This window comes from Chrysochloris asiatica, unplaced genomic scaffold (genome assembly GCF_000296735.1).
Source record: "Chrysochloris asiatica unplaced genomic scaffold, ChrAsi1.0 scaffold00034, whole genome shotgun sequence".
In the NCBI taxonomy this organism is placed as follows: Eukaryota; Metazoa; Chordata; class Mammalia; order Afrosoricida; family Chrysochloridae; genus Chrysochloris; species Chrysochloris asiatica.
This window is the reverse complement of record NW_006408552.1, coordinates 23,250,105-23,315,833: the sequence shown is the minus strand read 5'-3', so window position 1 is coordinate 23,315,833 and position 65,729 is coordinate 23,250,105. Positions and strand designations below refer to the sequence as shown.

The 65,729-nt window shown below is 47.4% G+C and overlaps 1 protein-coding gene and 1 pseudogene across 1 annotated transcript; both read right to left on the bottom strand.

Moving 5' to 3' along the window:
- Positions 1-20,411: 20,411 nt before the first annotated feature.
- IL4R (interleukin 4 receptor) lies at positions 20,412-41,506 on the bottom strand. The gene is made up of 11 exons (XM_006859894.1): positions 41,437-41,506; positions 38,950-39,088; positions 37,384-37,535; positions 35,646-35,797; positions 31,745-31,901; positions 27,935-28,034; positions 26,994-27,072; positions 26,452-26,501; positions 24,363-25,806; positions 23,094-23,101; positions 20,412-20,628 (listed from the first exon to the last, which is right to left on the bottom strand). Exons 1-11 carry the CDS (start codon positions 41,504-41,506, stop codon positions 20,412-20,414), a joined length of 2,568 nt encoding a protein of 855 aa, XP_006859956.1.
- A 769-nt stretch (positions 41,507-42,275) lies between these two features.
- On the bottom strand, positions 42,276-58,170 carry LOC102810695 (annotated as a pseudogene).
- Positions 58,171-65,729: the final 7,559 nt, after the last annotated feature.

Below are 65,729 nucleotides of genomic sequence, written 5' to 3'. Positions count from 1 at the left end.
TGGCTGTAAGTGGTTGGGTTAATATCTGGATTCTCGATTCTATTCCATTGATCAATGTCTCTTTCATTGTACCAGTACCAGGCTGTTTTGACCACTGTAGCCATATAGTAAAGTTTGAAATCAGGGAGTGAGAGACCTCCAACCTTGTTCTTCCTTTTAAGCAGTGCTTTGCATATCCTAGGTCTCTTTCCTTTCCATATAAAATTACTAATTGTCTTTTCCATCTCTTTGAAGAATGTGATCAATACATCTTGATTGCAATATTTGATCAATTTCAGATTGAAGAAATTGGTAGAATTCTTCTATTTCATCCTCACTGACTTTAATGGTTGGTGCATAAATTTGAATAATAGTGGTATTAAGTGGTCTTCCCTGTAGGCACATGCATATTATCCTATCACAGACAGCATTGTACCTCATGACTGATCTGGATATGTTCTTTTTGACAATGAATGCAACACCATTCCTCTTTAGTTTGTCATTCCCAGTATAGTAAACCATGTGGTTATCAGATTCAAAATGGCCAACAATTATACAGTGCCATGGGGTTGGTTCTGACTCATAGCAAACCTTTATAGGATTTTCAAGAAGTGTTTCTCTGCTATTCATAAAGTTTTCAGTGACTAAATATTTGGAAGTAGTTTGTCACTCCTTCTTCTTAGTGTGTCTTAGTCTGGAAGCTCAGCTGAAACCTGTCCACCATGGGTGATCCTGCTGGTATTTAAAATACCCGTGGCATAGCTTCCAGAATCACAGCAACTCACAAGCCACCACAGCATGACAAACTGACAGGCGAGTGGTGGAGCAAAAAGATGAGCTCATCCTAAATGCCCACGAATGGAAGACTGGATAAACCAAAAATGAAACCAATAAAACATGCACACAGTCAAATTCTATGCAATGCTAAAGAATAAAGAGGAATCTGTGAAACATCTCAGAACTTGGATGAAAATCTGAAGGACATTAGCTGACTGAAATTAGTCAATCACAAAAGGACAAATATTGTATTCAAGCACTGTAAGATGTCAAGAAAAGGTTTTTATGTGGAAACAAACAAACTAAAATCTATCTTTGATGATTACCAGGGATGGGAGGAAAGGGGAGTTATTTACTGGCTGGAGGGTAGACATTTGTTCACTTGGGTTAAGAAAAGGCAATATACAACAAAAGGGAAGTTGGCAGATTAATAATGAGGCAGTGAACAACACAGGGAGTAATGTAAGAATTAAAAGGAACACAGTTAAATATTGTTATATAAAATTATACAGAAGTTCTTGTGTGATACTGTCGAATAAGCACTGGACTACAACGTCAGTTTTGACTGTAAGATTAGTGGTCTAAATCCACCAGCCACTTCTTGGAAATCCTGTAAAGAGTTTCTATGAGTCAGAACCAACCCATGGTACGTAACAATAATAATTGTACAATAACAGTGATCTATGGAGCTCTGGTAGCGTAGTGGTTACAAAATTGGGATGCAAGCCGAAAGGTCAGCAGTTCGAAACTACCAGCGGTTCTGCGGGAGAAAGATGAGGCGGTCTGTTCCCATAAAGATTTACAGCCTCGGAAACCCTATGTAGGGTTGCTATGAGTTGGAACCGACTCCACAACACAAAAACAACAACATGGTAGACAGGGATAGATACACAGGCTGAATGGGTCAGAGGAAAAGTATCCACAAATATGTAGAAGTTTGATAGAGTATTTGAATATGGGTATCTAACTTTGCTGCAAACCTATCCATGGATGCAATGGAGCAAAAAGGGGGTAAAGTTATGAAAAAGTCATAAAAATTTTCAAACACCTTGTGGGAATGAGTTATGAGACTATGGCTCACGGCCATAGTCTCAAGGGACTCCAGGATCAGTTGGCATAACGTAGTCCACAAAGACAATGTTCGACAGCCTACTCTGGTGAGTAGAGACCGGGGTCTTAAGAGCTCATAAGTAGTCACCGATTGTGCAACTACTGGTCTCTCCCTGTCCAGAGGAAAGAAGAGTAATGAAAATTGAAGTTGATGAAAACAACCATGTGAATATCAGTCTCCATGGCCCTGAAACATCAAGAACAAGACAGTGCCTGATGACCAACGCCAACTGCTCTGGACAGGACCACCTTAGAAGGTCCTTGATACAGTAGGAGAAAATGTGGAACAAACATCAAAATCATAGAAAAGACCAGGGTTACTGGTTAGATAGAGATTGAGATGATGATCTGATGATCTTGGGTTTCCCTTCAGGTCTGGAAATTAACTCACCCCCATGGCTCAGTTATCAGCCAAGCAATGAGGGGGGGCGGGCGGCAACATCACTAGTGAAATACACACACCATAGTATGGTCAACCATTCACTATCAAAAGGTCAGCATTTACCCCAGGACAAAACTCAGAAAAGTTGGGAAAGAAGGAAGAAAGGAAGCAAGATGCATAAAGAGGAAGTAGGATAAGGGATGTTGTAGGGAGGGGATGGTAATCATGGAGATCAAACCAAGCATGTGGTTTGTTGACTGCTTTATAAACCTCCACTCAGTTCATAATAAGAAGTAAAAAAAAGACAAAATAGATCAATGGAGACTTTATCAACAAAGTGGAGACAAGATGAAGAGAAAATTTTCAGGAACCACATATTTGATGATGGGATTAATATTAAAAGTTTATATATTTATAATCATCTACCATTTAAAAACAAAAAAAAAACATGGAATCAACCCTGCCCCTTGGGGAGAACCCCTGAAACCAGGAAGAGAGCATTGTATTTAATGCTGAAACCCCTGACTCTGGGGAATCTATCCTTTGCATTAATCAGAAGAAAACAATGTAAATGTCCACCAACAGATGAATGGAAAACAAGATGGGTATATACATACAATGTAATAGTTCTCAGCCATAAAGAGGAATGAAATCCTGACAAACATCACAATATAGGTGAGTCTTGAAAACAGCATGAAATAAAGTTAGTCACAAAAGGACAAATACCATATGATCTTACTTACATAAAACATGCAAATACGAGTATATAGAAACCAAAGCTTGTTAGTATTTATCAAGGATAGGAGAGAGGTGGAAATAGGAAATTTTTGCTCAGGGCACTGTATTGCTATCATGTGCCATTAAATAGATTATGATTCATAGCAATCCTATAGGATAGAATAGAACTGTCACATAAGATTTCCAAGGCTGTAATATTTATGGGAGGAGCTCTGGTAGCGTAGTGGTTATGAATCGGGCTATGAACCGCAAGGTCAGCAGTTCGAAACCATCAGCTGTTCTGTGGGAGAAAGATGAGGCTTTCTGCTCCCGTAAAGATTTACAGCCTCGGAAACCTTGTACAGGGTCACTATGAGTCAGAACTGACTCCACGGCATATCACAACAACAACAATATTTATGGACCACGGCTTGTCTGTCAGCATGTCATATTGTAGTGGCTTGGTTTACTGTGAGTCTGGAAGCTATGCCACAGGTATTTTAAATACCAGCAGGGTCACTCATGATGGACAGGTTACAGCTGAGCTTCCAGATGAAGTCAGACTAGGAAGAAGGAAAGGCAAACTACTTCCAAATATTTAGTCAATGAAAACCTTATGAATCGCAGTGGAACACTGTCAGATTATTGAATATTGAAACAAGATGAAGAGTAACACAGTATTGTCAGATATAATGCGGAAAGACGGGCCCCTCGGGTTGGAAGACACTCAAAATGCAACTGGGGAAGAGCTGTCTCCTCCAAGTAGAATTGACGATGGTGATGACATGAATGGAGTAAAGCCCTTGGGACCTTCATTTGTCGATGGGGCACAACTCAAAATCAAGAGAAACAGCTGTAAACAGTCATTAATAATCAGAACATGGAATGTATGAAGCATGAATCTAGGAAAATTGAAAATTGTCTAAAATGAAATGGAACGTATAAACATCAATATCCTAGGCATTAGTGAGTGAAATGGACTGGTATTGGCCATATGGAATCTAACAATCACAGGGTTTACTATGCCGGAAATGATAAATTGAAGGGGAAAAAGAATATATAAAAAAGAACATATTAAGATATATCTTGAAGTGCAATGCTGTCTGAAAAGATACTATCCATACACCTACAAGGAAGACCAGTTAATACCACTATTGTTAAAATGTATTTACCAACCACTAAAGCTAGTGATGATGTAACTAAAGCATTCTACTAACCTGTTCAGTCTGAAATTGATCAAACATGCAATCAAGATGTATTGATGATTACTGGCAATTGGAATGTGAAGGTTGAAAACAAAGAGGAAGGATTGTTGTTGTTGTTTTTATGTGCTGTGGAGTCCGTTCCGACTCATAGCGACCCTGTACAGGGTTTCCAAGACTATAAATTTTTACAGGAGCAGAAAGCCTCATCTTTCTCCCACGGAACAGCTGGTAGTTTCAAACTGCTGACCGTGAGATTAGCAGCCCGATTTATAACCACTACGCTACCAGAGCTTCTAAAGAGGAAGGATTAGCACTTGGAAAATGTGGCCTCAGTAATAGAAACATTTCTGGATATCACATGGTAGAATTTTGCTGATCTTGGGTTTGCCTCAAGTCTGACATTTGACCCCAGGACTCAGAACTTGCCACGCTCTACAGCTCTGTGAGCCATTACCTTGTGTTAAGTCTCTCTGTATATGTACATATATAAGCTTTACTGGTTCTGTTTCTCTAGAGGACATAGCCTAAGACGTCTGATGATGGGAAACGTGGACAGTTCCTCAGCAAGGTAGTGAACAATGGGTCTGGGGACATAAAGGGACTTTGGACACTGTCTTCAGATAAGCATGGCCCGGACACCCAGAGACTGAAAAGGAGAAGAAAAGTCATAGATAATGTCAAGTTCAGTTTTCTAAGAAGCAGGCACAGTAACAGAGGAAACTGCCCCCACAGTAGCTGACTGTCCACACCACCATAGTAAAGACTCACTTTTTTTTCCAGGAGCAGCAGCTACACCTCTCAACTGGTCTTCAAGGAGTCCTGGAAGCCTAGAGGACGCTGTGGAGCTACAGTGTCTCCAATCTCCATGAGAATTTAGAATCCATTTCTCTGTTCTGCCATTGTTATTTGGGCTAGACACTTCTGCGTTGCATTGTAAGGAAGTTACAGGACCAGGCAATGTTTCATTCTGTTGTCTCTATGAATCAGAACCAGCTCAATGATATTTCACAACAACAGTTCTGTGTTGTGGGACTCTCTTAAGGACCCCTGATGATGTAGTGGCTTAATTATTGTAGTTCAAGCTCACCAGCTGCTCCTCGGAAACCCTTTACAGGGTCACTGTGACTGAAAACCAGAAAAGCTGTGGGATGAGATCAAGAACATCATATAGGAAGAAAGCAAAAGGTTATTAAAAAGGCAAGAAAGAAAAGACCAACATGGATGTCAGAAGAGACTCTGAAACTTGCTCTTGAATGTAGAGAAGCTAGAGGGACTAGAAGAAATAATGAAGTCAAAGAGTTGAACAGAAAATTTCTGAGTAGTATAAAAATACAAAGTCAAATATTATAATGAAATGTGTGAAAACATGGAATTAGAAAACCCAAAGGGAAGACTACATGAACATTTCTCTAGCTAAAAAAATTCATGTCTAAGACTGCAATATTGATTTTAAGAGCAAAATACTGAATGGTGCTGGAAACATAAAAAGCAGATAAAAGAAATACATGGAGCAAAGCTGTCACTTTGAAGACTAGCATGGTCCTGAGCCCAACCATAGTATTTTCAATCACCTCATATACACGTGAAAGTTGAGCAATGAATAAGGAAGACCATAAACAATTATGGTGTTGGCTAAGAATATTAAAAGTACTGCCAGAAGAACAAACAAATCTTTGTTGGCAGAAGTATAGCCAGAATGCTCCTTAGAACCAAGGATGGTAAAACTCTGTCTCTTAATATTTTGGACATGTTGTCAGGAGAAACGAGTCCCTGAAGAAGGACATCATGCTTGGTTAAGTGGAGAGTCAGTGAAAAAGAGGAAGTAAGACCCTCAAGGAGATGGACTGGCATGGCGGCTTCACAATAATTGTGAGGACTGTGCAAGCCTGAGCAGTGTTTTGCTCCATTGTGCCTAGGGTCATTATGAGTCGGAACTGACTCGATACCACCTAACAACAAGGAGCACTGGACCCAAAGTTTCACAGCCCTTCCTCTCTTATCACACCTGCCAACCAGAGGTGGGAAGACCCAGCCCACCAGACAATTACGAGGGTGCTGTGAGGTGGTGGGGACTTCGGAGCAGCAGTAGTCAGGATCCTGCTCCTGAATAATTACTTCCCACCGACCGAGGAACGAGGTCACAATAGTGGCTGCACATGGGACCAGGGGGCTAGGATGGCCACACTCCAGGACATCCTGGGCTCCCTCTTCCTCACCCTTCAGCTAGTCCCGTCAGTTCTACCTTGAAAGCATTTCCAGACTCTGCCTCCATGGCCCCACCCTGTTCTGAACCCTCATCACTCACTGGACAATTTACCTTTAGGCCTCCCCTGTCATCACCATACTCGCCATACAACAGCAGAGTGGTAATCAAAACAACCGAACAAATTGTGTTGTGTCCATTCTCTGAGTCCTTCAAAACCTTCCCATCACACATAGAATAAATCCAATATGCTCATTATGGCCACTAAGGCTGTCCGTGAGCTGGTCTGCTTCGCCTGAGTTCATCTCTTTCTGCTCTCCTCTCCTATTGGCCTGTTCCAGTCATGTGCACCCTGTCTTAGTTCTCGGGCTGGTGGCTGTGTGCCACGGAGTCGGGTCCAACTCATAGCGACCCTGTACAGGGTTTCCAAGGCTATAACTCTTTATGGGAGCAGAACGCCTCATCTTTCTCCCGCGAAACAGCTGGTAGTTTCGAACTGCTGACCTTGCGGTTTGCAGCCCGATTCGCAACCACTACACTACCAGAGCTCCTTGTCTTAGTTCTCTAGAGATGCTAGAACAGAAATATCACAAATGGATGGTAAAACAAACAGAACTTTATTCTCTTACAATTGAGGAGGCTTGAAGTCTGGATTCAGAGCCCTGGCTCTGAGGAAAGGGGTCTCCTTCAGCATCTGCAGGCCCCGCAGTCCTTGGAGCTCTCCATGAGTCTTGGCCTCAATCTTCCCCTGGGTCCATGAGCTTCACAGTATTGGGACCCCAGGTTCAAAGGACACATTCCACTCCTGGCTCTTCTTTCTTAGTGGTAATAGGTCCCTGCTTACTAGCTCATATCTCTGTCCTTTTATCTCTTTATAGTCCTGGTGTGGCGCTGCAGGATAAAGCGCTAGACCACAAGGTCAGTTTGAATGGCAAAGTCAGTGGTTCAAACTCACCAGCTACTCCTCAAAAACCCTATACAGGATTGCTATGAGTGGGAGCTGACTTGATGGCACTTAACAACAACAACAACAAGATAAAGGGTGTTGAAGGCCACACCCCTAGAAAAGTCACTATTCTTATTCCTAATCTTCCTATTGGTTTCTCATATCAGATCCCATCGTGGGGAATCATTACATAACTGCCACACCCACACCAATGAGAATCATGGCCCAGCCAAGCTGACACAGATTTGGGGAGGGGACACAATTCAATTCATGACAGCCTCCTTATTGCTCTCTGTACACACTTCCCCCCCCCGCCCCAGAGCCTTTACACTATCTGACCCTCCACCCCAACCAGGAAATACCCTGCTTGTTCCTTAACTTCATTCAATAAGTTCCTCCCCAATCCAAGAGTCAGGCTGATTCATTCTGTGGAAGTTAATCATCCTCTTTACCCAGCTACTTCTGTCTTTGTCCAATGGGCTCATGAACAAAGTGATCATGGTGGTAGACATGGAAGATACACATCCACTCAACAATGATTTCCCTTCATCAAGGCCGACATGGCTCCAGGTACTGCTGAATCCCAGTCTGTCAGCAGCAGGGACCAACACTAGTCCCTGATACGGAATCTGACTGGTGCCAGGTTGATTATACAGAGCAGCTTCCATTAAGAAAAGGGCAATGTTCCATTCTTACTGGACTAGACACTTACTCTGGAGATGGATTTTTCTATCCTGCACACAGTACTTCTGCTCAAACTACCATCTGTGGACTTAGAGAATGCCTTCTCCACCATCATAATACCCATACAGCATCACCTCCAGTCAAGGAGCTCACTACAGAGCAAATGAATTAGGACAATGGGCCCAGACTCATGGAATTCATTGGTGGCACTGTAGGATAAGCACTGGACCACAAGGTCAGTTTGAAACACAAGGTCAGTGGTTCAAACCCACCAGCTGCTCCTCAGAAGCCCTGTACAGGGGCTCCACAATTCAGAATCTACTTGATGGTACTGAACAACAACAACCATGTTTCCCATCTTAGTTCTCTAGTGCTGCAGTAAGAGAAATACCACAAGTATATGGTTTTAATAAATAGAAATGCATTCTCTCACAGTTTAGTAGACTAGTTCAAATTCACAGTGGCAACTCTAGGGAAAGACTTTCTCTCTCTGCTGGTTGTGGGGAAAGGCCCTTGTCTCCTTTCAGTACCTGTAGACCAGCATTCCTTGGAGAGCTCAATGCATCTTGACCTTAATCTTCTCCTGAATCTAGGAACTTCACAGTACAGACACCCCACGTCCAAAGGATACACTCTACTCCCGACTCTTCATTCTTAATGGTAGTACGTCCCACTGATCTTTGCTAACTTCTCTCTCCTTTTATCTCTTATAAGCAAAAGGTGTTGTAGGCCATACCCCAAGGAAACTCCTCTTACACCTGATCAGGACTGGGAGGGATTAAAGATACTGCATCCCACCCTTAATCCTTTTACTGGTTTATCCCATCAGATCACATCATGGGGGTCATCACATAAATGCCCCATTACAGCATTACATAATTGTCAAACCACTGAGCATCATGGCCCAGCCAAGTTGATACGAATTTGGGAGAAACACAATTCAACTCATAACATTAGCAACTGGCTTGATAGAACGATGGAATGGTCTTGAAAGATGCAATTAAAGTGTCAAAATCTTGCAGAGTTGGGCCAGTGTTCTCCAGGAGGTTGTAGACTCTCTAAATCAGCATTCAACATACGGTGCTAGTCTCCAATAACCAAGATTCATGGGTACAAGAATCAGGGGTGGAAATAAGAGTAGCTCCAGTCACTATTATCCCTAGTGACCCACTCACTAAACATTTTCTTCTTGTCCCTGCAACTCTATGCCGTGCAGGTCTGGAGCTCTCCAGTCTAAGGGAGACGTCCTCCCACCCAGAGACACAATATTGATTCATTGAACTGGAAGTTAAGAATGTCACCATGATGATTTGGGTTTCCTTATACCTCTGGATCAATAGGCAAAGGAGTTACTGTATTGGCTGGTGTGACTGATCATTATTGCCAAGGGGAACCATATTGATATTACATAATGGAAGTATAGAAGGACATGTCTGGATGGCAGGAGATTCCTTACGACATCTCTAAGTACTACCCTGCCCTGTGCTTAAAGTCAACAGAAGGCTAGAGCAAGCCAATTGCAACATGACTGCTAATGGCCTAGACCCTTAGGGAATGAAGGTTTGGGTCACCCCACCAGACAAAGCACCACCAAGTGCTTGCTGAGGGAAATGCGAAGACAAAATGAGCGTTGGGCAAAGGTAGCTGTAAATACCAGCTATGAACATATGGCGAAGCCTCCAACCATGGATTTGGGACTTGCCTGTCTCCACGACTGTGTGAACCATTCCCTGGCAATGAATCTCTCTCATGCTGGCTCTGTTTTACTAGAACTCAGCATCAGAGCCCTCCCCGACACAGTCAGTGAATCTGTCTCTCGAGGTTTCTCCCAGGACACGGAATCGCCTTACCTGAGTCAGGTTGGTCTCCAACCCCATGTGTTGCTCTCATGGCTCCGCCTACCCTTCCAGGTTCAACTCCCACCTCACCACCCACAAACTGGGTGGGCCTGTTTCCTCCTGGCCATTGCCTGGGCTGCACACACTAGTCCTTATGATTCAAATTTCAACACAGCCACAGGAAGCTTTCCTGACACCCCAAATCTGGGTGTGCTGTGGCTGTTTATACCCTTGATTTCAAGCTCCATGAGGGCAGGAGTTCTGGTCCCTCTAGGGCCTAGAACACAAATGGGATTTGAGTGATCTTATGCAGAATGGGTTAGATGACCTCAAAGGTCCTTTGGCCTTCCAGCCCCTTCCAGTTCCCAGGCGGAGGTGACAGATGTCATCCTCTTTAACCTCTAACCTGGGGGTTTAGTCTCCTTCAATGCTTTCCAAGGTACAATTTTTCCTTCTTGAGCATCACAGCTCAATTTAGACCCTGAAAGTGTTTTTCCATTTTATGGGAATGTGTAGAAGAACCTAGCCCAGTGAGCTTGCAATGGACACACCCAGAACTACCCTCAAGTGGATTCACTGTGGACAAGTTGAGGCCACTTTTAACTGGGACCAAGAGTCTCACTCCACAGAGGTCAGTGAGCTGGTCTGGCAGAGGTAGAACCCTCCAGGAAGGGAGGATGGAGGCCAAGAAGAAGGGAATTCGAGGCTCTGAGTAGACAGAGCATCACATAGACCTCCACCCGACCTCACTCACCTCTAGTCTTCTAACAGGAGCCATCAGCCAGGACTGGGGTGGAAGGCATAATGGAGGACATAGATGTGTATATGCATGTATGCACTGGGGGCTAAGGCACTAGTCTGCAAAGTCGGTTTGAGCCGCAAGGTCGGCAGTTCAACTTTACCAGACATTCCTCAGAAACCCTATACAGGGTCGCTGAGTCAGAACTGACTCGACAGCACTTAACAATAATACTTGTATGCAGCACAGATGAAAACAGCAACAGGTGGCATGTATTAAGCACATGCTTTGTGCCAGATAGTTCTTGTTATTGTTAAGTGTTGTTGACTCATAGTGACCCTGTATAGGGTTTCCAAGGAGCAGCGGTGGGTTTGATCTGCCAACCTTGTGGTTTGAAGTCCAGTTCTGATCCTACAGTGCCACACCAGGAGTCTTATTTATTCTTTAATAGGGCAGACATATTTATTATCCCCACCTTACAGAGGAAGAAAAGGAGGTACAAAGAGTTTAAGTAACTTGTCTACATTGGTACAGGGTTCAAAGTTAGAACGCGGCCTTCTGCATGGGGGACCCCCGTGAATGTGCCTCATGATGGTCACCACCCATCTGTCAGTGAAGCTAGGACTTTCCAGAAGTAGGAAGAAGAATCTGGAAATCTGCTTCCAAAAAGCAATCAATGAAAACAAGGGTCACAATGGTCCCTCAGTTCCCAACTGGTCTCAAGGGCGAAGCAGGACTGTGCAGTGTTTCTTTCTGCAGTATTTGGGGTCGCCATGAGTTGGGCTGATTCAAGGGCCACTCACAACAACTACGTAAAGTTAAGATTTGAACTTGGACACTGGATCCAGAGCCTGAGCTGTTAACCACTCTGTAATCTTTCTCACAAGTGTCCTCTGTCACAAATATCACCTCATGTGTGTGCCAGACATGGGTTCCCACGTAGCATGAGCATCATCACACATGGCCATGGAAGCCAGCAAACACTCAGCCTCCCTCACTGGGGCACACTCTATGCATATGAGCACAGACATGTGGCCTGTTTAACACACTTCATAGAAAAGCACCCACGTCCCCATGTTGGAAAGTGCATGTACATGGTTGTGTGAACACAGGAACATATGTGTGTGCACGTGAGGTGCTGGAGGACACAGCCATGGGATGAAAGGAGCAGAGCCCTGCCTTCGCCGAATGGGCCACCTGCCTGCACAGACATGCAACAGAGAGTCTGCTGACCCAGTGTCCACTGCAGCTGAAGCCATGTCAGCCTGCACCCCGTGCATACATGTACAGTGGCCACAGGTGCAGCCCAGCCCTTGGCAAGACACAGATGTCAGTATCACATTCACATCCCTCTGGCCTCCATGAACCCAAGGGACCAGACCATAGTCTAAGTGACAAACGCCACCTGCATTCACAGACATATGCACATTCCATGAGAGCCCCTGCCCCAGAGCCCCCAGTCCTTGTGTTCCCCATCTCAGACCTCAGGAGCTGGGCCCACAGACACCTGCGTCTCTCCAGAAGCCACGTCAGGGAGGAAGAACTGCAATGACTCAGTTTCCAGGCAGCAGGGCTGAGTTTCTGCAAAGACTTCCTTCCTCAAAGAGGCGTCTCTTTACTGAAAGCACAGGCTGCCGTGGTTTCCCTGCAGTCCCACGAGGGAAAGAACAAGCTCTTACAGAAATACAGACTTGCCAGGAACTGTCTGTCAGTCAATCAACAAGCATTTGCTGCCAGCTCACATTCTGCACTGGGCATTGTGGGGGGAAGTGTTGAAGAAGCCCAGGCTGTCCTGTAAGACACCACAGCCCCCAAGGGCATCTACAAGGATGCCTATGAGCGTGTCTGTAAACGGGCATTCAAGAGGGCACGACAGTTAGCCAGCAAGGGAGGGTGGCCGAGCCTAGCAAGAGCAGGAAGACCTTCCCATTCTGAAGGAAACAGCCAGTATTCTTGTGCACCCCCAGTCCCCCCAAGTCACAATTGGTGGTATACTGATAAGCCAACTCTCCTTTTTAAAAATAAAACCTGATGCGTAGTGTTTGCTGCTTTCTGTGGCCAATTTCAACATGTTATCATGGAAGCAGAGCTGAAAAGAGATGAGCACATCAGCGTCAGCACAGTAGGAATTCACCATCTCCTTCTCCTGGACACTCCCAGGAGCTGTGGAGCTAAGGCAGAAGGACCAGAACAGAACTCTATGTTCATCCTTTGATACATGTGCTGGTTTGTTCTGCTGTTACCTCAGCACAGCTCCCCTCCTTGCCAGGGTGTCTGCAGGTCTCACAGTCCCTGCCTCTCTGATGGGGAACACAGGCACTGAGGAGCCAGAGGACACCTGGAGGAGGTGGCATCTAAGCTAAAGGAATGAGGCAGGTGAATGAGGGGTAGGATAGAATTGTGTTCCAAGCAGAGGAAACAGTAAATGGTTTAACAATCTCATGCTGTCGTAGTTAACCCAGCAAAAGTATCCTGTTTAACCGTCTTCTTAAATGAACCAGCGTTGTCTGAAGCGCTGTGCTGGTCTTTATTCACTCAATCATCATGATGACTATTCGTTTACTAGGGCTGCAGTGCCCAAGTACCATACACTGTGTGACTTAATATTGTCTCACAGTTCTGGGCTTAGCAATCTGAATTCGAGACGCTGATAGTGTCTTCTGAAAGCTTTAGAGACCTTCTCTTGTTTCTTCTGGCATCTGGTGGTTCTTGGCAATTCTTGGGGGCTCCTTGCCTTGTAGAAGCAGTACTCCCATCTCTGCCTCCACCTTAACGTGGCCTGCTTCTCTCTGTGTCTCTGTGTCTCTTCTTGTTTTATAAAGACACCAATCCTATTGACTTAGTGTCCACCCTCCTCCAGTACGGCCTCCTGTTAACTAATAACATCTTCAAAAGTCCTATTTCCAAACAAGGTCACATTGACAGGTTCTGGGAAGTTAAGGTGCCAACATATCTTTTGAGAAGACATAATTCAAACCTATGACACAATAGCTAGTATGTGCCCCATTTTACAGATGGGACAATTGAAACTAAAAGCAGTTAAGACAACATGCCCACGCTAATTGATCTGCTCTGACCCCTGTATCAAGTTGAAGTGGGTGGGGCTTGGGGAATTTTAGGGGGTACCCAGACACAGCAACCAAGTATAAGCTTCTTGTTGTCGTTAAGTGCTGTCAAATCGGTTCCGACTCATAGTAACTCTGTTTCCAAGGAATGGCTGGTGAGTTTGAACCGCTGACCTTGTGGTTCAAACTGACCTTGCTGTCCAGTGTTTTATCCCACAGCTCTACAAAAGGACTCCAGAGTAAGTTAGTTTTGGTGGTGTGCCTTGGAATCGATTCCAACTCATAGTGATCCTGTACAGGGCTTCTGAGGCTGTAAGTCTTTACAGGAGCAGAAAGCCTCATCTTTCTCCTGCAGAACAGCTGGTAGTTTCTAACTGCTAACGTTAGTGGCCCAATTTGTACTCACTATGCTACCAGAGCTCCTTAGAGTAAGCTTAGCTCTGGGTTTAATTAAACGTTGTTTTGTTGTTGTTAAATGCCTTCAAGTCGGTTCTGATCCATAAAGACCCTGTATAGGGTTTCTGAGGAGCAGCTGGTGAGCTTGAACCACTGACCTTGAGGTTCAAAATGACTTTGCAGTCCAGCGCATTAACCCACAGTGCCACACCAGGTGTCCAGTTAAAGGTTAGGATATGGGAATAATTGGTTCGGCTGAAGTATTCCCTCCACCTCCATTCACACCCAAACCAAGAGAGGCAAACAGTAAGGACGCCATCTTCCGGTGGTGGTGGGCTCCCAGTGAGGATGTTTGGAGTGAGTCCTTGTTCGCCAGTCTTGTTTTGTTTGTCATTAAAGGATGCTGTTTTTCCATTTATGATGTAATGTTTCTTTTCCAAAAGTTACACTTGAGTCAATAGGAAGGGCCCGGGCTTGAGGGGACACAAGAAGAAACAAACCACTAGACTGCCTTCAAGGAGTCTGACAGAAGAGACACCTGAGTAGTAAATTTCTGTATTTCTTGACTAAGAATAAGACCAGACATTTACAATAAATGACCACAGAGGAATGAGCAGAGAAGTGACCAATTCTGCTGCATGTTGTGGAGTGCAGGGGCGCACACCCACTACTGCTGAGCTGGAAGGTTCAGCTTCATTCTTAGTTGTCACGGGCTAAGGAGCTCTGGTAGCGTAGTGGTTACGAATTGGGCTGCAAACCTTAAGGTCAGCGGTTCGAAACTACTAGCCGCTCCGCGGGAGAAAGATGAGGCTTTCTACTCCCTGGGAAACCCTGTACAGGGTCACTATGGGTCGAACCGACTCGACAGCACATAACAACAACAACATGGGGCTGGAAAGACTGGGATTAACTGCAGAAGAGTAGAGATTTCTTTTTGGAGTAATGGATCTGTTCTGGAGTTAGGTAGTGGTAAAGACGGTACAATATTGAGAATATGCTAAAACACACAGACTTGCATATTTTAAAATGATAAATTTTGCATTAGAATAATTTTATCTTAATTTAAAAAAACCGATGATGTTTCTTTCAACTAGTAGTCTTGTGGTTGCAAGAGACAGAAATGGCCTTTTAAAAATGGATTTACTGGCTCATTGCTAAGAAAACAATGGACATTTTCAGGGATATTGTTTCAGGTGCAAATGATTTCTTCATCTTGAAAGGCTCCGTTTCTGTCTTCTGCTTTCCTTTCTGCTGACTTCATTCTTAAGCATCCTGAACCTCATGGTGGAAAAAGAAAACATCCCTTAGGAGGCTAAGTTTATAACCTACCAGTTTAGGGACCACCACGAAAGAAACTGTCTCTTTAAAAATGGTTTCAACCACTGTGCTGGGAAAGACTCCCATTGGTCAGTTTTAACCATGTGCCTCTCCTGAACCAATCACTATGCAGATTAGGGAAGAAACTTTCAGTTTGGGATCAGGTCCAGGGAAATGACGTAAGCTAAAACTAGGGAGAGATTGTCCCCAAGGAAGACAGGGGACACAGTGATGAGGAAGGAGGTACCTGATGGAGGAGTGGGGAAGGTACCTGAGAAAGGCATGAGGGGTTAAAATTGCAGGAGAACCAGAGCCCCAAGTTTGGACTGTGACCTGAAAATCAGCGTTTCCAGTGTTCCTCCCATAATCTACCCCTGTCACAAGTTGTATTTGCCATATTTACATTTTTCTCTACTTAAACTTTTTTCTTCATATTGACTCAGTTTAACTTTTTGAAAAAGAAATATTATTATATCATAGATGGAAAACCAGCATCCTTTACCATAAATAGAAGAAGAGAACTGTACAAAATAAAAACAATGAAACCAAAACTGGCTTCTTACAGTCTAGCTCAATGCTGGAAACTACAGACGACTTATCAGAAGAGAAGCAGAAATTGAAAAAGGAATCTTGCTCTCAATACGTGATTTAATGTTCTTCTACACCGTACCATGTGGCAGCTAAGGGCATTTTAGGGACCCCAAGAGTCTGGAACTCCCCACTTAGAAGTGTGTCCCGTACTTTTGGCCATGGGAGCAGGGGCACTGGAAAGGGAAGGGGTGTGTTGAGGGGTGGGGTTTAGAAAGACAGACGGCTTTGGTTAGATCAGTATCAGATTGTTCAGTGAGCTAAGTAAACGCAGGCTTATTTGCGCTCATTTACTAATTTGTAGTAAACACTTTCACATTTTTCTCACCACATCAAAGATTCTGCTGTTAGGTATGGCTGGCATCCGTAACACCCTTCTACAGAATCAGAGCCTGCTTTCAAGTTGACAGTCCCGGACACGGACAGAGTACTCAGTAAGCAAGGGAAACATGGGCTTGACTTGAGCTTACTGACTAACCTGGAGTGGACAACTCCACAAAATCCATGCTTACCTTGATTATAGTGTAATCAGCCCCTGGGTCAGAGTCGGAAAAGTGTCTGAGAAGAAAGACACTGTTTGCATAAGCTCAAGTGATACCAAGGGGGAGGCTGACCAGGTCCAAGAAAGGATCTGGACAGAAGGGATCATGGACAGACTGATCCAGGCTGAGTGTCAGGAGGAAGTGGATGGTTCAAGGTGAACCATCTTAACTTTAGCAACCAGGAACTCAAAGGAGAGGCTTGAAGAGCCTGGGATGTGGGAACATGGGGTGGAGATACATTCATCTGTTCAACAAGTATTTATTGAGCACCTACTATGTTCTAGGCCCTGAGGATGTATGCGACCAAAGAAAAATCACTGTGCCCATAAAGCCTGCCTTCTACTGGGGAGCTGGGGTGTGAGAGAGTCTGAGAAGAAACAAAGGAGTTATCTTCCATAGTGATGTGCACTGCTGTTGTTAAGTGTCGTTGAGTAGCTTCCGACCCATAGCGGCCCTATATAGGGTTTCCAAGGAGCGGCTGGTGAACTTGCACTGTCGACCTTGGGGTTCAAACCGACTTTGTAGTTCGGCGCATTAACCAACAGAACCACACCAGGACTCCAGGGATGTGCACTACGTGTGCGAAATGTCTGGATGGGAAGTGTGGGGTTTAGAAATACCAGTACTGGACTGCTAACTACAAGGTTGGTGGTTCAAATCCACCAGCCACTCCTTGGAAACCTTCTGCAGGGTTGCTGTGAGCTGAATGTACTTGACAGCACTTAAAAAAATAACAATAGTAGTTAAAAAAAAACAAATGGGTCTGGTGCTCAGGCAGGCAAGAAATGTGGACTGGAGAGATGTATTTGGGGGGACATCATTCATTCATATGACAAGTGTTTACTGAGCTCGCTCTATGTGCCAGGCATTGGGCTGTGTGCTTGTTGTTAAGTGCCATTGAGTCAGTTCTGACTCATAGTGACCCTGCATAGTGTTTCTAAGGAGCTGCTAGAGAGTTTGAACTGCCGGCCTTGCAGTTAGCAGTCTAGTGCTTATCCTACAGTGTCACACCAACACTAAATTCCAGGCTAGATTTAGTAAAGGCTGTACTATAAGTTGAAACTGACTCAAGCAGTGGATTAGAGTAAACCCCATGGGAACATATGAGGTTGCCAGTGGAGTGAGAAAGCATGTGAGTGAGTGTGTAGAGAAAGAGAGAAGGGCTGGAGATGAGCTCTGAGGACCCCCGATGGGTAAGGGTGGGCCAGAGGAAAGCTTGGCTGAAGCACACAGGCTGGGGAGAGAACCATGAGAGGCTAAGTTTCGAATGCTCCAGAAAGATGCAGACTAAAACCAAAACCTGACTTGGTGGCTGGCCCCAGTGAAAGCAGTTTCATGGCCAAGGTGCAAGCAGATTCTGGAGACACACACACACACACACACACACAGAGTCCTAGATCTGCCTACCCATGTCTTCTTAATGATTTTTTGCTTTCTTCTTGTATGATGTTCTTGATGCTATTCCACAACTCTTCAGGTATTTGGTCTTAAGTGTCTGAGGCATCAAATCTGTTCCTCAGATGATATCTAAATTCAGGTTGGATATACTCAAGGTCATATTTTGGCTCTTGTGGATGTTTTAATTTTCTTCAGCTTCAGCCTGAATTTGCCTATGAGCAATTGATGGTTGGTTCCACATTCTGCCCCCGGCCTTGTTTTGGCTGATGATATGGAGATTTTCCAGTTTCTGCCCACAGAGATAGTCAATTTGATTTCTGTGTATTCCATCCGGTGAGGTCCATGTGTATAGTCAGTTGTCTTTTATGTTGTTTTGAAAAGGAATTTGCAATGAAGAAGTCATCGGTCTTGCAGAATTCTATCATGTGATCTGCAGCAATGTTTGTATCACCAAGACCATATTTTCCAACTACTGATCCTTCCTCTTTATTTCCAACCTTTGTTTTCTAATCACCAGTAAATATCAATACATCTTGATTGCATGTTTGATGGATTTCAGACTGAAGAAGTTGGTAGAATTCTTTAATTTCATCATCACTGGCTTTAGTGGTTGGTGCGTAAATTTGAATAACAGTGGTATTAACTGGTCTTCCTTTAGGTAGATGGATCTTATCCTATCACAGACAATGTTGTACTTCAAGACAAATCTTGATAAGTTATTTTGATGCTGAATGTGACACCATTCCTCCTCAATTTGTCATTCCTGGTAAAGTGAACCCTGTGCCTGTCAGATTCAAAATGGCCAATGCCAGTCCATTCCGGTTCCCTAATGCCTAGGATATTGATGTTTTTGCATTTCATTTCATTTTTGGCAATTTTCAATTTTCCTAGACTCATGCTTTGTACTTTCCATGCTCCAATTATTAGTGGATATTTACAGCTGCTTCTCTTCATTTTGAGTTGTACCCCATCAGTAAATGAAGGTCTTGAGGGCTTTACTCCATTCACATCATCACAGTTGACTCTACTTGGAGGAGGCAGCTCTTCCCCAGTCACATTTTGAGTGCCTTCCAACCTTAGGGGCTCATCTTCCAGCACTGTATCTGACAATATTGGTGCCTTCATCATGTTTCAATGTTCAATATTCTGGTTCAGTACTCATAAAAGTTTTCAGTGACTAAATATTTGGAAGTAGTCTCTCCTTCCTGTTCTGACTTCTTCTGGAAGCTCAGCTGAAACCTGTCCGCCTTGGGTGATCCTACTGGTATTTAAAATACCCATGGCTTGACTTCCAGAAACACAGAAACACACAAACTACTACAGTATGACACAGTGACAGACAAGTGGTGGCCCAATACCATAAGCCATTTGATTTCTTGACTGCTGTTTCCATGAACAGTAAATGTGGATCCAAGAAAAATCAAATCCTTTAAAATTTCAATCTTTTCTCCATTTAACATGATGTTATATATTGGTCAGGTTTTGAGGATTTTTTTTTTCTTGCCCAGGTAATGGAGGAAGTGAGAAAAATGCGGAGATGAAAGAGAAGTGGGTCGGATGGTGTCTCCCAAGACAAATTTTTCTGGCGGTAGTACAGCGAAGGCCTGGTCTTGGTTTAATTGGACTGAAGCCGCTAGGACAGGTGTGGACCACTAGGGGGTAGCAGAGCCCAGCACCAAGTCTTTCATAACGCTTCCCGGCTCTCCAGCCAGTCTGAAGCCACCAGCTCCCTTCCGCAGGCAGATACTGCTGACTTGTCAATAAGAATCATGTAGTGGTGTGCCATCAAGTCAGTTTCAACTCACATCGATCCTGAATATAGTTTTGAGGCAGTAAATCTTTACGGGAATAGAAAGTCTAATCTTTCTCCTGCGGAGCAACTGGTAGATTCGAACTACTGACCTTGTGGTAGAGCCCAGCTCATAATCCACTGCACTACTAGTGCTCCTTAAACATCATGTAAAAGTGTGGGATTCTGTGGAAGAACTGGCCCTGTCTCTACTGCCACTTAGGCAAACGAATCCCAAGCACAGCTGGACACTGCCTGGTTTTCACCCATCTGCTCCTTCAGACCAGGCGGAAATGGAGGGCCCAAGTGGTCCTGTAAGGTGCTCTTAATGAGCAGAGGTGCCGTTGAGTCCATAGCTCTTGTTCCTGGGTCTCCGCTTCCTCGGATGTACAAGCGGGATACGAATATACGTAAACCGTATAGAAGATCATTAGGCAGAATTCAGCGGTCAGGGCCTCATTCAGTGAGGCACCAAGATTCTCGGCTGCTTTTATAAATAAACGATGTTCGTGAGAAAATCATGTCAGAAAGGATGTTCAACAGGATGTTAACAGAGATACTAATCCTTTAAAATCAAATGTTCATATTGTGTTCGCCCACTTGGTGCCAGGCGCGGGGCGGGGGTTGGGATTTCCGGTGGTTTTCACTTTCCTCTTTATACCTTTAGGCTTTCTCTGAATCAGAGGTCAGAATGTACCAATCAGAAGAAAAAACATTTTAAAACAAGCAGGTGTATTCACCGCTCTCCCGCGCAGAAAACTCTATAAGAGCGGGGTGTGCGCTGGTGGGGCGAAAAGGCCCCAGGAACCCCAGCCTCTGGGGTCTGCTGGAAGTATTCCTGACGGGGATCAGGCACCGACAGCAGCTCCTTGGCTGCGTACATCTGGTCCAGCAGTGCGCAGGCGCTGGAAAACTCCCCTCGGCCCGCATTTAGCTCCGCCCACAGTTTAGGCCTTTTTCCAGAGGATCCCGGAAGGGCCCACCTGATTCAACAGACTCTCACTCCCTTCTGAGGCTCTTGGAGCAAACGTTTGGTGCAATCAGTTCCTTTTCTCTCTTCTTCCATCTTTTCCAATTACTCTCTCCCTCCACATCTACACAGTTGATAAATGTCAGAATAAAGTTATCATCTAGCCCTGACAGGTCCAATATGGTAGTCACTAGCCACATGTGGCTCTTTCAGTTTACATGTTCTTTAAAATCAAATAAAAATGAAGAATCAGTTCCTTATTTGCATTAGTTACTTTTCAATGGTTTAGTAGCCACAACTGGTTTATGGGTATCATATTGGACAGAAGGTAATATTTCCAATAAAGCAAGAAGTTCTATATCTGTTCCAGATCCTCATCGGTCTTTCTATAAGATTGAGCCAACGTTCTTTTTTCTCTTTCTGATTCCCTTCCTGCAAATCTAAATCAAAACTCCGAGCTACACTCATGTCAGAATTGTTTAGCATTGCCCTGGGGTCAATTCCAACTCATAGTGACCCTCCCTGACCTTTTTGTTAGCAGCCACTACCAGAATGAAGGAACCAAGTGTTGAGGGGTCATATGCTAGAGGGGGACTGGGAACAGGCACAGACTGGGGAGATCCCACATCAGGATTTTCCACAGGCAGCAGGGGACCATTAGAGACCATGCCAGGAAGTCCTGCAGTGGCCCACACTGAGAGGCCGCAATTCCTGCACTGACATTCAAGAGATGAAGAAATTATAATGGGGACTGTCGTCAGGACAATCTTAGAGTTCAAATTCTTACTACTCGTCCCACTTTATAAATGAGAGAACTGAGGCAACAGGAGGATGTAGGGGACAGAGATTCAGAGGAGTCTGGGGCAATGAGCGTCAGATTTTAGGGGGATAAAATAATCCATCAAATAAACTGTGAACATGCCAAGCTCTTTGTATTTCAGGACCTTTGCACTTGCTGTACCCTTTCCCCAGTTCACTGGGGCTTCTTTCAGTCATTGAGGGCTAGATTTTAATGTCACCTCCTCAATGATCTGAACGCCTTCTGAGGACCCCACGTCTGTTTCTGTCACATCACCCTTCAGTTTGGAAACTTTCCTCTCCCCAGCTTAATGTGTCTACCCCACTGGACTGCGCAGCTAGAAAGGCAGGAACCTCACAGGTGCTCCCCAGCATTCACCACAGGGCCTGGGTGTGCTCAGTAAATATGGGTTAAAGGAATCACTTTCTCTACTTCCTCCATTCACGTGTTAAATGGAGGGATGGGGTTGGAGCAACAGGAAGAGTCCCTGAGAATGAGATGTTAAATCTGAGCACAACATGGTGTCTCCTTCTAGTTCTCCACTCCTGCTTCCCAGTACACTCAGACCTGTAGCCGGAGCCTCAGTTGATGGGTTGGGTCTTTCTCAGAATATCCTGGAGAGAGGCCAGAGGCCAGGACTCAATGCTGTCTTGGGCTCCCAGCTGAACTGTATCGTCACCATGAACACTCCTCTTCCCTTTTTATTGCTGAGTTTTTAAATTGGATTTTCTTGGATGCTGTTCAGGCAAAGTGGATTAGGGTTGATATTCAAGCAGGCACTACACTGTGCACAAGACAGCACCCCACGCTGTGCATGCCTGGGGTGAAATCCTGGCACAGTGACTTTCCCAGCTGTGAGACTCTAAGCTAATCCTCAACCTCTCTGAGCCATTTCCTTAGCTGTACTACTGGAGTCATAAATGGACCTCTCTCTTAGAGCTGTGGTAAAGTGCTGTCAAGGTGGTTCCAATTCCTATCTACCCTGTACAGGGTTTCCAAGGAGCAGCTGGTGGGTTTGAACTGCCAACCTTGTGGTTTGCAGCCCATACTGATCCTACAGCACCATACCAGGAGTCCCATTTTGCATGTTGTTGTTAAGTGCTGTCGAGTCGGTTCCGACCCATAGCGACCCTGTATAATTTCCTAGGAGTGACTGGTGAACTTGAGCCACTGATCTTGCAGTCCAGCACATTAACCCACAGCGCCACACCAGTAGTTGCCCTAAACTGTTACTCTGATAATAAATTATTTTTTCTAAAGAACTCTTAACCTTGGAGGTGAAAATTCAGAAGCTTGGTCGGGCTAGTGTACTACTGTGTGACTGGCTAGTCCTCTTCCATCTCTGGAGCTACACTTCCCCCTGTAAACCATGTGTTAGGGGAGCGGGGAGAGGGGTGTTTCTGTTAATACAGGCATTCTTCTAGTCCAAGGGTGAGCAGCTAAAAGGTTCAGCACAAAAGAGGCTTCATGTTAAGCAGTGAGTTCCTCATTTCTAGTCCGTTATGCAGAACACCAGCACAGGAGGGAGCCACAAACGGCCAAGTCTATAAGTTGGGACAGCCATTCAGACAATGAAGGGTCCCGGCTCCACAACCCCCCATCTGAGGCACACTCTACTTGCTATCTGTCCAATGTCAAGGCAGACGCACCTCCAGATCTACAGAGGGTATGGATAAAGGTGACACACTGCCCAGGTCCAGCTCCCGGCCTGCCACACAGCAGCTGTGCCACCATGAGAAGGCAGTTGCCACCCCCATCACTGCCCTATCCAGCTCTCCTGCTCAGACATCTTCAACCCTCAGTTCAGAGACTTTTCCTGAAGCAGCTAGGCCAGGGCACAGGCAGGGAGCTGGTGGACACCCTTTGTGCACTGGGCATCCTTTCCTAGAGTTCCTTGGTGGGATCCTATGCCCGACACCACACTGCTCATCTGTTCATAATGCAATCTTTTCTGCCTCCTTCCTTTCCCCCCTCCCTTCCAGGGTCTGCTGGGGTCATCCTCTAAACCTACAAATTGCACTGGGACCTTGTCTTGGGGGAATCCCACAGAGATAGCAATCTCCTTAGCCTCTTGCATCTCCATTCCTCACAGGGTTGATGTGAGGATAAATTGAGTCAGTAGATGTTTGCTTAATAAGTGAAAATAAAGAGCTAGAGCCTTTATTTACTATAAAATCCCACCCTCTCCCACCCACCCTGCTTAGCAGACACCAGGTGATAAAAACATGACCCCAACCCCACACACTGCTGAAACCAGGTCCTTGCAGTTCCCAGTCTGAGGGGTGAATGGAGGAGCGGTGTCCAGGTGGGAACCACACCTGCAGGGCTCTGTGGTGGCCAGCCTCAAGGCCACAGGGCACGTGTATCCTAGAGGCCGGGTCTGACAGTTGTGCCCAGGAGCCCGATGTGTATTGTGTGGCTTTGGGAGGTGCTCTTTCCTGCATCCTCCAGCCACCTTCCTTTGATTAAGTGTCACTGGAGTGCCCAGACTCTCTGCCTCTAGGTCAGCCCAGTAAAGCTGAGCAGTGACCACCCTCCCCGGACCTCAATTTTCCATCTACCACCCAATGTCTCCTTGGTTGGTTTTGTTAGTTTCGAGACTCAGTTTCCAATTTGGTGAGGTGGGGCAGCAGACCCCAGGACTGGGAAAGCTATGGTGATGAAGTGGTGCAGTGTGTGGCATGGGAGAAGTGGGCTGGACAGCTGTGTAAGAAAAGCTTAATGGTCCACTCACAAGTCGGGGTGCCCGGGGCCCAGCACTCTCACTTCAGGCCATTGTTGGAAGTGGTTGGGCAACTTCACACCAGTGTTCTGAGTCTTTCAGAAGCCAGCTGGGGGAGGCCTTTTCCAGGCATGGATTAGCCCCAGCACTCAAGGGGCTCCTCAGAGACAAGGAGCAATACCTAAGGCACCCTCACACAGTGGGGCTCTGTGGGGGCCACAGCCACCATCTTGGGGGGCTGGCCCGAGCTCAGAGAATTGCTGAGGTCAGGCTGGGAGGACAGTGAGGATTTTCTCTCCTGAGTCGGGGGTGCTGGTGAGGGGCTGGCCTCCAGGTGAAGCCCTTCTGATGCTGGATTCCCTGGGGGCTCAGAGCCGTCCCCACAGCAGCAGCCACAGCAGGGGCTGGACACAGCAGGCACCTTGCCACGTTCCTCCTGGCCGTGGCACTGTTTCAGGTGGCCACACAGGTGGCAAGTGAGGGTTGAGTAGACAATGCCACTGCCCAGGTCACCTCTCAGGAGGTCAGCAGCCTGCTCTGGGGAGAGCGGAGGCTTCTGGCTGTCTCCTCCCTTCTCCACTAGCCCCAGACTGAGGTGCTCTGGGGATCTACTTGGGAGGTGTGAGCTCAGTGGGCTGAGAGAAGGCTCTATGTCTAGCCCAAAGGTGAAGTGGGGGAGTATGATGGAGCCAGAGGCCTCGGGGCAGCCAGGAAGGAGGTTCTGGAAAGGCTTGTAGCTCCCCTCCTCACTGGTGGCCTCAACCCCAGGTCCCCCAGGGCAGATGGCATTGCTGGTAAGCAGGCTGGAGAAGGCCTTGTACCCAACCTCCCCAGGAGGGCTCACGGGCCAGCCAGGCTGGGTGCTACTGGTCCTCACTGCGCTCACAAAATCCCGATAGCCACTAGCCTGGGCTGGGACAGGCGCCGGGGCTGCCCCCTGCTGGAGGACACTCTGACGGAGTATCTGCTCCCAAGTCTCCAACTCAGGCTGCTCCGAGGGTTGGGGGGCACCAGGAATCTGGGAGTCTGCTTCCCCCAAGTGTTGAGTCAGCTCTGGGCCTCTGTCCAGCTTCCCAAGGCCTGGAGATTGGCTCAGGCTGCGGTAGGCGGGGTTGTCTGTGATGAGAGTGGGTGTTTTGGTGAGAGCCAGGCTGGCCAACTCTGGGTCCTTGCCCTGCACAACAACCTCTCTGGGCCCGGTGCTTGGGACCTCCACCCAGGGTGTCTGAGTACTACTTTCTGACAGTGGAGAAGGGAGTGGCTCCCCCAGGCCCGGTGGGCTGCAGTCCCCATCCTGGCCCCCAAGGAGGTCCAGGAACAGGCTCTCTGTCAGCCGGGCCACAATGCCTTCCCTGCCGTCCTGGCAGCTGCCCCCACTGCTCTCTGGTGATGGGCAGAAGCTCCCTTTATCTTCCTCCTCTTCCTCTTCCTCCACAGGGGCCTCAAACAGCTCCAGAGAGCGCACCATGCTAACAGTCTCTGGCAAGAGCACCATCTTGCTGAGCTCGACAGGACACCAGGCTGACTTCCCAGAGCCCTGGACAGGCCCCTGTTTGGTAGCCTTGAGGGGGTCCTCTTCCTTTTCCTTGCCATGCTCCAGCAAACAGGGCAGCAGCTTGGTGAGACACGTTTTCCAGCGTCTGCAAAAGCAAAAACAAGTTGGTTAGGGCTCTGTTTCTCTCCTTGGCAAACTCCTATCCATCCTTCAAAACCCGATTTAAAACCACCAATAATGACTGTCTATTTATTGCAGACATGCCTCCTGATTTTATAATCAATAATTTATCAGTCTACCATCATGACTAGCCTAGTGACTGCTGGAGGGCAGGGCTGCGTCTTAGTTTGAGATTTCTAGAGCCCAGCACATGACCTGGTACTTATCCCAAACTCCAGTCTATTGAATAAAGTAAGTCTTTATCAGGAATGATAGTATTTAAAATACCTGCCAACACCATAGTATAAGCAATGTCCAATTAGAATGAAGGTGGGGTGTCTGGAGCAGGGCTCTGGAGCCCCCCTGTGGCCTCAGGTTGCTGCTCAGGCCTGACTGAGCATCTCTGAAGGCCCTGACCCTCTCTCCAAGGGGTTCAGCGTGTGTGTCCGAGCCACAGATGAAACAGTGGGCTCCTTCAGCAGCCCCTTCAGGCCCTCACCTCTTGCAGCCCAAAGTCCCAGGACAAATGCTAGACCCCAAGGAAGAGAGAGTAGATGGGATGAGCCTGCTGCCACCCCACATTTATCAGCTCAGAATCCAAGCAGGTTACAGCCTAAATTCATATACATACGGGCACGGGGTGAGTTTCTGGTTTCGGGATTGCTTTCCCCAGAGCGGCACCTAAAACAGAGACAGCCCGTGAGACATAGCTGAGCCCAGCCCCCAGCAGTGCCCGCCCAGTGCTCCCATGTCCTTCCTGCTCCCCATCCGCCCAGCCCAGATTCGAGGCCCCCTCCCCTGCTGAGTCCAGGCTGGAATCCCCAGGCGAAACTGCCCACCTGCGGAAGCATAAGCGGAATAAGTGAGTGCTGTTGGGAGACCCCACAGATGAGGGTGATTGTTACATAGTTAAACCTAATTGACTGACCAGTGGTGCTCTGTGCAGAGCCCTTCAGTGTTTACTTGGCATGGACTCGCTCACTGAATCCCCACGTCTGCTGGAAGACTCTAGGCACATAATGACCGCAGCAAGCTGCTGAATCAGCCTCCCGAAAGCTTCCTAACTTCTCCTTGCTCATTTCAAAAGCTTGTGAGTGTCCTTAACATCTCAGCTGTTTTACAGTCTGTTTCCTGATACACCATCAAATGCAACCTCCCTCCACAATCTCCCACCTGAGACTCTTGGATGATGATAGTTATGAGGGGACTGTGCGCTGGGTTGGGAATATGATCCCACCATTCCTTCTTAATCCTGAAAAACAAAAGAAGGTTTTGACTGATTGATGCTCTTCCAACAAAAATACTTATAGGCTTGCTATGAATCAGCAATGACTCAATGGTAGTGAATTCTAGAATACTTGTTCAGCACCAGATACTGTGCTACAGGTTGTTGTTGTTGCTATGTGCATAGCCGTGGAGTCGGTTCTGACTCATAGCGACCCTGGACAGGGTTTCTGAGGCTGTACATCTTTATGGGAGCAGAAAACCTCATCTTTCTCCCACTGAGCAGCTGGTAGTTTCGAACTGCTAACCTTGCAGTTCACAGCCCAATTCGTAACCACTACGCTACCAGAGCTCCTTAGCCTCCACCAACTTCATCCAGTCTTTCAATACATATTTATTGAGCACCTACTATGTTCCACTCACTGTGCCAGGCCCTGAGAACACAGCAGTGAGAAGGAAAACCCCTGCCCTCATGGACCTGACATCCTGGGAGGGGAGCGGGGGAATGGACAATAAACAGATACAGAAAGAATGATGTGAGATCTTTATTCCTGGCAATAAGGGCCAAGAACCAAAATGAAAACAAAACACACATCTCTCCAGTTCTCCCTGGTCCTCCCTTCAAAGCTTAGATCAGCACCGAAAGCATCTTGGTTACTGCTGACCTGTCATCTTCTGTCTCCCCACCAGGAGGCAGGTTTAGCAGCACAGGGTCCTACTGTCTGGTTCTCAGCCCTCAGCCACGCTCAATAAATCTTTATTGCTGAATGAATGGACTGTGAACTGACAGATGAGAGGGGGTTCCTGCGTGGAGCTCTTCCCTCCCACTCCCACCTTCCACCTAAGTGGGCTCGCTCGCTGGCCCCATGCTGAAGCCCACCAGGACTCACTTGATGATGATGAAGTAGAAGGACAGGCAGACGGCCAGGATGACGACGCAGGAGATGCTGACACCCAGTGTGACGCGTTGTTCTAGGGGCTCTTTGTATGCTGGAAGAGAGAGGGGAGGTGTGAGCCGGACTCTCAGTGATGCCAAGCCCAGCCCTCCTGCACACTGGTCTCCTGGCTGGCCCCTGACCCTCCAGAGCTCGCACCACCGCAGGACCTCGGACTTGCTGCGCTCTCTAGCCTGATGCATGGAGGATCATTTGAAACCGACTTTCTGAGCTCAAAACCTGAACGTCACATTGCTGCTGACCTAGGGCAAGTCCTGTTATGAACTGAATTGTGGTCCCCCAAAATATCTGTTGGCACCCTATACTTGTGCATGCAATCCCCTTGGAATTATGGTTCCTTTGCTATATGTCCCAAACCTAACCACTTATGAGTTGTAAGAGTAGATTTGACACCGAAGGGGGCACAAAAGAGGAGAGGGAGGATGGTTGCCCTATGAGGACCACCCTGGAACCCAACACTATCAGGGCTACAGAGGATAGAAGGGGCCAGTACTGCCCCCCAGAGCGGACCTGTAGCCTGCTCAGCTCTGAGAACTCTTTAGCTCTCTGTGCCTCAGCTTCTCAACTGTTGTTGTTGTTAAGTGCCGTCGAGTCGGTTTCGACCCATAGCGACCCTGTACAGGGTTCCCAAGGGTGTAAATCTTTACGGGAGTAGAAAGCCTGATCTTTCTCCCGCGGAGCAGCTGGTAGTTTCGAACCGCTGACCTTAAGGTTCACAGCCCGATTCGTAACCACTACGCTACCAGAGTTCAACTGTACAAGGGGTTAAAAGCAGAGCTTTTCTCAGAGAGTTGTTGTGAGGCTGACAAGGATGAGTATACCCACATACTCGGTATTCAGCCACTGTTTTTATACAGCTGGCTCCTGCTCCAAGTTCACATCACTGTCACTTGGTTAGAGACATCCAACCAGATTTACTTTCTTCCCAGTACCTACCGTCCCCTGAATCTGACTGGCTTCTTAGTTCCTTCTCTGTCTCCCTCTCCAGAAATTCAGCACCCCAACCGTGGAGAGTGTTGTTTTGTTCTCTGTCGGTTCTACAATGTCGAGTGCAGGGACAAGCACGTGGTGGTTGGTGGCGTGCCACGAGTCAGTTCTGACTCATAGCCACCCTGTATAGGATTTCCAAAGCTGTAAATCCTTACTAGAGCAGAAAGCCTTTATCTTTCACCCACAGAGCATCTGGTAGATTGAAACTGCTGACTTTGCAGTTGGCAGTCCAACTCATAATCTACCATATCACCAGGGCTCCAGAGACACATCAGGTGCTGTTGAGTTGGTTCTAACTCATAGTGACCCGATATACAGTTTCCAAGGAGCAACTGGTGAGTTTGAACTGCCTATCTAACGTTCCAGTGCTTTATCCCACAGCGCCATACCAGGACACAGTAGGACCCAAATAAGCATTTGCTCAAGTAATGAGTGAGTGGCCAGCACATTTCTCCATGTCAATGACAGAATCAAATCAATTCAACAAAACTTTCCCTAACAGCTGTGTGCCTGAGCCTGTGCACAGATACTGCCTCATGGAGTTGCCAGACTGGGAGACAGTCCACACATAGCCACAGTAAAGCTGGATGGTGCTGAGAGGGACAGTGGCACGGACGATGTCTGAGGGAGCCTACCCAACCCAACAGCCATTTTCCCTTCTTCTTCCCTAGGTAGCAAGGTGCTCACCCTGGGGTTCACCTAGTCCCTTTCAAGGCATTTGAGTTCCCAGCCTCCTTTGCCAGTTAGGGGAGGTCATGTGACAAGTGCTAGCCAGTGATAAGTCAAGGGGAAGTTTGGAGAAAAACTTTTACTTGCAGATACTTTTACAAGGTGCGTTCCCTCCTGGCAGCCTTCCTTTCTATGGGTTGAGGAGTAGGGGGGCAGGGTAGGAGGGTGCAGCAGCCAGCTTGGGGCCATGCTAATGCTAAGGCCAACAGATGGGAAGAGAGGTGACCCCACTGAGCTAAATGAACCATAAGACAGCCTGCTAGTTAACGTCAAATAATTCAGCATTTCTATTAAAAACGCCAAGTGTGGCAGAGTTGTAAAGAGTTGTTTTGGGATGTATCGGCCAACTCAAGGCCTGTATTTCCCAAAATGCCTTGCAGCTGTGTGTGGCCATGTGACCAGTTTTTATACCAATAAAACGTGTATTACTTTTCGGTAAGGCTTTAAGGAGAGGTGTGGTCTTAGCTTTCCTTCCTTGGCTAGATACAGCTAGTGAGAGACCCTAAAACAGGGATTCTTAACTTGGGGTCCAGGAACCTCCAGCAAGATTGCAGACAGAATTTAGAGGCTTGGGAACCTGGATGGGAAAGAAATTGCATCTTGGTTTTCACTAACTTTTAACTGGTTTCTAGCATTTTCCTTCCATTAGCAACAAAGGGGGCAAATTACATTAATGAAGATACCAGTGGCTCTGTTAGCACCAGAAAAGAAATCAAAGCTGTCTTCACATCACATCAGTTCACAGATTTTGCAAAATATCATTTATACTCATCTACTTTGAAATTTTGCTCAGATCAACCATCAACACTCATGGAAGCAGACAAGAAATTAAATCATGCATTGCACGGGGCAAATCTGCTATACAAGTTAATGTGTTTGTAATGAAACACAGCTATTCCTATTAACAACTGCATCTAAAAATAATTTATAACTGCATTTCAATACAATTAGTATCTCTGTAATCTTAGGTATTTTATTCTATGCATTTAAAACCATTATTCTATGTGGTGCTGTAGGATAAGCACTAGACTACAAGGTCGTTTGAATTGCGAAGTTGGTGGTTCAAGTTCATGAGTCACTCCTTGGAAAACCTATACCGGGTCAATATGAGACGGAACCAACTTGACAGCACTTAACAACAATAATGAGATTCATACTCTTCACCCGAGGAATCCACAACACAAAAAAGATTACACACATTTGCTCTAGTGGGTGACAGAGCGTCACAAATAGATGGAACCTGGTCCCTAAATCACCACTTGGAAGGAAAGCCATCCACAAACCAACACCATTCACACCAGACTGTTACTGGAGCAAGAAATCCATGCCAACTGTATTAAAGTCACTGAAACTGTGGACTGAGTTCTTACTATAGCCTAGTCTACCTAGCATAACTGGTGCAGTGAATTATTTAGTAAACTCCCACAGAGAGCTGAGACACCGGAGAAGCAGTAGAACCAAGAGCCAGAACAGGAGACAGTGGATGTCCTGGCCCTCGGAGCAGGTAAAGCTGAGTGACTTTGGGCAGGAGGTTTGTTTGTTGGGTGGGCTGCCTCCAGGCACTCAACTTGAAAGTTAGGTTTGCTGACCTGGGGGCAGCTAGTAGCTGAGTGCCTGCAGGCTGAGGCTTCTAGAGGAGAGGAATGTCCTTTACACATTTATCAGCTGCTCTGAAAGCTTTGTAAGATTGCCAGAGCGGAGCAAAGGCCCGGCCAAGAGAGAGCGCATGGCAGAGAGAGAGGCTGTCCTGCCAAAGACCCACACCCTGAGCATTGTTGACCTGTCCACGTCCCCAATAAACCCCATAACTGGCGTAGGGTGTCTCAGCTCTGTGTGGCCATTACCCAGGATTATGGAACCCAGGCGAGTAGAGAGTGCTGTGGGAGAAATGGCGGGTGCCATTTTTTTTAGTCTGTAATTCCCTTATTTGATGTTAGAGGCATCCTAGGGAACTGAACCAGAGCTTCACCAGTGGGAGGGTCTGGCCACAGAGGACTAGGCTGGGGTGGGATTTCTGACACTCACTGTTGTACCACGTGCGGCTGTGGCTCCACTCGCTCCAAGAGCTGTTGTATTCTGGGGACTGGGCCCTCACACGTGCCTTGTAGGAGACGTCAGCCTTCAGAGAGTTGGCTGGCAGGCGAAGGAAGGGCCTGCTGTAGGTCACCTGCTGAACTGTGAACTGATAAAGGGAAACGTTATTGCACCAGCTGGGAAGAGGCGTCAGCTCCCACCCTGGCTGCTGTCCTCAGATGACCCCACCAGGCATGCAGGTGTGCCCTTGTCTCAAGTCTCTGCCTGCCACCTCCACAATAGTGACAGAGGAGGGGGAGGCAATCAGAGCCTAAGCCCTCGCCCCCACACCCTCCCCTCCAATGCTTAGCCATGTTTTATCACTCTGCTGAGCTGATTAACCTTCCTGAATTTTAATTTCCTCATCTGTAAAATAAAAGTAAGAAAGAATCCACACTGTTACTTTCTGGCTGTGTGATCTTAGACACACAGCGTCTAATAAGTGCATAACCTCTCTGAACCTTAATGTCCTTTTCTGAAAGATTAGAATAGCAAAGGTGGCTACCTCCCATTAACCCAATAATGCAAGGAAGCACCTAGAACAAGAGCTGGCATTCAGGAGGTACCAGAGTGACCGTCCTGAAGCATGTTCCTCTTGGCCTGTCATCGACTCTCCAGCACCATGGCTAAGCCCAGCCCATGACCTGGAATCGAAGGCCTTACCCAACCAGCCTCAGCTGGGATGTGACTGCCATGAACTAGCAGAATCAGAGTCTGAATAGTATGTGTCATCTGCTACCTTTTATGGTGAAAAAAAGAGAGACAAAGAAGGCACCGTGATTGAGGCAGACAAACTCTAAGATGACCCCATGATCCCACCTCCTTGGTGTAGACAGGACCAGGTGATGGGGTGAATCAATTAGGAGTATACAACAACACCACATCACACTGATGAACATAGAACTAAGAAGGGCAAGAGATGACTAGATTTCTAGAACCTTGTCTGTGCAACTGGATCCAGCCATGCCTGAAGGTAGCTCAAGAAATAAGGTCTCACCACTATCTCCTCCTGCAGCTCACCCCCTGAGCTCTCAGCAGGCCTGGCAAGGAGACAGGCCTACAGCACAGCCTGGCCCAGTCTCTGGCTTCTGTACCCCTCCCCTGACCACTCTCTCAGCCTTTGCTGCAGCACAAATTTCATGCTTTCAACAGCTATATGGGGTGCGTACCCTTATGACTCCCACGTTACAGATGAAGAAACGGAGGCATCTGAGATCCTGCCACTGGCACGGCAGGGATAGAAAGCCAGCTCTGTGGGGGTCCCGGGCTCAAGGGGTTCAGATACTGCTTCTCCATGGGAAGGTGAGGAAGGTGGGCTTGGGACTCGAGGGCAAAGTCTGGGTGGCAGGAGGTGATTGCCTTTCTCCTCCTCCCCCTGCAACTAAAATAGGTGGGCCAAGCCATGCCCAGTGTACTGCCTTTGTTGTGATTCCCGTAAAAGCCCAGACTCACTGCCATCAAGTCAATTCTAAATTGTAGCAATCCTAGAAGACTCAGTACAACTGCCCCAGAGGGTGTCCAGGGCCGTAAAGCTTTCCCAGAACAGACAGTCTCATCTTTCGCCAGTGGAGCAGCTGGTGGGTGTGACCTGCTGACCTTTTGGTCCCTGCTGACCAAGTGCTATATATAAACCAACTCCAATATGTTGATTTTAAGAGGAAGCAGACTATCACTACTGTGGATGGGAAACAAGTGTCACCAACAACAAGGGTCACATAAAAGTAAACAATGAAAAGCTAACTGCGTCACTATGTTGAGGCTGAAAATGCTTTCCCCAGGGGAGTATTCTTTGCTTCTGAGCCTTTTACATGGAACAGATTCAAGATTCCTCACCCCAGTCACTAGAGAAGTCCATTTCGGGGAATTCAGTCTGAATTGATGCCTTAAAAGAGCCATTGCTCAGCTCCCGGTTCTCCAGAGGGCCTGGGGTGCCACCTGGCCAACAGGTAGCTCAGCTGGAAGAGGGTTTGTTAGCAGAAGTGCCAGACCCTGCCACCCGAGCCTCTCTTTTTTTCTAGTTTTTTACCAGACTGCTCTTTATTAAATTGGATTCTGTCCCATCACATTTATAATTTCTGTAATACGAAGCAAACACACATCAAAAACAAAAAGCAAACGACGTTAGGGAAAGTTTTCAGTCTTAACACTGAGGAACGGCTTTGGTGGCTGTTGAGATATTAACAGTTTCTCTTTCGAATCTTTGGAGTGAAGAGGGCGGATTGAGTCTAGTGAAATACTAATCTCAAGCTCTTGAGAAGTTCCTCGGTTTACAGCAGCAAATTCCATCAGTTCTGCCCCATACATACCAGTTTTACTGAAGGTGAATTTCTTGAGCCTGTTCTCAGTCTAAAGCACTGAACTCTAGTGCTAAGAGCAAATTTCTAGTCAGCTGTGCTTCCATACCCTAAAATATTTCACGGGAGGTGGATCTGGGTGAGAGGTGGGCAGGTAAACTGGGCCAAAGTGAGAGAAATCTACTTCTGTATAGTTTGGGGCTTCAGACTCTATGAAACATTCATTTTGATTGTCACATACCACAGAAAGTTTCCGAGTCAAGCTCTCAAAGTGCAGTTTGTATGGAGAAGAGTCATCGGGAGATCACGCTCTGCAAGGATCCCCAGGGAGGCTCTCAGAGCTCTGTGATGTGTTCCCTTGGCCCGCCCCCTGCTTCCCAGCACCTCTGCAGGGTTAGAGGGGCTTCTGCTACTTAATCATCCAGGAGTCTACATCTTCAACTTGTTCCAAGTTGGGTCAGGCATTAGTGCCAGATACTAGAAGCTGCCGTTTCTTTATTGCCACCGATAAGGAGCTCTGGTTGCTTAGTGAGTTACGCCTTGGGCTGTTAACTGACAGGTCAGCAGTTCAAATCCATCAGCCGCTTCGAGGGAGAAAAGTGAAGCTCTCTCTGCTCCCATTAAGATTTACAACCTCGGACCCTAGATAGGGTCACTATGACTCAGGACAGATTCCACGGCACAGAACCACCGCCATCACTGCCACTGATCAGAGATACAGATGGTAAAAGGAATAAACGAGGAAGGTGTTCACCTGGAGCTTTCTAGCAGGGGACCATTACTCTCCTGTCACCCATCCCCACCCTCTACCCCCTAGGCCTGCCTAACTCCTTGCTCGTGTGGCCATGCCTTCTTGTAGATGCTAACAGTCCAAGTCTTTGTTCTTGGACACCTGACCAGCCAATCAGAAGGCAGCATCCACTAGGGCGGGAACCTGGCCAGTAGTGCATCCATCCCAACAGCTCTGCTGCCTTCGACCTGCCCTGTCCCGTCTCCATCAGAGGCCATAGGAATCACAGGGACGGCTCCACTGCTGGGGACACTTGTCACAAAGGGCACGTGGAGACTCGTAACAGAGGGAGCATTTGGAGCAACTAGGAGGAGCAAGTTTATTCTGTATTGAATGATTGTTAATTAATCTAGTATTAATCCTTACAGATGAGCAATAATCATGAAAGGAAATTAAAATCATAGATAAAAATAGGGATTCATAAACTAATCTGCTAAACTGACTCTTCCTTCCTGACCCCTCAGGATGGAACAGGAACAAGCACAGAGGGCTGTCTCACTTTGTGGCTCAGGTTATATCATGGTGTCTCCCCATGGGTGTCACTCTGAGGATACAGTGGTGGTCCCCAAAGCCCTTCCTTTAAAGACAAGGAACAGTGAGCACAAACAAACCCCCTTCATGACACACTGCAAACCAGGGGCTCAGAGAGGCTGAGGGACTTAAGCCCTATGAAGCCTCAGAGCTTGTCCCCCACCCCCAAGTTCTCACTTGCCACCTGCCCACAGGATTCCCAGGGGACCTCCAAGAAGCCCCGTAGCACATGACTCACATCCCAGGGGTCATTTTCATTTGAGATGTTGACCAGGTAGATGAGCCCTGAGTACAGGAAATGGTGAGGGTCATATGGGTTGTTCCACGTCAGCAGCAGAACCTCAGAGTTATTCTTGTGGACTGTGAGGTTTGTGGGCGTCCTAGGTTTGACTGTGGAGGAAATGGAGCCAACGTTAGGGTCTGGACCAGGACCCACCCTTGCAGACCTGTGGGTCATTTCCATGTTTAGTCAACACCAGCATTGGCACATTTATGGGGTACCACAGAAATATTTACAATCATCATACCGATTACTATCGCTATTAAGTGCCATTGCGTCAGTTCCAACTCATAGTAACCCTATATGGGATTTCCGAGGAGCAGTGGTGGGTTTGAACTGTCAACCTGTGGTTAGCAGTTCAGTGCTGATCCTATAGTGCCACACCAGGATTCCTAATACAAATTAGAGTTACTAAAATTGTTTATAGCACTTCGGTGTCTATTATAAACTACCTGGTGTGGTGTTGTGGGTTAATGTACTGGACTGCAAGGTCAGTTTGAAACACAATGTCAGTGGTTCCAAACCACCAGCCGTTCCTCAGAAACCCTATACAGGGTCGCTGAGTTGGAACTGACTCAATGGTACTTAACAACAACAACCACCTTACTACAGGGGGATCACGGAAGCTCTGTAGGACAAACACTGGACTCACAACACATTCCATGGGAGAGAGATGAGGCTTATTGCTCCTACAAAGATTTACAGCCTCAGAATCCTGCACAGGGTCACTGTGAGCTAGAACCGACTCGATGACACGTACCACCACCTTACTATGGTGAATACAAAAAGTATAAACCAAAGTCACCAGGAGGTCAACTTTTCCACATTCAGCCTTCACATCTTTGGTCACACCTGGACACTATGCTATAATTTACTAAGCTTTTTGTTTGTTTTGTACTTTGATTGATTCACTTTTTAAAGACATTTATTTTTAAGTACTCAGGTCCATGAGCCACAAGTATCTGATAACACACTGAAATCAATATACAAACAGAAAAATTCATTTGAAGTTCAGCCATGGGTCAGTTTGAAAAATCTTTCAACCACCAGCAGGTACAACCAGACTCTTGAGGAAAGGCTGAAGGGGCAGTTATAGAGAGCCCCACAGAGAGACCTAGCCTTGAACTTTGCTTCTGCTCCTTCACAGCTGTACGGCCTCAGGCAGGCTACATGTCTTCTCTGAGCGACAGTGTACTCAACCAACCATAACCTGGGAATACTAACTCTCTTCTGGAAGCTGAGGCTCAGAGAAGTAACGTGACATGTACAAGGTCACACAGCAATGAGTGATGTTTTAACTCTGGTCAGTACACCCCAATAAGCTCATGGGAAATTCCAGCAGCTTTGGATAACATCAGACAGAGCTCTGTGGTTCAGATCATCTGAAGCAGAGCAGCAGCAGCTGACCAGTTGTCAGAGGGTGGAAGGACTGTCCCCAGGTCACTGTCCGACCTATAGCAAGTGTGCTCTACGAGGCAATCAAACATCTGTCATCTTAATACCCTGGGCACTGAAATTCGGGGTGGGGAGAGGATCTGAGCCCAGCCCCACTTTGCAGATGGGGCAACTAATGCCAGAAAGGCGAGTCTGGGAAAACATAGTACTACTTCATTGGTCCTCCTCCCCAGCTTAGTGCCCCACCCACCTTCTCCCAGAGCACAAGTAGCCCCTGCCCGCCCCCCCCCCACACCCTCACCATGCTGGCTGGGCTGGAAGGTGTCTGTCCACTGCAACTGCTGCCCAGCCCACAGGCTCAGAGTATAGGTGTCATCGTAGAACGTGATGCCCAAGAGCATACTGCACACGCACACAGCGTCTTCCTTGTTCTTGGGGACACATGTGTGGTTTCTGCATACACAAGAGGCCTGAGTTAGGCTGGCTGAGACCACAGCTGTCCCCAGGATGGGCCTCGAGGAACCTCACCACACACGCCCTGAAAGCCAGCAGAAGGGAGAACCAGCCGCATGGCCTTTAGAGACACGACTTTAACACATGTACGTGTGGCCTGGCGCTCTGGTAGCGTAGTGGTTACGAATCGGACTGCAAACCTTAAGGTCAGCGGTTCGAAACTACTAGCCGCTCCGCGGGAGAAAGATGAGGCTTTCTACTCCCGTAAAGATTTACACCCTCGGAAACCCTGTACAGAGTCGCTATGGGTCGGAACCGACTCGACGGCACTTAACAACAACAACAACGTGTGGCCCGAGGTGTGTACTGTGTTGTGCCGTGGCATGCCTCCCTGCACACCACAATGTGATCCTAAAGGGCCACCTACCACAGTCAAACCCACATCTGTAAAGGGTCAGAGAGTAACTAGTGTAGGAAATACAGTCTCTTTCCTAACTAGACAACTCCGTAGTGCAAAGCAGCCAGGTTCTTATTGTTAGGAGCCATTGTGTGGGTTCTGGCTCATAGTGACCCAATATAGCGTTTTCTAGGAGCAGCTGACCTTGTGGTGAGTTAGCAGTTTAGTGCTGACCCAACAGCACCACACAATACATATGCAAATGAGCATGGCTATGTCCCAATAAAACTTATTTACATAAACAGGTGGTGGGCTAAATTTGGCCTATGGGCTATGGTTTGCTGCTCCCTGGTCTACCTTAGTATATCTGGGAATACCACCTCCATCAGCATATCCTGTCGGCAGGTGTGCTGGTGCAGCCAGATATGTTGTGGGCACCACTTGCAACAGGGCACCCCACAGACTATCCTAAAGAAACCCCACTCTAACATTGGACTCCCTGGACAATGGTCAAGCAGGGTGACTCTCAGCGTGTGGTCCAGGGGGCCACTAGTCAACCCTTTCTCATAGTAATACTAAAACACTGTTTGCTTTTTTTCATTCACTTTCTCTCATGAGTGTACAATGGAATTTTCCAGGAGCTACACGATGTGGAATGATGTCATTGTTCTCTGGGCTCATGGAAATGTGGGCTTGTGTGTGCTTGTGGCTTAAAATTCCTCAATTTTCATTTCAAATAGAGTAAATATCAATACCAAGAGAGGCATGCCACTGAGACAAGACAGAAGCCAGCACAAACTGGAACAAAGGCTTTTAGGTCCTAATTTTTCATTGTGCAGAAGGGTCCAGCATTCCACCCACATCCATCGACAGGGTGCTCTGAGCCCAACAGTACACCACCCCTTCACCCACGACATCCCCCCTCTGACCTCCTCTTCAATACACACTGCATCAGTATCGCCTGGACCAGGCCCCGCAGGGACAGCCACCCAGACTCCCAGCCCCACGCCAGCTTACTCAAAGGGGTCAAATTCCTGCTTGTAAAACAGTAGGAGTGTGGTGTTGCAGTTGGTGGGGTGGTCCATCTTCCATTCACAGGTGGCAGTGCTGACGTAGTCAGAGAAGCAGGTGGGCGTCCTCAGAACCTTCACACTGCCTGGGGGACACACAGTGCTCTGAGCAGTGGGAACCCACTGAGGCCAGTCAGAAAGCAGCCTGCACCAACCAACCTCAGGCCCAGGCAAAGACGCCTGCTAATGCCCAGGGAGCTGGGGCAGGGACCGGGGCTGGCACGGACGGGTTCCTGAAGCAGAAGAAATAACATCTGGAAGGCAGAAGCCATGAGGGGGACAACTGGATCAAAGGCACCTTTGTTTTCCACAAACTCAACTACTTGTTCTTTGTCAAATTAAAGACAAAATGATGTCACTGTTTAAGGAGCATTTTCCTACTACACAGGATCCCTGAGGCTGGTGTTTCCGACTCCCCAGATGTTCTATTCTGTTGGGGACCAAAAGGCTTACAGGCCTCACTAAGCTTTAAGGCTGGGTCTAACCAGACAGTGTCTGCTTATCAACACAGCAGGGAAGGTAACTTTCCCAAGGTTGCCTGATTCACAGTAAAGGACAGACTTGTAACTATGCAAAACAGCAATGACTTACAGAACCACCGTATATAAACTCTGAGATTTGAAATAAACTTTGTCACCTGCCATCAGCTTGTGTCCTCTCCTCAGTTCTTTCCTTTTGTACATATTTTTCTTCATCCACGCCCCTCCCTCGGGTACCTGAGAGACGGTTGGAGCAGGACTCCGACACCATTCCACAGGAATAAAGATGAGGCTGTCTGCGCCCGTGAAGACTCATAGTCTCAACCTCAGGAGCAGTTCTACACTGTCTCCAGGGTAGATCCCAAGACTCCACTGCAGTGGGCTCAGGCTTGGGCTATCCACTACAATAAGCACCTGCCCTAGAGCAGCAGGGTGGGGTGGGTCATAAACCAGCTCCCACCCCTGCTGGTTACTCTCCATTTCACATCCCATTGCCTCTCCTCCCTTCTCTGGCCTCTCTATGCCCAGGAAGCTGTCCCATGGTCTCCACCAGCAGGCTCCCTGGTCCTCTGGTTCACGATTGAATTCAGTCAGTGAGAGGAGATGGAAGGGCAGGAGAGATTGGGGCATTCCTTTTTTCTGTACCCTCTCAGCTAGTCTGGGGCAGAGCAGGGACTCAAACCAGCTGTCTGTATATTGAATTTATAAACTGGAGTGTGACATGTCTGAGCTGTGGCCATTGCTCTATTCCAACAGGGACATCCTGCTCCGTGGAGCACACACCCGTGACAAAAACCAACACCAAACCCACAGTTGTCAAGTTGATTGTGACTCATAGAGACACTAGGACAGAGTAGAGCTTCCCCCAAGGGTTGTCAAGACTGTCATTTTTGCAGAAGCAGATGCCATGTCTTTCTCCCGTGGAGCGTCTGGTGAGTTCAACCCTCGTCTTTCAGTTAGTCGCTGAGGGCTTTAATCACTGTGCCACTGAAGGCTCCTTCACAGCCATCAAAGCCGATGTTAACGTGCATTGGTCTGGTGAGTGAAAGACTCATCGTGGCAAGGTGAGGTCTTAGACATCTAACAAATATCTCAGACTTACTCAGATATGTAACTTAGATTACAAACTCACGGTTTCCCTTAAGAGCTTGCGGCTGCCTCAGTTACTCAGATCAGGAATCCGGAGGTCACCCTTGTCTCTCTCCAATTTGAACTGGTCTTCAAATCTCCCTTCCAAATGGCCCCAAAGCCAAGTCTCTGTCACCTCCTCTCTGATCTGAGCCACAATGGGGCCCCACACCCTGGCCTCACCCATCTCCCCCCACCTTTCTGCTCAAACCTGGCCAAGTCCTGCTTCTTGGCTACTTCATCTTTCCCTGCTCATGCCCACCCTAACACACGAGCCTGGCTGTTGTTGCTGGAATGTTCTCCTGCAAAGCCTCTGCTGAGACTACTCCTCCCACAGGACCCCAAAACACGTGGGTCCTCCAGCTCTGTACAGTGGCCTTCCTGCTTCAAGTCTCTGCCCAGACGTCACCTCATGGATGCCTTCCTTCCCTGACCAGGCTGCTTTCAATTGTAGTGCCCAGTCTCTATGTTCCCAATCCTCCCAGTTGTCATGGAGCTGATTCTGAATCAAGGTGACCCCACATGTGACAGAGAAGAGTCGTCAACAGCTGAGTTTTCTGCAGTAGATCACCAAGGCTTTCTTCTGAGGGATTCCAGCCTTCAGTTAGCCAGGTGGACACTTAGCACTACCCAGGGACTCTGGTAATCCTCCCTTACTGCTATCAACAGTCTTTTCTTTCATAGCACCTGCTAACGGCCCATCTGCCACTGTCTGTCCCTTCCCATGACAGTGCCATTCATCCAGGGCTGTCATCTTGGTTTGTGCCTGGCCCACAGTGGCCAGTCAGTCAGCTAACTGAATGAATGGCTAAGTGGAGGTAACTTACCAGAGCCTGCTGCCCACACCAAGATCAGGCAGCCCAGGGGGAACGTGAGCCCAGAGCACAGCCACCCCATTGTGAGATCCAAAGGGACCTGTTGTAAGAAAGCAAGCCCAGTTAGTATTAGTACCAGCCCAGTTCCCACCATCCTGTGTGGAGCTCTCTGAGTTGACCCCACCACCCAGTCTCTGGTGTCTGTACCCATAGTGTGCACCTCCCCATTCCCCGAAGCACTGTTTATAATGATGACCCAAATGGAATGGTATACCACTCCTATAGTGCTAATGACACCCAATAATACCCGGAGGCTTCAAAAAGTTTATTAAAAAACTCCATTATCTTTTTTTTTTCTAATCAACTTTATTATTACTTGTAACGCTAAATTAGTTTTCTTTAAAATGATATTTGATTCTTACTGTGTTTACATCAGAAAGACCTAATGATGCAGTGATTAATGATTAATGATGCAGGGATTTTGGTTAGCTCAGCTGCTAACCAAAAAAGGCAATGGTTCAAACCCACCAGCTGCTCCTCTGGAGAAAGATGTAGCCGTCAGCTTCCATAAAGCCTTAGAAACGCTATGGGGTGGTTCTACTCTGTCTTATAGGATCTTTTATCAGTCATTATTAACTAGATCACAATGGGTTTGAGACTGGTTGGTTTTCACATCTGTCAAAGCAAAATCACTGTACCACAAAATTACCCATATGCAATCGAGTACCGGATACATACTTCTTGATTTTGTTAACAAGTGATAGAAAAGATCACATCATTTCATGAAGCATTTTCCTGAGACATTGTGTATTGTTTGTTTTCTTTTAAGAGAGCAGCATCAAAGGGCTGTTTCAAAAGGTGAGTCGTTCTCCTTTTACAAGCCAGGCTCGAAAGTGCCAAATATTCTTCAGGATGATGTCCATACCTTTAACTCACGAGAGTTTATTTGCTATTTCTACAGTCTCCTTCTCAATGTTTTCTTGACTGGTGCCTTTCACATCGATGTAGTAGTCATCGGCTACTCATCGGCACCAGAGAAATGACAGGAAATTGCCTTTCGGAATCTCTGGGTTTTGTTCTGGCCAGATCTGTGGATAAGCACAGGAAAGAGAGAACGGTGTCTCTCACCCTTCTCCATCACAAGGTGCACCTACTGCTGGTTTTTTGTCATAGTCCTGGATCTCCTGGAGTTATATTAACTCCCCCGTCCCACCGGGGGGAGTCATGCTGCTTCAGGGGGCCCTTGTGTGTGCCCAAGAGCACAATCAGACAATCCTCATTTTGGTCAATGTGCTCCATAGCCGTCCAAGCACACACAATGGTATTGATGGGCCGGAAGCTCCATTCTCTTTTAGTTCCATTTTTTTCATGAACTTTTTGAAACCCCCTTCATACATAACTGGTGGTGGTGGTGGTATACCATGGAGTCAGTTCCAACCCATAGTGACCCTGTATTGGGTTTCCAAGGATGTAAATCTTTATGGGAACAGAAAGTCTCATCTTTCTCCTGCAAAACCGCTGGTAGTTTTGAACTGCTGACCTTCAGATTAGCAGCCTGACTCGTAACCACTACGCTACCGGAGCTCTTTCTCATAAGTAATTAAGGATTAAAAATTAGAAGGCACAACCACTCTAAAACAAAACACAGTTTAAATTCTGCCCTAAAATCATAAGGCCCAGCAATAATACTACTTAATACCATTCTTTTCATATAAAAATATAAATATGTATATTTATCAAAAGAACAGCATCCTCCACAAACCGAAATTTACATTTTGAATTTCAGACATCATTAATAGCCTTCCATGCCACTAAATATAAATTTAAAACATCAAAATTTAATAGCATTTCATTGTATGTTGTCAAAAAGTGCTGACTCAGGGACTTTGCATAGGGTTTCCGTGTAAATCTTTCCAGGAGCAGAAATCCTCTTTCTCTTTCAGAATGTCTGGTGGGCTTGAACCACCAACCTTGCGGTTCCCAGTCCAATGCTTATCCTACAGAGCCACCACATTCCCCATATGCTGACCACGGCTATTTAACTCTTACTTTTGTTGCTATTATCATTATTATGCTAGGGCATATTTCTCTGATTCTTTCCTGGAATTTAAGCACCTGCTCTGTCTCTCACTAGCTGGGACCTTGAGCAAGTTGCTTAACTCTACGGTGCCTCAGTTTCCTTATCTGTAAAGTGGGATCAATACCAGTCAGGGCTTGTGAGGATTCAAAAAGATAAAACATGGAGACCCTTTAAGACAACGACTGGCGTAAAGACAGGCTCGCTGTTTCCGGTTCTTATCAGTAAGATCAATCCCCAGAAATGGAATCCCATAACACAATGTGCCAGGTTAGACACCCAGCAAGGCAGAGAGGGTCCACCCCTGGCCCCTTGGTCTCTATCTGGGGACTTATTCAGAAAAGCGATTCTGCCTGGTGGCAAGAACCCACACTTTAACCTTAGACACCCTTCTGCCAGTTGTGAGCTGTGTGGAGGACAACGTTGTCCCACCTGCAACAAAATCCAAAAGGCCATGCAGCAGGCCCTGCTTCCTCTCCTGCCAGGGCCCATCACCTGCTGCTCTGTAAACACACCCAACTCAGGGTTACCTCAGACCTTCCCTCTCCCTCCTCCTCCACCTTTTCCTTCTTGTTTCCCTTCTCTCCTTCCTTCCTTTCTTTTTCCCACATATATGAGATTTAAGAATAAATGACTCCTTGCGATTTCAACATATATTGTATGAGAACAAGGACACTCACCTACATAAGTCACAATGCTACTATTAGGTGCCATCAAAGTTAGGATACTAACATGACTGTGCTGCTGAAATTCTGCTAAGGCATCGGTTACCTCCTTAATAAACCCACAGTGATGTGCTTGGTTACCATGGAGTCTTAGCACCAGGCCTTGGCTTCTGCAGAGACAGGACACAGAGCTCCTGCAGAAACAGCGGATTCCAGAAGCCACAAAAGTACAAGAAATGCCTACAATTCTTCTGATGCCAGAAAGCAGAGATGTGATCAAAGAACAGGGGGACATGTGAAAAAGACAGGAGCCAGCCAGCTTGAGCAGGTGCCGAAGTAGGGACAGTCTGAGCATCACAAGAAATAATAGAGTAAAAAAAAGAAATAATAGAGTCGTGGTTACGAATCGGACTGCGAACCGCAAGGTCAGCAGTTCGAAATTACCAGCTGTTCCACGGGAGAAAGATTAGGCTTTCTGCTCCCGTAAAGATTTACAGCCTCGGAAACCCTGTACAGGGTCGCTGTGAGTCAGAACCAACTCCACGGCACATAACCACAACAAACTGTAACTGAAAGGAAAATTGGGACCTGGAGTCTCTGCTGGTGTTGTTATGGGCTGTGGAATCATGTGACAGGACCACTGCCCCACAGCTAGGCTGTCATCTCTACAAGAACACAGTCCCAAGTCTTTTCTCCCCAGAGCTGCTGGTGGATTCAAACCGCTGACCTTCTGGTGAGCAGCCTAGCACTTAACCAATGTGCCACCAAGGCTCCTTCTGTACAGATGTTGTTGTTAAGTGCTGTTGAGTCACTTCTGATTCATAGTAACCATTTATATATAGGTTTCCAAGGTGGGTTTGAACCACCAACCTTTCCATTAGAAAGTGTTTCTCTCACAATCTGAGCAGAAAAGGGGAAGAAGGCAAAGTTGTATACCACAGCAGCTTCAAAGGATCTCCTCGTAAATATACCAGTTACTAATTAATTAGTGAGTCAGAAAAACATAAAGGAAACCAAACCAAACCCTCTGCTTTCAAGTAAATTCTAACTCATGGCCACCTCATGTGTGACAGGGTAAGCGGGCTGCCCTATAGGGGTTTTCTTGGCTATAATCCTTACCAAGGCAGACCACCAGTCTTTAGGTTAGTAGACAAACACAAACTGTAGGTGCCCCCCATTCGGGGCACTTCACAGACACAATGAAAGCAATGAGACACACAAGCACTGTGAGTTCTCGGCACAGCCTCACTTCTCTGGTATTCCTGCCAAAAACACAAATCACGGGAAATGTCAGCCTAGCCTACCTAGATGGAAGGGCTGGCTAAGGGAGAACTGGCCTGTGGTTTTCACAGTTCCCCAGGCTCTAGACAGAGAAATGTGGGGGACTGTCCCTTTTTGTTTGTCACCTCAAGAGCCAGGGCTTTGTTTTAGTCACTGCTGAGACCCTAGCACCTGCAAGGGTACCAGATACACAGGTGCACAATTAAGTGTGTGTTGCACAAATACCTTTTGGATAAGATGTGGGGCCCCTAATGGGCCTGGCTCAGGGTTCGGCCTGAACTGGAAAGTTTTCCTGGGGAGACAGAGGGATGGCCAGGACACCAGTTTCCTCTGCAGATTCCTGTTAACTTTCAGTCCCACAACTTCACCGATGCCCACAGCATCCTGTGCCCGAGAAACAAAAGTGTCACCTGAGCCCTGATTTTGTAAAAAGAAAATCAGAGAGGCCAAGACACCTGCTCAGGGTCACACAGCAGAAGGGCTTTGTGGTAAAGTTCTCCAATGGGGGCAAAACAAGCACCCAAGTCACTTGTTAAGTGTGGAGCAGCTGGTGGGTTTGAACTGCCGACCTTACAGTTAGTAGTCTAGTGCTTATCCTACAGCGCCACACCAGGACTGCAGTCAGATGGACTAAAATGTCAAGCCTTCCACCAATCAAGGTTGTCACCTTCGATCTGTTGTGACAAGGCAGCACACAAACATGCAAACACGCAGGCCCACCAGCGAGCTTCTCAGGGAGGTGCAGGGTGTGCATTTCAGAGGCAAGCACAGGGCAGTGCAGACCCAGTGAGACAAAAGGCCTCTCTCTCTGACTAGCACAGAGGGTGAAGGAAAAGATGCAGGTGACTCAAACTCAGAAGAGGAACTGCCAGGTGAACAAGTAGTCAGCGGGAGGCCATAATTTCAACTTCGCCAACGAATCAAGGGATTCCCCAGGGGTCTCCGGGGCCACCTGCCTTGCTCCACTACCAACCAGGGCAATGCCTTGTAAATACCTCGTCTCTGGCTGGCTGCTTCCAGTGTCTGCTTGGACTCCTCCTCAGACTTGGTGAGTAGAGTATTTTGACTATTGGAAACAATTTCCTTATGCTGGGCCAAGACATATATAAACAAACCCCTGCTTGGCTAGCACTTAGTTGTGCCCAGCATCTAGCTAAGTGCTTTAAAAGTATTACCTTATTGAATTTACCCTAAGACCTAACTAAGTACTGTTATTAACCCCATTTTCCAGCTGATGAAACTGAGACCCAAAGAGGTCAAGATCCCACACTAAAGAGGGGCAGAGTTAGAATCAGATCCTGCTTCTAAGTCCACAGGGCATTCCAACAGACCAATTCCTTCAACCTCTCCTCTTAGAAGCACCACTGAACCCAACAACATGAAATGAAACAAACCTGGGAAAGCCGGCCACTCTGCTTATCAACATGAAACATGAGGTGCCCACACACAGAACTAGAAAGTCTGACAGAAAAGCCTAGGGATTTCATTGACTGCAGACTCCCCAAGGGTCAATGGGAAAGAAACAGCTTTAAAAAAAAAAAAAAAAGTGAGGTCATACTAAGAGAAGACAGAAAGCCAGATAAACAGCAGCTTTGGAGTGTCCGTGAGCAGGACAGTGGAAGCAACTTTTAAACCTCATTCTGGGGCTGAGAGGATGGTGGCACAGGAAGGAGCTACGGCAGGCATGACTCACCATCCTCCTACCATGTTTAAATTGGAAACCAGGCCAGGAACTGCTTGCCCATACCCTCTAGGGTCCAGCTCCTGAAGGTTTTCTTAACTGGGGTCCATGATCCTGAAACCTGGAGCATCTAAAATCCAGGATAAAATCTAAAGCACTGCCTGCTGACCTCCACCTCTCCCAAACTACCATGGGATTCCATTTATATAGCGTTCTTGAAATGATAGAATTATGGAAATGGAGACCATTTTAGTAGTTGCCAGGGGTTAAGAACAGGAGGGAGGGAAGTGTGTGTGGCTACAAACGAGCACCGAGAAGGACCATGTGAGGATGGAGCTGTTTTTTTGTTTTAACTGGAGGATACACAAGTCCAGACAGGTGATCAAATGGCACAGAACCAAACACACACACACACATAGACACACACAAACAAAGTGCAGGGGGTGGGGGGAGTGGGGGGCATGGAAATTTGAACAAGATCATCAGATTTGATCAATGTCAACATCCTGGTTGTGACATCGCATATAATCTTGCTAGATGCTACCCTTTGGGGAAACTCAAGGGTATAGGAGATCACTCTGCATTATTTCTTACAACTAGATGTGGATCTACAATGGCCACAAAATAAGGGTCTATTTTTAAAAAATGAAAAATAAAAGGCAACTCCCCAGTTAAACCTCTGATGTCCTCCCTGTCCCCTCCCTGTTCCCCACCGACATCCTCACTGCTCTGAGGCCCTCCCAACTCTGTCCTCCTCACTGCCTTCGTACCACAAACAGTTTAGAGAGAATTTTTCGGATCCCCTCTCCAATGGATCAGAAAAATCCTTATCTTATCGCCATACCCTGTTCATCTCTGTCACAGTAACTATCACCACCCCGAAATAAACATTCACACATTTTAGTGAGCTATCATGTGTGAATGTTTATTGTAGTTCAGAATGCAGAGGCAAAGACAGAATGATTTGACAGCAATACACATACACACACACATGTTTAGAACAAACCTATTGTCTTTGAGTTGATTCCATTTATGGTGACTTAATGTGTTACAAGTAGAGCTGCTCCAGAACCATTTTGTTGATTGTGATCTTTATGGATGCAGATCACCAGGCCTTTCTTCTGCAGTGCAGCTGGGTGGGTCTGAACCACCAACTTTTAGGATAGCAGTCAAATACAAACTATTTGACAATGCTAATCAGGTGCCAGAGTCCTGGTGTGGTGCTATGGGTTAATGTGCTGGACTGCAAGGTCGCTTTGACCTTGCTCCTCACCAGTTGCTCCTCAGAACAACAAACAACAACAATAATCAGGTGCCAAACACCTCTCTTGATCAATTAATCAGCTGAGTGCTTACAATATCCCTGAGATGGGTGCAGTTAAATCCACACTGACCAATAAGAAGAATGAGGCACAGAGCAGTTAGAGGCAGGATTTGAACCTCAGCTGTCTTGCCCCAGAGTCCACTGTGCTCTGCTGCCCTAGGAGGTGTTACTAGACTCCAAAGAGGAAAATAGAAGCCCAGGAGGGCACATGAAAAGGTCAGTGACATGGAGCTAAGGTAGCAGAGTCAGGATGCCTGAGCAGGAGGAGAACAGAAAGGCTAAGAAAGGGGAAGCCAGCTGCCACGCTGTGGGAAACTCAAGATGACTCACTTTTCCGCTGTTTCTCAAGGTAAGTGTGAGTCCTGGTTCACGGCCTGGTTCACGGAGACAGGATGCAATCAAGCTTGTGCCAAGTGACACGTTGAGAGGGAGCCACTCCTGGAACTCCAATCAGAAGCTGGCCTGGGTGATCTGGCAGTGGGCCAGAACCACACTTTTCCTGGGGCAGCAGTGTTCCCAGAACTGCCGTCTGGGGGGCTTCCCAGAACCTGCAGCTGAGTCAGTACCCTCAGCCCCACCCGGGGCCAGATCTGCCTGCCGCCCCTCACCACTGATGCAGAAGGGTGTGGATGTGGGATTGAAAATCTATGTGTGCTCCTGGGTCCACATCCACCTGCCCTGCCCTCGTTTATTCTTGCTGAGCACCTACTATGTGCTGAATACTAGGGAAGCAAACAATTGTTCACTCATCCATTCATCTCTTCCTTCCTTTCTCAGGTACTCAAGTGAGACAGGATGTCACTGAAGGGTTCTGAGAAGTGGCCTGACGAGACTTTTGAAAGATCCTACTGCTGTGGTGTGGGTCAAGAGCAGAACAGGAACCTGCAAGGCTACACTCAGGCCCAGGTTGGAGATACCAGCCCAGCTTAGAGCTGTAGGGGGCTTTTGAAGGACCTGTTGACAGATGGATGTTGGGAGTAGATAAGAGAAAAGGAATAGGAACGGAGTCAAAATGACTCCAGAGCTTGGTCTGAACCACTGGGATGGTGGGTAAGTAACTAACCGGAAAGGAAGAGGGCATGGCCTACTGCCAGCTCACATTTGGCTGGAGTGACGCATGGAGGGTTGGGACTGAGGGCAGACGGGTCAGCAGGGGCCAGGTGAGAAAGCTGTCTACCAGACATGGTAAAAGATTCATCCCCAGGGCAGTGGGGAGCCACTGAAGGTTACTAAGGACCGGGCTCAGATTCGACTTCTAAGTGGAGAAACAGATTGCAAGGGAGAGGGTTGGAGGCTACCAGAGCTATCAGGAGACAGGATAGCACAAGGCTGAAGAAGAGGAGGCCGGGGGTACAAGACAGGAAGCCCACAAGTCTTGCCAGACTTGTGTCCAAGTGGCCAGAGGGCTCCTGGGAGGCGCTGGAGGTCTGGGGCTCAGGAGAAAATCTGGGATTGAAGATAAATTTTAAGGTCTTCAGCAGACACTGGCTGAAACCCAGAGGGTATGTAGAGAAGCGCCTTGACTGAGGGAGACAGGGAGGGCTGGAGGCTCCCAAGGGTCACTGTCTTGGGGACAGGCCACCTTCATGTGCCAAGAGCCACTTTACAGAATGTGAGCATGCATGGTGGTTGGCTCAGCAATCCCATGGAAGGTCCAGGGAGCCAAGCCCAGCTTCAGAAGGTACCTGACACCCCAAGGAATGAGGAGGCCATGTCCCCGTCTCCCTTCCGGGGCAACAGCCCCTCGTTTGTTTTAGTTACCAGCATTGCACTTACTGATCTGTTTGTTGTCTAAATCCCCCAGTGGAGTGTGGCCTTCCACAAGGGTTATGTCCCCAGGGCCTAGCAGAGTGCCCGAACACACTAGGGGCTCATATTATCAGCTGAATGGATGAATGAACAAACTTCCCTTGGCTGACCGGGGCAGAAAACAGTCCCAAGAGGTGGACATTTCTGCCTCTTATCACAGGGTAAACACTGGCCACTTCAGGCTGGGAGTCTCCTTTAAATATATGGATGCAGGCGCACAGCTTGGCCATCCCCAGCCTGCCTCCAGAGAGCTGATAATTGGGACATTACGTGATAATTAATCATTGCCCCAGCAGAAACCTCTCTCTCTCACATGGCAGCTGGCCCCAGGATGCTAATCAGGTTTTGGCTGTCTTGCCAATATTTATCAGTCCCGATTCCCTGAATGGGACACAGGGTTAAGGGCTCCACTATTACACAAAAGGTTAGCAGTTCAACTCCACCCAGCAGCACCTCAGATGACTGGCCTACTCTGCACACATGGCGTGGCCATGAGTCAAAATCAGCTGTACAACAACAGTGACATTTGCAGGTGCCAACGGGTCTCCTTTCCAAGGTCTGGAGAAGCTGCAACAGTTACCCCTCCAAGTTCCCAGTTCCTCGAGCCATCAGAGGTCATGACCTAGCCTCTTCGGCCATGGAGTCCACTTCACTCACCTTCCCAGGGACACGTCAGGCCCTACCCACTGCATCCCACTTGGCACACACAGAGCATGAGTGACACCATCATCCCCAGTGTAGAGCTGGGGAGACTGAGGCCCAGAGAGATGCTGGAATGTGCCAAAGGAGAGTTAGTAGGCTCTGGAGCCACAATGCAGGGCCATCAATAGCCCGCTCCTTTTAGATGCCTCTCTGCTGGCTCCTCTCAGCAAGCCCAGCATGGATGATGTGGTCTGATACGACACCAGGCAGAGGAGAGCCCAAGGCTTAGAAATCACCTAAGGTGACAAATCAGAAAGTGGCTGAGTGTGGTCACACCCTCACTGTTTGCCCAGCCCTCACCCAGGAATGTGTTTCAAAATGACCAGGACTTTGTCCCTCAATGCCTCAGAGTGGATAAGAGCTCCCAGTTCATTTTCTGTTTACAGACAGTCGTGGGATTGGCAGAGGCACTTTCCTTTCTCAAATTCCTCCTGTTGCTTTGCCCCAGATGGCTTCTGGCATGGGTGGTCATCCATACACACTCTTGGGACACGGACGGTAACTCTGGGCCTAAGTGTGGGGGACCTGTCAGGGGCTCAGGCTCCTCATCTGTCAAGTAGCCCCCTTTGGTTGCCCTTGTCCCACTGCAAGGAGACTGGCTGGCAAGGGAGGTAGGACAGTGTTGATGCAGCGGTGACCGACGAACCTCCCAGATCCATCACTGAGCAAAGTGGGCATACAGGCGTCAGGACAGTACCACTGTCCCAACGGGGGTGAGATGAGGTGGGCAGGCAGTCAGGCTAAGGTAGGACAGTACTGTTGTCCTAATTCGGGTAAGACTTGTGTGTGGGGGGTGATGGTGGGGGTGAGGGACTGGTCCTGTTTTGTTCCTTGATTGGGATATGTTGTCTTTAAGTGCTGTGGAGTCCATTTCAACTCATATCGACCCTGAATAGGGTTTCCAAGGAGTGGCTGGTAGGATTTTGAACCGATGACCTTGTGGTTAGCAAGCCAGCGCTTTCCTCCAGTGCCACACCAGGGCTATCCACAGCACCCAGGCATGAGGGGCTTCTGCATGAGCTATTTCCCGATTGGTTTTCACAAAAACCCCAAGAGAAAGGTGAGGCATGGCTCATTATACAGATGAGGAAGTTAGGGCCCAAACACAGAAAACAAACTGCTCAAGGTGACTGAGAACGTTGGTGGCAGAGACTGGAATGGAAGTTTCGTGTTTGTTTGTTTTTAAACGTATCTGGCTGCCAGACTGAGCCAAAAAGTGTCCTGCGCTTATGGTTACACAAAATCAAATAAAGCCCTGAAAAAATTCTATAGTCAAGAAAAACGCAAATTTTACTAAGTATTGTTGTTGTTGTTGTTGTGTGCCGTCGAGTCGGTTCCGACCCATAGCGACCCTGTACAGGGTTTCCGAGGGTGTAAATCCTTACGGGAGTAGAAAGCCTCATCTTTCTCCCACGGAGCAGCTGGTAGTTTCGAACCGCTGACCTTTAGGTTCACAGCCCGATTCGAACCGCTGACCTTAAGGTTTGCAGCCCGATTCGTAACCACTACGCTACCAGAGCTTCCTTACTAAGTATAGGAATACCAATATCAAATAAAATAAAATTTAAGGCAATGAAGTATTACAAGGGAGAAATAGGGCTGTTTTAAGCTGCTAAAAAAACAATTCATTAAAAAGGTATAAAAGCATGAGCCTGTAGGCACCTAACAATATAGATTTAAAAAGCAAAGAAAGAAACCTGAGACAAGATAACACATAACACATCATAATTAAAGACAAATCAGGTGGTGGAAGGCACACAAAACTCAGAATATAAACAATACAGTTAGCAAGCTTGATCTAACAGACATATTTCTAGAACTATATCCCTAACAACAAAAATACCATTTTTTTCAAATACAAAAGAAACATGTATTGAAAAAATGACCTGAAGATGCTACAAAGAAAAGCTCCACAATTCTCCATCAGTGATATCATAAAAGCCATATGTGTTGACCATAATGCAATATATTTAGAGATAAATAAAAAGAATGTATTTGTGGTAGCGTAGTGGTTACAAGTCAGACTGCCAATCTTAAGGTCAGCAGTTCGAAACTACCAGTGGTTCCACGGGAGAAAGATGAAGTGTTCTGTTCCCGTCAAGATTTACAGCCTCGGAAACCCTGTGCAGGGTCACTATGAGTTGGAACCGACTCCACGGTACTTAACAACAACAAAGATTAGCACTGGACCACAAGGTCAATTTGAACTGCAAGGTAGCGGTTCAAACCCACCAGATGCTCCTCAGAAATCCTGTATAATATGAGTTGGAACCAACTCGATGGCACGTAACAACAATCTTCAAATTTTCAAGAACATAATACTTAAAAATAATTTTGAAGTTAAAAGGGAAATAATAAATTATTTTTTTTGTCACACCAGAAGTCCTGAAATAGATTAGAAACATAAAACACCGGAAATAACTGCTAGCCTCAAACAAGGAATTTCAGAATGGAAGGAACTTTTATTAATACGGAAGAAAGACTTGAAGGGTCTTAGCTAGTAAACCCAAAAGAAGTCCATGTGGGATATGGCTTCTACAAAGTATGATTTCAGGTTGTATCAATGGAAGTACAGGCTTCAGATCCAAGGAGGTGAAAGTCTTCCCTCCTCTCTGACTGGGTAGCTTGAGAGAGACAATGGGTTTCATGTGGGACTCTGACCAGTTGGATCATGGCCAAAGCCAGACTGACCTTGCAATTCCCTGGATCGGGGGAGTGACAGAAGGCACTTTAGCTGTGTATCTGGGTAAGAAAGATGCTGGGCTAAGTACCACCACCAAGAGGCAGAACCAAAGCCAGACAGTTAATTTAGCCCCAGACCAGGAGGGATAGTTCCCATTAGAGCTCCCAGTTGTGGAAAACTTAAGTGCCTGTCAGGATGCTGCGGCTCCGGGGCGTGGAGGAATGTCCAGCCTAGAGAGCTGAGTCCGCCCTCCATAGAAGCTCCCTTTCCTGCTTCCAGAACCTCAGTCCTCCCTCCCAGTTCTCTGTGTCTATGTGCCCACATCTCCAGCCAAGAATCTCAGCACTTTGAAACCTTACTCGGTGGGTTTCTGGGTCACCTGCCCTGGGTTTGAATTCTGACTCTGGCACTTGTGAGTTGTGCCTGCCATCTGAATGAGTCTCAGTTTCTTCGTCAGTGAAATGCGTGGACACCCACTCACACCTACATCCACCTAACCAAGCACCTGGCATGGACTTGGGACTTCCAAGAAAACTCAATTTCCCTCCATACACACTCTGGTCTGGTGGGGGGCGGTGACCCCACTTGACTCATCTGTAAAATGGGGCTTAGAAGAACTGACCCTGGCCTGACCACATTCCTAGGGTGCTGGGCAGCTGGGTAGCACAACATGTAAGAAAGCAGATCTAGTTGAAGGTGGGCCTTTAGCATCAGTTAGGTATTATTTCCATTATGTGTTTAAACTCATTTGACATATATTCAGGGAAGAATCTGCCCATGGAGGTTAAGGCTGGGACTCTGGGGGTGCTAAGCTTACAGCCTAACACTCTCACCTATTTTTGTGTCCCTGCCAAGTTAGTTCACCTCTGTGTGCCTCCAATTCTGCATTCATAAAATGTGGACAAGAGGAGCTCCGACCTCATGGGGCTACTATGCAAGTTGAAGGAGATAATGTGGGTATATGGTCCTGCTTACCCCTAAACTCTACCCTTTTACCCATCAAGTTCTGCTGTGCATAAGGTCGCTATGGGTCAGTACCAACTCGATGGCACCTAACAACAACAACCCATCACTTGGAGTGGCGCCATGGGCTAATGTGTCAGACTGCAAAGTCATTTGAACTACAAGATCGGTGGTTCAAGCTCACCAGCTGTTCCTTGGAAACCCTATACAGGGTCGCTATGGGTCAGAATTGACTCAATAGCACTTAACAACAACAACAATCCATCATTTAACCACACTAGACTCCTGTAGATCAAACACACCAAGCTTATTCCCACCACAGGGCCTTTGCACATGCTGTCCCTGATCCCACTTGGATATGTACTTGTCTTTTTAACTTCAGATCTCAGCTCCAGGGTCACCTCCTCCAGGCCCCTCCTCTACTGGGGTGTCAGGTCCACATGGGCCCTGGTTCTGTCTCTTTCACTGCTGTACCTCAGCACCTGGCCCATGAGCCAGCACTTTGTGGAATGAGTCTAGGCTAGGCACAGAGCCCAAGGCTGGCAAGACCAGACATGTGAGTGCTGGTTCCTCTTAACTTTGAAAGTGGCTTTGCAGGGTGGAAGCTTAATCTTCTAAACCAGCTGCCTGAACTCTACCCTCCAGAAATTCTGTTCCTCCAAACCTTCAACATAGCCTCTGCCCCTCACCAGGACCCATTTCGTGCCTCTCTCTGGAAAGGAGGCCGTAAGGACTCAGATGTGGACCCAGTTGGTGAGGGTCCTGAGATATCATACAAAGACCCTGGGCCTGTTAAGCAACACTAGCTAGTTGAAGAGGCACTTGTGGGACCCAGAAACAAGAATGAGTCAGTTGGAGTCATACCTGAAACCTCAGAGGCATCATTACTTCTTGGAAGGGCAAGGATGTATGTATTTAGACAGAACTGTGTTTACAGAGCGGGTGGTGAAGTTCCAGTAGGGCCCGGAAGCAGGGTCAGTGGGGTAGATGAGTCCCTCTCTACCATTCTCTGGTCCCCTCCACCTAGCCCTCTCTCTGCCAGGCCGTCCTCAGGGAGATTCTCTGGATTCTGCCCCACCTGCTTTTACATTTCTCTACAGCACTGTCACCAATTGGCAGGGTACGACAGGCCACAGTCTCTCTGTGCAGTCCTGGCGCCAGATATGTTTCAGAATGCAGAATCACTCACTTCAGAAACGCAGTCTCATATAAAGTCCTCCCCCTGCTCTAACCACCCCCAATGGTCTGGGGCACCAGCCCTAATCCATCACATTAATTTCCCTGCAGCCCGACAGAGGAACATGCACCCAAGGAGGATACATAAAGATGCCAGAGTCTCATGTTTAGTTGAGGTCAGGGTCTGCTTCCAAATGAGTCACAAGAAAATGTTTTGCTTTCAGAGCTAGTGGATTTCTTAATTCCAGATAAGGGGAGTGTAGTTTTGCTCTACTTACTTGTTCATTGCCTGTCTTCTCAACTAAAATGTACATTTCAGAAGCGCAAAGACTCTCCAACTGCTACACTAGCACCCAGCAGTGCTCAAAGAATGCTCACAGAAGAAACAAATGCGATGGTCAGAAGGTGGACGTGGGAAAGTGACTCTATGCTACATGCAGAGAGAACGGGCAATCACTGAGCCCTTTTCAGGGGCAAATGTCTATTAAAATTATCTCATGAACCTCACCCCCAAAACCCTCATTCTACAAACAAGTAAACTGAAGTGCAGAGAGGTTCAGCAACTTCCTCGAGGTCACACACCTAGAAAGACCCAGATTTGATCTCTCTTCAAGCCTGGGGCTCAGGAAGTCAGAGTAACTTGCTGGAAGGCATACAACAAAGCAAGAGGGGAAAGCTTCTCGTCTGATGTTGTTGATGTTGTTAAGTGCCGTCCAGTCGATTCCGACCCATAGCGACCCCTGTATAGGATTTCCAAGGAGTAACTGGTGAGCTTGAACCACCGACCTTGCAGTTCAAATGACTTTGCAGTCTGACGCATTAGCCCACAGCGCCACACCAGGGCTCATCTAATGTAGGACCCTCAAAAACCCCACCATGCTGCTCTGATCCATAACCAGGCAAACTTCCGACCTCTCTTCCTTCCTGCCAAAGGAAGCGTCTGTCAGCTCAGAAAACACATCCTCTCTCGGTCATACTAGCAAATTGACCCAGAAAGGAAGAACACAAGCCAGCAAGGAAAGTGGGTTCAGATCTGTCCTGTTACTCCTAGACGTGGGGCCTAAGGCAAAGCCACTGCACACATCAGCACAACCACAACACAGCTATGAGTGGACTCCTGGGATGTCACTGCCGGATAAGCACTGGACTGCTAACAGCAAGCTTGGTGCTCAAACCCACCAGCCACTCCACAGAGGGTCTATGAGGCAGAACAGATTGGATGGTACTCACGACAACAAACATCAGCAATAGCAGTGAGTTGGAACCAACTGGATGGCACTTCACAACAACAGCACATAACTCTATAAGGAGCCCTGGTGGCACTGAGGATAAGCACTAGACTGCTAACCATGAGGTCGGCAGTTCAAGCCCACCAGCTGCTCCTCGGGTGATAAGGCTTTCCACTCCTGTAAAGACGGACTCTGGTAGCGTAGTGCTTACGAATCGGGCTGCGAACCTTAAGGTCAGCGGTTCGAAACTACCAGCTGCACTGCGGGAGAAAGATGAGGCTTTCTACTCCCGTAAAGATTTACACCCTCGGAAACCCTGTACAGGGTCGCTATGGGTTGGAAACAACTCGATGGCACATAACAACAACAAAGACGGACAGAGTTGCTATGAGTCGGAAACCACTCGATGGCAGTGAGTTGAGCTTGATGGCACTGTGGACTACAAGGTTGGTTTGAACCACAAGGTCAACATTTCAAACTCACCAGCAGCTCCCTGGAAACTCTATACAGGGTTGCTATGAGTTGGAACCAACTCCACAGCACTTAACACCAACACCAAGAGATGATATAAACACTTAACGTGTTTGGCTGCTAACCAGAAGGTTGGAGGTGTGGGATATACTTCTAAAAGAATCAGCCTTTGAAAATCCTATGAAACACAGTTCTAGTAAAACACATATGGGGTTGCTATGTGTCAGAATCAACACAATGGGCAATCCTATAAAGTAATCACTACCAGGATTCTTATTTCACAGATGGGAAAAGAGATTCTGAGAAGTAATCTGTCTAAGGTCACACAGTTGTTGTTAAATGCCATCGAGTCAGTTCTGACTCATAAGGACCCTGTACAGGGTTTCTGAGGAGCAGCCGGTGGGTTTGAACTGCCAACTTTGTGGTTAGCAGTCCAGTGCTTACCCTACAGCGCCACACCAGGAGGCCACACTGAACAGTAAACAGAAAGCCAGCACTGTGCGGAGCAACCTGGCTCTCAAGTTTATACTGTAAAGTGTTGTGCCATAAACTTCAGGACAGGGAGGAATAGTCTGGAACATTCACGATGTATCTACTGTGTATCAGCAACTGCATTAAGTATCTTATAAAACATGAAGCCAGTAACCCTCACAAAAACCCAGGGAGACCCTAACCTCACCTCCATCCTCCCCAAGCAGGTGCAGGGGGAGTGAGAGTAGGGAGTGTAGGAAAAGTTCTCACTTCCTGGTTGTACCTTTCAGCTCCTTTCTAAAGCTGAGGTCCTAGAGCTGACAGCTCCTCCTATGGCCTGGTATTGTGGTACATAAACTACGTCATCACTGAGTCACAGCCCAGAATGTGGAAATGGGTAGGTCATCCCAGACCTGCCAGGAACTGATATGTTGTAACCAGGAGGAGGTCCTCCTAGTAGTTTTCATCCCCCATGCATCCCACAACCTCCCAACATATGTGGATACAGAGGTACGGGGTGGGGCCCAGGAATCTGCATTGAGGCTCTCTTGGCTTAAATCCACTGTTGTTGAGTCTATTCCAACTCAGAGTGACCCTGTGGACAAACATTGCTCCAGTAGCTTCTGAGACTGTAAATCTCGATGTGTGCAGACGGCCTCATCGTGTTCCTGTGGAGCAGCTGGTGGGTTGTGGTTTAGCAACCCACAGCCTAACCCCACTGGCTCCAACAAATGTAAAACACACCAGCCTACAGAATGAAATCCAAGCTCCTCGGCAAGGCACTCAGGCCTTTCTATGTGTTTCAGTCCCTCTCAACTGTCTCTACTCCCGGGGTTCCAATGTCTTTTCTGTCCTCCAAGTCCAGGTCTTCCCTCTGCTGAGCACCAATGGCCATTCCCTCCAGCCAAAGTCCTCTGCTTGCAAGGCTGGCTCAGTGCCCTGCTGTGCCCCGCCCCCACCTTCAATGCTCCCCCTCAGTCTGTGGGAAGAGACACCAGACCCAGAAGCGCACACAGTAGCGCTCAGTGAGTGGCTTTATGCCACCTCCCATTGGGCACCTCAGTGTGTCCATCTGTAATATGGGCTGGGCTCTCAGAGTTCTAAGAGGCCTTGGCAATACCAGCAATTCCAAGTCTCTGGATCTCCTGATACCTGAGCTTCAGTTTCCCCATAAGACTTTAGGATTTTCAATAAAGCAATAATGCCCTAGTAAATGCCCTGGCTCCTAAAAGGTGACCCCCATGGGAGGACCGGCAGTGGGTGACATCTGCAGAGAGCCTGCAAGGGAAGGCTGGAGACCAGGCTTCCAGAGGATGTGCTCCCCAAATTCAGGCAGCAGCACTGAGTTTGCCTGGTGACAAAAAACCAAGATTTTGTTTAAAAAGAAAAAAATTAACCAGATTCCTGAGTCTACTGAATCTGAATCTCAGCAAAGGGGCCTGGGAACGTGCTTTTCAACAAGTTCGCTGGAGATTCCTGTGAGCAGGATAAACACACTGCCATCATTCCCACTCACAACGACCCTATAAAGGGTTTGGAGACTATAAATCTTTCTACCAGAGAGACCGGCCTTGCAGTTAAGCAGCTAAGTGCTTATCACACTGCGCTACCAGGGCTCCTTGTAAGCTGGACCATTTGATGACTATTATCATTGAGAGATGCAGAGGAGGGAGCGCTGGTATCACATTACCAAGGCGTCACCTTGGGCAAGTTACTTAATGTGCCTCAGGGTCCTTATCTGGAAAATGGCCAATCCGATACATGGCCAGTGCCTCAAAGAGGTTATTGCGATTTACCTAAGAAACCTTCCAATTTGCAGAGCAGAGGGCGCACGAAACAAGACCCAGGAAATCTTCGGTGGAGGAGAACAACCGAAAGGGCCGTGTTTCCTCCGATTCCTTGATTTCAATACCAACTTCACGATCGATCATCAGAACTTTTCTCACCCTTACTCTCTCCCAAACGAGAGCCCTGGTGGCGTAGTGAGTTAAACCTTGGGCTGCTGAAAGATCACACCCACCAGCCACTCTGCGGAAGAAAAAGGAGGCAGTCTGCTCCGGTAACGATTCACCACCTCAGAAACCCAAGATTCTCTGCTCTCTACAGGGTCGTTATGATTCAGAATCCATTTACTGGCAATGGGGTCTGAGGGGGCTCTTCTCCCCAATCCCCACCAACATTCTGCGCACCCGCTGCGTAACCCAACACTTGCCTTTACCCCAAAGTCCCCGAGGGTCCATCTCGCTGGTGTCTCGGGACAGCACGAGTTTGGGGCGCGCCGGGTCTGGGCGCTTCAGGGGTCCCTGGCCTGCCCACTGCGCCCTCAGGGCGGACCCCTTGGCCCTTCCTCGTGGCTACAGGTCCTACCTGCGCTCTCCCGGTCCATTCGCCGTTCAGGGTCCTCAAGCGGAGAGTTGGGGGGAGGGGGGGCCCAGGCGCTCGGTCCTCCTCTGTTCCTCTGTGCGGCGGGGCTTTCCTGGGCGCGGAGCGAGGCAGCTAGACTCCTCGCCCCGCCTCCGGGCCCCAGCCTATTTGCATACGGGCCCCGCCCAGGCGCCCTCGCAGCACTCCACGGGGAACGAGTCCCGCCGGCTCCCGGCGGGGCAGAGGGGCAGCCCTAGGCGCTGTTGGAGCCTTCAGTCCCAGTTTTGGGGTGAGCCCAACACCCCACCAAGGATCCTTCCTACTCCCACCACGGCCACGGTCCCACAGCAACTTACACTTCGTTCTCAGACTGAAGTGGAAGGCGGATCGTTTTGCTCTCCTCCTCTTCCCCTCCTGCTACTACTACCCCACTCCGCAGCAGGGCAATTGTTTTTTGGCTTGGCCAGCCCCTTTCCTCTTTCCAACAGCCCAATTTACACCAAGCGCCTGTGTTTGTTCTTCCTCAACAGATGTTTTGCAGTCCTGGTGTGGCGCTGTGGGCTAATTTTGCGCTGAACTGCAAAGTCAGTTTGAACCCGAAGGTCGGCGGTTCAAGTTCACCAGTCGTTCCTCGGAAACCGTATACAAGGTCTCTATGGGTCGAAACCGACTCAACAGCACTTAATAACAACATGTTTTCCTGAGCACCGGTAGGGGTTCCGCGACGGGCTGCTAACCTCAAGGTCATTAAATTATCAGTGGTTCTGCGGGAGAAAGGTGAGGCTTTCTGCTCCCGTAAAGATTTACAGCCTCGGAAACCCTATACAGGGTCGCTATGAGTTGGTACCGACTCAACCTTACACAACCACCACCCCCATATGCTGGTGTGGTTAAGTGCCGTTGAATGATCCCTACTCAAAGGGTTTCTGAGGAGCCGCTGGTGGGTTTAAACTGCTGACTGTGGTTTCAAGTCCCGTGCTGATCCTACAGCACCACATCAGGAGGGTCCAGAACTTTTAGATAGGAAAACTACCCTTTACCCATTGCCATCCATTGAGTTCCGATTCATAGCAAACCTGTAGGACATAATAGAACTGCCCCATCGAGTTTCTAAGACTTAATTTTTTAAATAGCAGACTGCTTCATATCTCTTACACGGAGCCCCTAGTAGGTTTGACCTTTCAGTGAGCAACTGAGCTATTTAACCAATCTGTTAGGCTTAATCTTCACAATACCTATGTGGACTGTTAACCACAAGATCAGCAGTTTGAGCCCACCAGCTGCTTCTGGAAGATGAGGCTTTCTGCTCCTGTTTAGATTTACAGCCTCAGGAATCCTATACAGCTCACTGTAAATCAGAACTGATTTGCTGGCACTTAATGATAACATTTTACAGATGGGGAAACCTTGGGGGAAAGCCATTAAGAAATGTGCTCTGCTGCGCATTAGAAGGTCGTGGATGCAGTGAAAGAACATGTGAAACAGAACTCAAAATTATAATAATAATTAAAAAGACCGGACTCGCTAATGAGAAAGAAACTAGAGTAAACCCGGAGACTACTGCCTTTAGTCACCCTTCAGGTCTACAACTGAACTCAACCCTGTAGCTCAATTTTCAGCCAAACAATGATGTGTGTTCTGGAGTTGGTTCCCACTCATAACAACCCTGTATAGGGTTTCTGAGACTGTAAGTCTTTATGGGAGCAAAAAGCCTCTTCTTTCTCCCAAGGAGTAGCTGGTGGATTTAAACTGCTGACCTTGTGGTGAGTAGTCCAACTCCTACACTAAATTTTGTTAAGTGCCTTCAAGTCAGTTCTGACTCATAGCAGCTCTGTATAAGGTTCCCAGGAGCGGCTGGTGAATATGAATGGCCAACGTTGCAATTCAAACCTACCTTGTGGTCCAGTGCATTCTCCCACAGTGCCACCAAACAATAGACATGTCTAAAAACTGAACAGTAGCACAAAGGACACCTTAGAATAATCCTCTGTTTGAGATAAAAAGGCATCATTTACCCAAGAACAAAGTTCAGAAGATTTAGCAAAGAAGGAATGGAAACAAACACAGGGAGGAAGAGGGATGATTGATGTTACCTTGAGGGGATTGCAATCCATGAGATGAAATAAAATGTGTATGATTTGCTTTAGGTGGGAGAGATGATCTGCTCTGTAAACCTTCCCCCATTACAATAAACGGGTAAAAGAAAGAAGCTTGTCCCACAGAGGTAAACAATAGGGCAGGGATTGGAACTCAAGTTCCATAGATCAGGACACCCTAAAAGTGACGGTGTCTGAGGGTAGGGACACTAACAAATCAGGAACGACCACTTCAGGTAGTACTAGGTCCCAACAAGAACGCAGAAGGGAGAGAGGCCTGCTAGGTGAGTCAGCCAGATGTTCAGAGCTGACCTGTTTCTGAGGAGGAGACGTTTGAACTGAGAACTTGGAGAAGGATGTACAGAAGCCTAGTTTAGGGAGATCGATCCCAGGCAGCACAAATAGTTTGTGCTAATCTAATGCGCCAGCGGTTCTGCGGGAGAAAGATGAGGCTATCTGCTTCCGTAAAGATTTACAGCCTCGGAAACCCTGTTCAGGGTCGCTATGGGTCGGAACCGACTCAACGGAACTTAACAACAACAACAATCTAATGCGCTAGACTGCAAAGTCGGTTTGAACTGCAAGGTTGGTGGTTCAAGCTCACCAGTCGCTCCTTGGAAACCCTTTACAGGATCACTATGGGTCGGAACTGACTCGACGGCACTTCACAACAACAATTAATTTAGAGATTGAAAGCAGCACCATCTGCTTTTGTAAAGATTTGTTGTTGTTGTTGTTATATGCCGTGGAGTCGGTTCTGACTCATAGAGACCCTGTACAGGGTTTCCGAGGCTGTAAATCTTTACGGAAGCAGAAAGCCTCATCTTTCTCCCGCGGAACAGCTGGTGGTTTCGAACTGCTGACTGTGAGTTTAGCAGCCTGATTCGTAACCACAGCCAAGAAAATCCTACAGAGAAGTTTTGCTCTATCACACAGGGGGTCACCATGAACCGGAATCAATTGGGGCCCAATAGGATTTTAGTGTGGGGCTTGTTAGAGGAATTGTCTGAAGGCCGGGGTGACTGAAAAGCGATGAAGAGGGTAAGCAAGAGCAGAAGAGGCAGGGTAGGAGGTGTGCAGGCTCAGGCGGAGCGGTGCTAGGAACCTGCTCTGCCTTCCAGGAGCTCCCAGTCTGAGAGTGGAAACAAACTCCTCCAAGGCAATGACAACCCAGTGGGATCCAGTGTCTTAAGGAAAACCGGGGTATGAGACAGGGAGGAAAGGGTTAGCTTCCTAAGGGAGAGGACACTTTGTAGTTACTACTACTGCCACATCTTTCTCCCCCAGAACTACTGGTGGGTTCAAACTATTCACCTTTTTGTGAGCAGTCAAGCGCTTTAACCATGACACCACCTGGGCTTCTTTGGGACTTTAGGAGTGAAGCCAGGCAGAGTGTGACTCCCAAGAATTCCAACAGGAATCCTACCGATGACACAAATTCAGCAAGAACCTCCAGTGCTGCAGCTATGGAGGCCCTGGGTCATGTCAATGGTTTATGTTCTTGGAGGCTAAGCAAAAAGTCAGAGGTTCAAACCCACCCAGAGGCACCTCAGAAGAAAGGCCTGGTGATCTACTGCCAAAAATTCTGCCACTGAAAACCCTGTGGACCACAGTTGCACTCTGACGCACACAGGGTTGCTATGATCAGATTTGAGCCAACTTACTTACTTTTGTTAAGTCTGAAATTACGTCAAAAGAAAAGACGGCAGCTACAGTGGGTGGCTTCACTGAGAAGGCAAGGTCCTGCTTACAAAAGCTTATGTGTTGTACTCACTCACACAGCCCTACACTGGCTCGCTCACACAGCCCCGCTCCACAGTTGACACTTCAACTCAGGCAGTTTAGAATGTAACCCCACAAATTCCCTTTGTAAAGATGCCTTGTATTTATGTCTCTGACAAAAGTCTACCAACACCTAGATTCCCTCCTTATTTTCTGAGTCTTGAAGCCAACTTCATTCTTTCCCTGCTGGTCTCCAGCCTCCTTGTCTGCATATCAACTCCACTACTTGCTGACTGCTGTGCCTCAGCTTCTTCATCTGTAAAGTGGGGATGATAACAGGACTCACCTCATAGGTTGTGTGAGGATATAGCGATATGAAAGAGCTTAGAGTTATGCTTGGCACCTATCGGGTGCTCAGTAAATGTGAATGGCTGTGAGGATCAAAATGACTGTCAGATACAAGTCAAGACCTCTCAGCAGCAAAATGCAGCATATTGAAGGGAAAGGAATGGGTAAGGGAATCGTCTGAACCCTTGGAACGTCTCAGTGATGGGAATATGGGAATTCTTTGTGCTCTTCTTGCAACTTTTTTGTAAGTCTGAAATTATGCCAAAAGAAAAGTGAAAAGAAAGCAGACCATTGTCCTGAGTCCCAAGAGATATGATAAATGTGAAGTTGAAGTTTGTCTTCTTCTACATAGCTCAGCTATTCAAGTTCCTGCTCAAGAGGCTGATGTTTTATCAATGGCTGCTTTGTGTCAGGCCTTAGAATAGCCTGTAAACCCCAAACAACAAAACAGAACAGTAGCAACAACAAAAACCTGCCACCGTGGAGTTGATATCGACTCACAGTGACTCCGTGTAGGTTTCATCTTTGTGGGAGCAGAAAGCCTCATCTTTCTCCTGAGAGCAATGGGGAGTTTGAACTGTCTACCTTGTGGTTAGCAGTCCAGTGTTTATCCTACAGTGCCACCAAGGCTCCTTAGGAATAGGGCTTGTTGTTGTTGTTGTTGCTAAGTGCCGTTGAGTTGGTTCTGATTCATAGCAACCTTGTATAGGGTTTCCAAGGAGTGGTTGGTGGGTTTGAACCACCAATCTTTCGGTCAGTAGTCCTCACTACTGGGAATAGGACCTAAAAACACCAAAATAATAAAAACTCAGTTCCTTTACCCAGGGGTGCCCTGAGCAAAGTCTTGCCTCATTATAAGCTCAGTCAAGTCTACCACCAGTTGGAAAACACGATTGGATTAGTTTGGGCTTCTCCAGAAACAGATCCCAAGCCTAGGAATCTAACACAAGCTACTTCTCTGCTCAGAGTGTCCAGGAAACATCAATAGAGGCATGGGGAAGGAGTCAGGGAGACCAAAGAGAACATGCATACTAGAATTCTCGCACCGAGGAGGGTACAAATACACTTTCACTTGACTATTAGTCTGTTGTATTGTTGTGGCTTGAGTGCTTCTATGATGCTGGAAGCTATACCACTAGTATTTCACATACCAACAAGGTCACCAATGGTGGACAGGTTTCAACAGAACAGGAAGAAAGACCTGTTCTGAAAATGCTTCTGAAAAGTAGCCAATGACAGCCCT

Coding starts and splice junctions, on each gene's coding strand:
- IL4R (XM_006859894.1), bottom strand. CDS start 41,506: ATGGGGTGGCTGTGCTCTGGGCTCACGTTCCCCCTGGGCTGCCTGATC. Junction 35,798..37,383: donor CTTCCAGCCCAGCCAGCATG/GTGAGGGTGTGG, acceptor TTTCCTCCACAG/TCAAACCTAGGACGCCCACA. Junction 31,902..35,645: donor ATGAAAATGACCCCTGGGAT/GTGAGTCATGTG, acceptor TCCCTTTATCAG/TTCACAGTTCAGCAGGTGAC.